Source organism: Amphibalanus amphitrite, unplaced genomic scaffold, assembly GCF_019059575.1.
Source record: "Amphibalanus amphitrite isolate SeventyFive unplaced genomic scaffold, NRLGWU_Aamphi_draft 000006F_arrow, whole genome shotgun sequence".
Classification (NCBI taxonomy): domain Eukaryota; kingdom Metazoa; phylum Arthropoda; class Thecostraca; order Balanomorpha; family Balanidae; genus Amphibalanus; species Amphibalanus amphitrite.
Window position 1 is genome coordinate 1,543,258 of NW_024881502.1, and position 60,948 is coordinate 1,604,205.

The window sequence follows — 60,948 nt, forward strand, 5'->3', positions numbered from 1 at the left end:
ATTTTTTGAAAAAAAAATGATTTTTTTGGAAGTTCTAGACCTCGCACGGCAACAAAAATAGCACCATTCGATTCGCCGTGAAAACTGCATCAGATAGATACCTTTTTAGGCCTTAACAACCAACTTCAAAATTTGACCTCACTTGACCTGACCTTGACCGGACCTCGACCTGAAATTCATCCAGAGGTGGTCCATATCACTTATTGAGTGTGCTTATTGAATTCTATGAGTAAAATGACCCATAAAACATGTGTCGCACGTGCCCTATTCTATATTTTGTTTTTGGTGACCTGACCTGACCTGACCTTGACCTTGACCTTTGAATGACATTGTATGCAACGAATATTGTCTTGGTAGTCTAAGAACACGTTTTGGGCAATCAGTCTCAGTCCATTCTTCGGCAACTACGGTGCAAGGCCGATACTGAAGAAACTTGCATCTTGTACCCTTGACCTGACCTCTGACCTACTTAAGCAAAATAAAATTGGGCTCTTAAGATCCGCCTTGTTGAGAGCTTTCGATTGCCGTTTTCCCCGTCTTTCTACGACCATCGGTTCGGAAGTTAGACAGGGGGGGCAGAATCTGCCCCCCCCCCAGCAGGGCGCGTATGGCTGAATAGCCCAGCGGGGCGCGGGTTAACGGTTACTAACAGCGGCCGATGTCGGTCCGACGTCGGCTGGACCTCAGCAATAGATCTCGGTGGGACGTCGGCTGGACCTCGGCTGGACGTCGGTACATGCGGGGCCCGACATCCAGCCGACGTCACCCCGATGTTTGCCGACGTCGGGCCGACGTTGGCATGTTTACTGGGTACCCTGTAACTCGTCCAGGAAAAATGGGCGCTTTCCGCGTCGTTGGCGTACCCGTTGTTCTACATATATACCCTCCCAAGGACCACAGTTGCGGGTGAGACTAAATGCTTACTTCGAAATCTAAGCTGCGTTGCGGCATTGGCGGTTATGTGCGGCGTGTATGCCGCATGATTAGTAAGCGGCGACCACTAAATTAAAGACTCAAACTCTCCGACCGGTTTTCAATAAATAACACTGCATACCAAAAATGCCAACCGCTCTCGTCATAAGATATTTAGCTTTAAATAACTAGGTAATCTACATCATCATTTTGAACCAAATTAATACTTTCAACTTAACTCACTCATTCATTCCTTTGTTGGCTCCAAACAGTCTTTCGATTGTCTGGAAATCGTATGCTAAATCCCGGACCTGTATGCGACTGGTGCATATAAAGGCCGATATAAGAATTTGAATAGGCTTTGGCATGCGATTTCCTGGCTACCCAAAAAAGTCTGTTTCAGTCTTGCTATCAAAACATGACTTCGCCGGCACGGAGGGGGGGGGTTAATGCAACCCCCTAAGGTTTTTCGCGAATAGCTCGCTTAAAAAGCGGCTGATCGCGACGAAACTTTCAGTACCCTCGCATTGATCAATTTAACACCCACCCTGAAAATTTCATGACCCTGACCCAAATGACCTTTGACATGTGACCTACTTTCCGAGACCATGTTTGGCCGGAATCGCGATTCGGCGTATGTCGGCTCGCATTAGCCGCGTGTTTGCAAGCTTTTCGTGGTTTCAAACGTTCAAACATGTGATTTGATGTTGCTCCCATGCATAAGGGTGGATGTCAAGGCCACCTGAAGGTCAGGTCAGGTCATTGACCTTTGGTGACCTCGGTTCACTTTTTCGAGTTTTACATGTTTTTAGGCTAGTTTTTAGAGCTGATTTCGAGTTTAGCAACCATTTGAACATTTACGAAGTAGTTTTGGTGCATTCGTAACATGTTACGAAGCTGCAGAAGCGGTTGACACGTAGGTTACGAATACCCATCACGACCCCTACCGGTTGACCTGACCTGACCTGACCCGATGCTGGTCTAAATGCTTAAAGACATCATCTCCGATCAAAACTTACTCGATATTCGTGATCAGCACCCCGGAAAACCCCATGGCAGCCACACTACGACGTTCTAACAGGTCCCAATTTTCCCGCCTTTTGGGTCATTGACCTGGCCTGGAAGGTCAACCGATGACCTAGGACCTTAAAATTGGGTATCATCGGCTTCCTCTCGTCACGGGCAACACGCTCGTTTTTTCCGCGAAGCTCTAGCTTGATCAGGAGCGAAACGGCAAAGGGTTATACCTTATACGCACCTTATACGTTCGCGGCTGGAAAAACACCAATACGGGCGAGGGTCAAGTTGAAAGTATTAATTTGGTTCAAAACGATGATGTAGATAAGTTGGTTATTTAAATCTAAATATCCTATGACGAGAGCGATGGACATTTTTGGTATGCAGTGTTATCCATTGAAAACAGGTCAAAGCTATTCAGTTTTTAATTTAGTGGTCGCCGCTTACTAATCATGCGGCATACACGCCGCACATAACCGCCAATGCCGCAACGCAGCTTAGATTTCGAAGTAAGCATTTAGTCTCACCCCAGTTGCCACAATTGCCTCTTTCAATCTTAATGATTAACCCTAGAACGCCTAGGGGGGGGGGGGTTGTATCAACCCCCCCCCCCCCCTGAGGTTTTTTCGAAGTGCACGCTAAACGGCTTGTCGTAGCGGGCTGAAATTTTCAATACCCTCTGGGGCAACCTTTGCGCATCTTTTGCCAAAAAAAATTGATCGGGTCATGTCAGGTCACGGAGTTATGACGTCATAAGAGGTACAGCCTCCGGCCGGATTTTCACAAACTGAGTGCCAACGCCCGAGGTTTCCTGCCGGTGGTACGGACATCGGTTGATGGATCGTGATGAAACTTCCCATGCATGTTGGGGCAAGTATTGGCTATCATATGGTATAAGAAATTTGACCGGGTCAGGTCAGGTCACGGAGCTATGACGTCACAAGAGGAACAGCGTCCGGTACTATTTTTGAAAAGCGCCCGAACCACTATTTTGCTAATTCTTGTCACCTCAATGGGAATATGCAGCAATATTAGCTTCTATAGGGAGCAAATGGACCTCCCAAATCCAAAAATACAATCAGATTTCAAAAATTTAAATTTTGATTTTTCGAATTTCTGCCGCCGACTGTGACCTTGCCGACTTCCGGCGCTCCCAACGCGCCATTTTTAGAGCTAGGGAAACGAAATACATACCAAACGATAGAGAATTGATCAAGGAACACGATAGTGAAGGTTTCAAGTCGATATCTCCCACCGTTTTGCCGCAATCGCCGCCGAAAGTTGAAAAAGTCTATTTTTCCGAAAATTTGACCTTTGACCGGTCAAAAGTAGGTCAAATGTTGACCTAGGACCAAAAAATATACCACCAATCGCGAGATCTCGTTGAGAGCAATCCGTTGGTTTTTTCCGCTAAGCTCTACGACCTTCCGTTTCGAAACGCCAGGGGGGGTCGTAACAACCCCCCCCCCCCCCGGTCGTTCGTGTTATGAGAAATGGCCTGGTCGTGCGAGGGTTAAAGGGACTATCCCACCTTCTGAAATGTTGTTAAAACCAGTTAAATTGTGCCCGACTTTATAGATTGGATGACCAGGAACACGGTTCTGGCATTTATTTTTCATTAAACATCTTAGGCTTCCCATATTCCAAACACAAACTTTCAAATATGTGACGTCACAGCCCAAAATTACCTCCTTCCCCAGGCCACATTACTGTCATAAAGCTGATTCTTTTTACTCTGTAGGCACCACAACAAAGTTCAGACCAAGTTTTAAGCGATTTTTCAACGAACAAACCCATTTAAATCAGAATGACTAAACGAGGTGACGTCACACTAACGGTCGCTCCATGTTGAAGATAGGGCCTTGTACAAGGCCCATTTTCAAATGAAGGGAACGAATTTCTTCAACACCAAGAGGCCGCGGGGGTTGCAACCTAGATAGATAGTGGTTTCTGAACCTCGCCGCAAACTTGGCTATCTCAACTCAAACCCCATGTTAAAGGTGGGATAGTCCCTTTAATGGAATTTGCAATGACGTCAACAAAAAGTAGACTTCAAAATGATGATAAAATATAAATAGGGTAATTCAAATATTTGTCATACTCAAACGAATATTTATTATAAGAAAAATAATATTTTCAGCTAAAGACGTCATTTTATCAGCAAAACCAACAACTCGCGTAAGAAACATTGTGTTCAGTGTTTTCAACGTCATGTGCATGAACAGTGAGCAAGGTTTACGATGCCCAATAATGTAATTCCATTGGCTTCATTGATCAGCATTTTCTGCAGTAGCGTTCACTCACATAACAATTAGCACATATAAGCGCCAATTTTACATTATATTAAAGGGACACTCCCACCTTAACATTAGTTTTGAGTTGAGATAGCCAAATTGGTGGCCATGGCTTGCAAATACCGGTTTGGGCACTCACAACATCGACAAATGCTTTAATTCGGAGATATGGAATTTCAAACTTGCAGTTTTCGGATTCTAAGGGGCTAGTGCATTGGTATGCCCCCTTAGAATTTGTGACGTCAGCGGAGATCTAACGATTTTTAAATCTTTTACTAAAACGTTTGGTAGCACGCGGTGGTATATGCTGCTTTGCGCGCAACAAATGCCGCACTTTCAAATAAAGTCGCTAGGAACAGCGGAGATCCCAAAAGTAAACAAAAGTAAAAGTCTAATATCTTGAAAACCGGTGAATATTTTTCGATGAAATTTGGTAGATATTCGTTTTCGCTCTTTCTGAACCGAGCGACATCACTTTCGTGCCAATTCATTAACTTTTTTGAAGGTGGGAGGGTCCCTTTAATGGACTTGCCGAAAATCTCCAGACCAGGAAAACATCCAATCAAACTTCATTTAGATAACATTTTATGAAGATCTACCTGTCATTTCTCTTTTGAATTTCCTGAAAGAACTACGGAACGCCTGTCTTTAATAGCTGTAAGGTGCTCTCCTAATGACGCAGGCCCATGTCGTCCCCTGTCTCCCTGTGTGTCCAAGTGCACAGAAGATGTCACACGAAGGGGCGGAGTCGGGGGCGGAGCCTGGCGCAACGACCGCCATATTTGAATTTGTTTTATTAGAATGTATTCTATATTTTTGGTTTCAGTCAATTGGTATCGATATGGTTATGATCGGTTAGCTGTTATATAAGTGATTTATCAAGAAAAAACAAATATTCTGCTTGCAATTTCGATTTAAGTACGGCCCGCGCCTAGATTCGAACGCACGATCTTTGGATTACGGCGCAAGCATCCTAACCACTACCCTACCGCGGCGGCGTGGCGGCCGGCGGAAGGGAAGCTGCGGAGGCGTGGGGGCTTTTTTACGCATTTTTGGATAAACTAATGGGTATAGTGAAAAACGCTTCTTAGATGATTGGAAGAAAAATGTCTCGGCTTTCCGATGATGCACTTACGTTTTGTGCTAGCTTTAGCAGAGTTTGTTCTACAGCGCTTCAAAAATCGCCCATTTGCATAGGACTTAAACGGGACTTCAAGACTTGCCCCCAGATGACGTCACTAGCTGACGTCACGATCAGGTAGAATCGCCGGACGACCCTACCTAATATATAGAGCCTTGCTAATGACCAGGTAAGATTGATTTGAAAGGGACATGAATGCGACATTGGTGCATTTTCTGAAGTTGTCAAGCTGATGATGCTGGAAGGAACAATTGATATAGGTACAGTCATTTGTACCAGGTGCGCAAGTTCCCTTATTTATGATTGCAAATGATAAAACCATTTCAACTTCCAGGTTTGCATAGCAATAGGCTTCACCACTTCCATTATTGCTGGGCATCCTTTGGCATTATTTTCACAGGTTAGACTGCTTGTCAGAATGTAAGTTTAAGCATTTAATGTTTCATATTTCAGTATTTAAGATTGAGCTTGAAATCTCACAGCTGTGGCCACAGCCGTAGCCGTGCTCTTGGAAATATTTGCAGCCGCCCCGCCCCATAGCCGTGGGGATGCAGCCAGCCGCGGCTGCAGCCGGCCGGTGCAGACCCAGGTGGGTGACATCACGTGACCAGAAAATGGCGGTGAGGTTCAACGATTTTTTCTTCTTCTAAAACATTATGTAAATCCTATGGATTTTTGTCAGGGTGTTGCAAGGTGCCAAAAATCTTCATTTTACTGCCGGGGACATCTAATTTTCTTCCCTATCTCATAGAAGGATGAACAGAACTACGTATTCATCCCATAAAAACAAAAATAATTTTTGATGCACCACTCGAACGATGGCACATTCCAAGGGCAAGAAGGAGCCTCAGTTTTTGTTGTTACAAATACTGCGCAAACAATACATTTATTCGATATATATTCGAAAAACCGCTTACGGCTGCTTTTTCACGCTGAGTGACGTTAGCGCATCACGTTGAAGCCAATCAGCGCATTCCGTATCTTTATGAAAGTGCACTTTGAACAGCTAATAAGGAATGTGCATTGAGTCGCCCTTTTGGCTTTTCCCGCTTTTTTTCATCGAGTTTGAGTGCTGTTGGGGCGAATAATCTCGGAGATGATTCAGTCTTACATCTAAGGAGCAAATATGCCTTTTTGTTTTGTGCCTCAATGCAGTCATTCCAGCGCCAGGTCCCAGTCCAAGTGCTCCTTCTTCCGATTGCCCCGGGACGAGGGGGAGTTGAAGAAATGGACTACACTGATGAGGTTCGTCATGCGACATTGTGATATCTCCTTTTGTTTATTATCGTGATATTGCTGCTTTTATGACTTTTTAGATATGCAACCGTCACAGGCTCACACCATTTTGCTAAGTACCTGCTTGGGTAACTTCTAGGTGATTTCAGGACAATTTTTTTTAAGTACCTTACCTATTTCTTCATTGCGCAATTACTTGTCGGGAAAATGTTTGTCCCTGCAATTCTTTGTATCCATATTTTTCAGTCGGCACGTTTCTTTGTTTCTCAAATGGTACAATACCTTTTGTTGCAGTTAATCTTACCAAAAGTACAAATTTTGGCATTAGTAGAGCAGACGTCACGCAAAGGCCTTCCAACCAAAGATAGGCGCTGTAGGTTTGTAGGTTAGGCCAGGTTAGGTTATGTTTGTTTTCCGGTAAACAGGAGATCCTGAGTTCGGATCTCGGTGGTGCCTCCAGAACAGTGGGTGAAGGCGCTACCACCACCGGCGTTTAGGTTAGAAAGAAGCATCTCCGGGTATAGCGCCTCTCCTTAGCTGGAAAACCTTCGTGTGACGTCTGCTCCACTTGTACCTACCCAAATCTCTAGGTAGGTACATTTGGTTGTAAAAATTGCTGATTTTGCTTGGTGCTTGCTGGTGTGTATTTGTAGATTGGTTGATGTAGGAAGTCTGCTGGTGTGGAGATGCTGCTCTAGCTCGTTCGTCTTTTCATTTTCAACTGTTTGTTTCCACCCTTTGCTTAGCATTGCTGAGCAGGGCCCTGTTTCACTGCACGCTGCTACCCACATAACACATTCAGGTTCAAATGGAAATGCTGACAAAATTCTGTCCAAATGGAAATGCTGGCAAAATTGTTTAGATATTTCACTGACATTTCTAAATTCTTTTGAAAATGAGCACCAATGCCCAGCTGCGTTGAGTAGGTAACTACGGCTTGCCGTGAAGCAGGGCCATGCTGTCTGATTCATTTTCTGCTAATAGAACCAACTTTATTGCTTTGCTTTTTCACAGGAGACAAGATGCAAAGCCCAATGAGCATTCAAGAGTGTGCTCTTGTCATTTTAGGAATGGCAAGAAAGAAGCTGGTCCAACCCTATTTGCTTGGAATGACTTCAAGAGAAGGTAATCTTGTTGTTGTAACTAGCCTCATACTCATCACTTGTAAACTAGAATAATTCAATAATGGTAATGCTAAGGTGAAGGTCAAATTGAATGCTAATAATTTAATCCAAACAGCTTAACATTAAATGAGCTTCAAATTTTTAAATTCCTCTCATGTTCATGCACATATTGTCTTACGTTTGTCAGTTTCGAAATTGCATCAAGTTTAGATGATCCTTGGTCAGTCTGAAATGGAAATTCATGACTTCAATCATTTCATCAGATCTCAGATGTATCACAATACTCATTATGTTGCTACTTGCTACTTGCTCAGCTTCAAGTGGCCACGGCTTGACCTTCGCGTCATCACCCTGTATTCACGACTGCGAACCTTCATTCGACTGCGACATGCGGCGGGACTCCGACGGAACGACCACATTCAGATGCTGGCGGCCCGTCAGGCTCAGAAGCCATCTACATCCTCGAAGCCTGTGGTGGCGACTAAGCGACGCTTCTTGAAAGCTAAGCAGTTTGCACGCGGAGCATCCCACCTGTGAGCGGCTTCATTGCTGCTGACGTTTCCTGACGTTGGGCTGTGCGACGCTCTTGCCGGTCGCTGTACCTGGCCGTACTGCAGCCCACCTGGGGCTGGCGGCCGCCCTGCCGTGACGGTCGCACGCCGTTGTACCTGGCCGTACTGCAGGGCTGGCGGCCACCCTGCCGTGACGGTCGCACGCCGCTGTACCTGGCCGTACTGCAGCCCACCCGGAGCTGGCGGCCGCCCTGCCGTGACGGTCGCACGCCGCTGTACCTGGCCGTACTGCAGGGCTGGCGGTCACCCTGCCGTGACGGTCGCACGCCGCTGTACCTGGCCGTACTGCAGCCCACCCGGAGCTGGCGGCCGCCCTGCCGTGACGGTCGCACGCCGCTGTACCTGGCCGTACTGCAGGGCTGGCGGCCGCCCTGCCGTGACGGTCGCACGCCGCTGCACCCGGCCGTACTGCAACCCACCCGGAGCTGGTGTCGCAGATGCCAAGCTGCGAGATGACGGGGGTGAGTCGATCTGGAGCTGATAATGTTACTTTTTATATGACGTGTATAACGTATGTGTAGTTGCAAATGTATTTCGCTTTGCGTATACTCATTTCCGGAATGTGAACGTCGGCGTGACGCTTTCGTATGGCTCTTGATGGCTCATCATAGTGACTACATTTGTGATCAATTGTTAAGAGTACACGTTATTCATTTTTGCTCTTTTCTTCACCACTCACTAACATACATGTACGACCCCTCCCCCCCTCCCCCCTGTGGCAGGTTATCGGCCGTCGTCCAAACGGTGCGCGCGGGCCCTCATCTTGTCCGACGGCGCACCCACTTCGCGACTGGCTCCGACCTCGCTTGGCGTTGGTACAAGAGCTGCCGGGAGTCGCCCTGCGTCCTCGTCGGGGAGCCGAGATTCCGGGCGGGCCGACTCCAACGTTTCCACACGATATCGCTTTGATAGCCAGGTCTGGTTTGGATTTGTGAAGGGAACAGCTTGTATAGAAACCTGCTATTTTCCATGTGATTCAGAACGTCTTTATTGCGTACCTATTGCTTGTGGTCGGTCCGATTACTGATAATCGAGTTGGGACCAGACCGATGCATAGAGTTTTAACCGTATCGTTTGCTGTCTTTTCAATGATTATTTCTGTCAGCCCCCTCCAAAGTCATATGGCAGCATGGGCGTGACTTTTCCTACTAGCCCATAGGGTTGCGTGTTAAAATGCGACTTTTCGCGCTCGATTTTCAAGGTTTCGTAGTGTGGGCATCCGCACACAAAGTATGTCAAAAGATAGCTACAACATTTTTATTTCCATTTTTGGGACGAAAAGTTCAAGCCCATCCAACCGTTTTCGAGATATTCGTCTATATATGACCCCATGTTTTTGATACATCGGAAGGTCCTGTGTTCGAATCTCGGACAGATCAAAACTTTTATCGTTAATGTGCGGCAAACCATTGCTGCAAAGTAAAGTAGGGGTGAGCGCGCTGGTGATGGAGGGTTGTAAGTTGGTATACCTGACCTTTGATTCAAGCCGGATTTTGTGGCACCAACCTCATTTTCAGGTCAGGTCAGGTCACTGACCTATGACGTCATAAGTGAACCTCTGCACGGTCTAGAAAACGTCGTAACATAGCAACTCCATCAATTCAAGGAGATCTATCGCAGGTAGATGAAACTTACAGAACTTATCAAACTCCCTTATTCTCAAAAGCGTTAACTTCGGATTTCTCCTAAGGGTCACCTAACGTCAGGTCGGTCAGGTGCTCTGGCCATTATCCCGCGCACCGACGGGGGGGGGGCGGATATCCGCCCCCCCCTGAGGTTTTTCGCGGATAGCGGGAAAACCGCGGCGCGTAGCGCCGCGAAATTTGGTATGACTATTCTCTCATCAATTTTACACATGGTGTGCAAGTTTGAACCTCCTAACTTTTAAGGTCAGGTCACCAGGTCACTTTGAATGACCCAACCTCAAGTCACTTTTTTGCAACTTTGTCACCGTGCCAGAGCTACAGTAGATGTCGGAGGCCTTTGAAAGTCGCAGGATGTTATAAGGTCATTAGTAGCTACAATTTGTATATCTCGGAATTTTGATGTCGGTGACCTAAGGTCAGGTCAATTTCGCGACCTCCCCATTATAAGTCAATGGGGGAAAAATCAACTCCCTGTTTTTACCACTAAAACGGGTCGGAATGGCCCCATATACCATACATGACTTCACATACGATCAACCTTCACTACCTTGAGGTCTGTTTTGCTGTTGGGCAGCTGTAAGGTCATGTGACGTCATCAAAGGTCACCAAAGGTTTTTTGCCAATAACTCCTTACAGGAACAAGATACAGCCGCGCGGATGGTCTCATTGTGTTCAGCTCGTCAAGACGCATCGAATGATATACATGATGACCTCGAGGTCACGTGACCTGAGGTCAACCTTTGACCTTGACCTTTCGAGGTCAACATATATATCATTCGATGCGGATTGACGAGAGGATCACGATGATGCCCTTAGTTTGTTCCTATCTCGACTACTTCGAAAGTTATTCGAGAAAAACCCTCTCCATATCTAGCGCCGCCATTTTGACTTTTTCGACCCCTGTGACGTCATCTTTGACCTGACCTGAAAATGACCTTAGTAAAAATTGTAGACCTTGTCCGTGCGTATCCGATGCCGTTTACCGCTTGTCGCTATCTTGCTTCGTTCTCGAGATCTCAGGGGGGGGCGGTCATCCGCCCCCCCCCCCGTCGGTACTAAGTTGGCGCAGACCCCCGTCGGTGCGCGGGTTATAAGCCGATGGGGGGGGGGGGATATAGAGACAGTTATTTTGGCGCTGACAGTGATCTTAGACGGAAAAGACACAAATAGACTCAGAAAGACCTTCCGAATTGAATAACGTGCAACTTGACCTCATCATGAGGTAATGACCTGACCTGACATTGGACGGAGGTCAACATCCTAAATTGACCTCACCCATAGAAAAAGCATATCATTCGACGTGGCTAAGCATCACGAACACGATGGTGTCAAAATTGCAGCTGTGATACCATTTTAGGCGACTACCGAACAATCCACTTCCTGGTATGCCAATGCTTTTATTATCTAAAGACGATGAACACTGAACATTCTCATATATGCAAACATGCCACTTTGGGTTACAGAGTAAGTGGTTCCCAATCGTACCTACTTACTATACGTTCTACACATCACACTACCGCTCGTAAGTGCAATGCAAATAAGCTTTGGCTCGTTGGAAATAAACTTTGGCATTGGAAAATGTCACGGTATTACAAAACATTGACCACAATTAGATATCAGGTATCAATATCAGTAACATTCAGCTCATCCTCAACACATCACAATCAGACGGAGAACACTACGGTAAACCTCAAAGAGGCAATGAGGCCATGGTAGGCAATGAGGCATAGCTGCGAGCAGGATCTTCGATCTGAGAAAACATGAAGATGAAATTACATGCATCACACTTGCAATAAAAACAAACTCAAGTGATACTTATCTTTGAAAAATCAGGATGAAAGAACATGAACCTATTTGAAAACATAACAAGCATTATCAGAGGAATAGTTAATGCATGGTTATTTAAAAGACCTGTTGATATTAAGGTAGTGGATTGTTAACAGGATCTTAGAATGGTCGAGAGATGTTACCTTCAGAAGGGTTTCCTTTCGTGGTCACACATTATTGATGTTAACAAATGAACACTGGGTGGTGCACACCCTGAAAGTGACAGCTTCACACAAGCTGTTGTCTATGTTGAAAACTAGGCTTCCTTCCTGTTCAGATTAAGACAGTTGATGGCACCTTTGGTTAGCTTTGTTCAAGGAAGCATTCATTTTGCCAGTGTCGGTTCAGTTCACTTCAGTTCAGTTCATTGTATCGCGCTCGGTAGGGCAGCCTGGCTACATATAGGAATCTTGAGCCAGGCACAGCGTACATGTAGTAGTGCATGTCTTGTCCTGAAAAAGGATCAGAGATATATGGCTAAGGAAGTTATGAATGGAATTGACTCAGGCTGCTCTGAGGATGATTGACCACAAAGACATGGCTATTGTGAAAGCCCTGAAATAACTTATGAACTGGTGTGTTTTGAGTGAAGTGGAATATCAAGAACAACATTAAAAAAGAAAAAGTAAAAATTGACCTAAAAATTATTTTCCATGTTTAGTTTCAATCACCTAAATCTTAAGCATTTTCATACAAACTAAAATTACCAGGAAATTGCACAATTATCACTTACATGTGGCAACAAATGCTTCTTTCTACTTACTATCCACTTTCATGGATGCAGGATGCATGTGTTTTGATTTCATTATCAAAGCAACACAGTTGTACGAGATGCTTACACAAAGCATTATGTTATATGTTGATGTTATTCAGCGAGAGCCTGGGACAGTGATATTGTATTGTTAAGTTTGTTCAAAACCAATGTCCCAAAATTTGCCAGTTTTTGGGTGGGAAATGACATCCAACTGAAATCAATTTTCCACTTTCATCTCCAATTTTCAAGAACAATTTTTCACACTGAAATAAAATTTTGGGACACTGTTCACTGTTCATAAGTCATAACACCAGCTTCATTTCTTAGTAATGATAGCTTTCAGAAGACTTCAGTCTTCCTTCATCAGCCTGTCAGGGCTCTAAAAATTCATACAAACGAGTAGTGACCAACATAGAAAAGACAATACACAAATGTCGTACGAAAGCTGCCATTGCAAACAGATAAAGCCGGTGTACGCAATCTTTGCAATACGATTATACCAAATATGCTCACAGCTAAGTCGAAAGGTGTCACCATGCATCACAATTGATAAAATTCCTTGAAACTTCTTTTTTAAAACATTGTTACGCAACAGTGAAAGAATGAGAAAGCATGAGGCTGGCCCACCACCCAGTCAAGTACAGCAGTTTGCAAATTTGCACACAGTTACTCAGAAAGGCCTTTGTTCAAACAATTCCATGCATAATGAAGAGCCAATTTTTTAATGCACACGATAGTTATTAAATACTTAGCCAGCACAATTTGTAAGTCTTGTGTATAAATATGAAGCGCAATGTATTGAAACACGAGCGCCAGCTGCGCCGCGCTTCAGCGCAGCCATATCTTAGGATAATTTTCGGTATATAGTAAAAAGCTCCCAGTTCTAGTTGTTTTTCTAGATGATATAGTATAATTCTAGTATATACTAGGAAAAACTTTGGAGTACCCGACTCTTTAGTGCCCTGATTTCTGTAATCGGTCACGAGGCGAATCCTCGTTGAGCCTAATTTGTTCTCCAGTCTGTTAAGTCTGGTTTCCTTTATTGATGACTTTGTGATGTTGATGTGCCAAACCACATGCTGCATTAGATACCTATTCAACTTGAGAGTCAAATCAAAAACAAGTGATGCTTAACAGCTATACTACGGCTGGGAACGGCCCTTTGCGCTGTTTTGTCATGTTTGGTGTCAACATTTAAAGGAAGGGTGCCACCTTTTGGACATAACGCAGTTTTTACAAGATTAGCCTCACATGAACCTAAAAACCGGCTTCACTTACCTATGCTCGAGACGGTCAGCATTGAATCCGCACGTGAAGTTATCATTTGCGAGTTTTGCTGCCAGCATTCGGGCAGGCAAAAATCTTCAGCACTATTTCCTCGTCGTGTTAAGGGTATTTTATAAAACATGAAATCAGCAAAGGTATGTATAAAAGTTATACTTTTGAAGCATGTTTTATCATTTTGAAAGGGTATATTTTTTCTTTATGGTATACACTTAAGTTTTAAAATTTTAATTGGGAAGTTTTTCTAGTAAGTTGCATGAAGGGTGAAGGGTTCCATAGATCTCTTAAGCATTGTAAAGGAAAAACCTTTACTCGACTTATTTGATGTTCTTTTGACGTATCTTACTTAGTTCAACTTACTTACTACAACTTAGTTCAAATCATGTTATCTTCTTCCTTTTTATTTGTTCATCTTTTTGTCTCAGTTGCGCCATCAATGCAAATGGCAGAATGATATGTTGCCATGACAACAGGATATGCCAGCCGTCCTAGCTGCCACATCAAACGACCTTGAGTTGTAGTGGTGATATAAACAACGATATTTTTTTTGGCCAATGTATTAAATGCAATGTTTCGGTTTTTTGTATATTGTGGACGCGCTAACCACGTCTAAAAATTCAAATAAGTAAAATAGATTCATAGAACAAAAATTTCGGAAGGTGGCACCCTTCCTTTAACGAATAGTTGCCTCACATGCCTTCCATTCTCGGCTCGTCAGCCTTCACAGCTGACAGTCGATCGTTTTGTCCTGCAGAACGGCCTACGACGTTCCACGGCGCACGCCCACCCGGAGCTGGCGGCCGCCCTGCCGTGACGGTCGCACGCCGCTGTACCTGGCCGTACTGCAGCCCACCCGGAGCTGGCGGCCGCCCTGCCGTGACGGTCGCACGCCGCTGTACCTGGCCGTACTGCAGGGCTGGCGGCCGCCCTGCCGTGACGGTCGCACGCCGCTGCACCCGGCCGTACTGCAACCCACCCGGAGCTGGTGTCGCAGATGCCAAGCTGCGAGATGACGGGGGTGAGTCGATCTGGAGCTGATGTTACTTTTTATATGACGTGTATAACGCATGTGTAGTTGCAAATGTATTTCGCTTTGCGTATACTCATTTCCGGAATGTGAACGTCGGCGTGGCGCTTTCGTATGGCTCTTGATGGCTCATCATAGTGACTACATTTGTGATCAATTGTTAAGAGTACACGTTATTCATTTCTGCTCTTTTCTTCACCACTCACTAACATACATGTACGACCCCCCCCCCCCCTGTGGCAGGTTATCGGCCGTCGTCCAAACGGTGCGCGCGGGCCCTCATCTTGTCCGACGGCGCGCCCACTTCGCGACTGGCTCCGACCTCGCTTGGCGTTGGTACAAGAGCTGCCGGGAGTCGCCCTGCGTCCTCGTCGGGGAGCCGAGATTCCGGGTGGGCCGACTCCAACGTTTCCACACGATATCGCTTTGATAGCCAGGTTTCTTTCAATGATTATTTCTGTAATCGGTCACGAGGCGAATCCTCGTTGAGCCTAATTTGTTCTCCAGTGTGCCAAGTCTGGTTTGCTTTGTTGATGACTTTGTGGTGTGAACGTGCCAAACCACATGCTGTACTATTAAAGGGTGTCAAATAAAAAAACGAGTTATGCTTAACAGCTATATAAACTACGCCTGGAGTTTGCTCTGATATGAATTGCATTTTATCATTATGACCTAGCCAAATAACTTCAAGTTCAATGTATTTACGGACAATTCCAAGTGCTGGCTTACTGTTTGGTCCGAGTCAGAATACATAAGGGCACAAGGATAAAACAGGAGCACATCATGAAATAAAAATCACTTAAAATACAGTATATGTACAGTTGCCGACCATCGTCACACAATGCAGCTAAAGCCGACGCAGAAATTCGGCGCGGGTCCCAGAGCCAGTGACGGCCGGCGACAGGCGGTTCCAGGACGAGGCTGCCCGGTACGAGAAAACCCGGCGTGACGATGACAAGCGAAAGGCGGGCAGCTCAAGAGCGCCCGCCTCCGTCGACCGGGTAGTGCGCCTAGAGACGGCAGCACGTGAGGTGAACAGAGAGCGGACTGCGGCGGGGGCGCGCGGGTCTCTCAACGCCCTGTAGACGCCGACGCTGTCACGCCGCGCCACCAGTTCGTGGACGCCGCACCAGCCCAGCGAAGCCAGGGCCGGCGAGACACGGTCATACTTGCGCACCCCCGACACAACCCGCGCCCCGAAATTGACCACCTTCTGCACACGATGAAGGTGGCACGCAGCAGCCCCGCCCCAGACTGAGAGGCAGTATAGGATGTGTGAAAAGACATGACACTGGATAAGGAGTTTAAGGGTTTCGGGGTTGAGGTGATGACGAATTTTATACAGACACAAAAGGATGGAATTGCACTTTTTGACAACATTGGAGATGTGCTTTTCCCAGGAAAGAGTAGGATCTAGGGTTACACCCAGCATCTTCACAGAAGGCGAGGGTGTTAGTACATGGTTTGGCAAGTTAAGATGGAAGGAGGAGGTTTCCTTAGGGTTCTGGGATGTGCCGACAAGGAGCAGGGTGGTCTTGGATGGGTTCATTTTCAAGGAATTGTATGTGAAGTAGGAAAGGACAGCTAGGAGGGTGTCCTCCTGTCGGGCTTTAAGGACGGACAGATTGTTAGGATGAGCGGAGTCTAGCAGCTGGGTGTCGTCGGCATAGGACACTAGACGGTGGTGTAGTTTGAGTGGTGTAGTTGGAAAGTACTTAGCATAATACGTGGCCGCTGGCTTCGTTCCCCACGCTCGACGGCTCGCCGTTTTCAATGTTCGTCTGCGCACTGTACATCTGCAGCCCAGTAATCAATAAATGGCACAGGTACTCGCTTTTTGTTTTTTGTTTTCGGAAGTAGTACGTTGGAGATGGAGACTGACTGAACCTTATTGAACTTAACACCACAAGTTGTCATCCTGACATATCTAAGTACACTTTCAACTGATATGGAACATTTTACATTACAGGTATGGTAAGATGCCCCACTTTGGTTGTAACTTGGTGGAGTCTGGTTTGCATAGATAATGCATTAAATATTGTTTTGAGCCTTACTAGTCAAGTATTTAGGTTAGTCAGTATTCAGTAACATGGCCCTCGGAAAATAGCGTTGGATTGAGTACCATTGTAAAAAAGCTTTGGCATTTGGAAGTAAAATTGCCTTGCACAATAAATAAACAAACTGCAAAGAAAACCCCTGCTTTCATTGACCAGAGAGGCATTTGTACCAAAACAGCAAACAGAGTGCATACATCCCTACATTCATTATCTTGTTGAGCAACATTACTAGGATTTTATTGCATCAGCAGTATCACAGATGATCTAGAAGATAGAGAAATTCAATCAAAGAGCAAGCAAGACAGGTGAAGAAGACCTCGCAACTCGTATCCTACGAGGTACTATTGGTCTCAAGATAAGGGCCCAGGCGACCTTAAGTATGGATGTGGTGAATACCCTCGCCCTTGCCACAACTCGAGTGGGGGTGGCGCTGGGCCGCTGAGTGGAAGGAGGGGTACACTCAGCCCGAGCTGTGGCGAGGGCAAGGGTATTCACCACATCAAAACTGCAGGTCGACTGGGCCCTTATCTTGAGACCAATAGTAGAAGGTATAAGGTACGTACTTACTTACTCCCAATCAGCAGCAATGCATCACAATAAAGCCACGTCTACAATGTGAGCCATTTTTTTACATACCTATGAAATAGTATGGACATCTGAGAAACTCGGTGCCAGGGCATTTAGTGAATTTTATAATGCTTGTATCTTCTAATAGATCGGTAAGCATCAAAGTCATTTTGAACTGCTTCAGCTTTTGGAGAACAATAAACTAGTCTTGTTTACTGATGCTACTCAGATCCAAGACAACTGAGCAGTGAATCAGTGTCATTTTTATGACATATTGTTGAAGAAATGGCAAAAAACGTGTTTGGCTACTAAATCATCCCAATGATAATTTGAATTGCACTATTCAAACTTGCGCCAGCATTTTTTTAATAAAAGCAAGGACACAATTGTGTTATAAATAAGGGCGTCAGCATCAGTATCAGTATCAGTATCAGTGTACAATACAATACAAAATACATCAGCATGGGGCGTCTTACCTATTGTAGGCTTTTTACACGGTTTTCCCCCAAAGTATTAGTTAATTTTACTTGATCTGGAGCCACATCAACATACCCTAATAGTAATGCCACATAAATATTGCCTAAATGCAATGCCATCTATCCTAAATGTCTCTACGGCGCCAACGGCGCCGGCACCAAGGTTATTCCTTTTCGTCCGAGCGCTACACGGGGTTGGGAAAAGTTTCGCATGGGGTGCCAATTGAAAGAAAATGTCACGTGACTGGCGTCCCAACCTTATCTGTAAGAATCTTGTGCAGACCTCTAATTGGCGCCCAGCGAGGCCTTTGACAGTCTAGGCACTAGGCAGAGAGCGGCGTCGGCGCCAGCAGCAATATCCGTATTCCGTAACGGAGCGCGAGCCTCCACCGCGTTCGGCGTCTTATTTTTTTTTTTTATAAATTTAGTCCGAACTTTTTGATAGGAAGGATTCACAAGGACAGAGCCGCATATTTACGTCTGGACAACGAGTTGCGGGGAAAAGTGCTGATTTTGTTGCAGTTTTAGGAGCCGAAGATTAGGCTGGATTTTTGGGTTACTTTTTCGTTCCGATTCATGTATTTCATAGTGTTTGGTTTTTGAATATTTTAGTTCTTTCAGATAGATATTACTTACATTACAACTTTTGTAAACGTTTCATTTTTTATAAACCGACGTTCAGAGTCCTAAAAATACATCAGCACTACAATCATTGTAAACAAACAAATGCAGAGCACCACTTGGCTCTGTTCCAAGGCCATTTTTTAGTTTATCTGGTGGTTTTCTTACTCTTGTACGTCGTTCTGTTGGATGTTTTGAATCCCTTAAGATTGACTTAAGATTGACTTATCAATATCGATATCAAGTTGAACAAGTTATGAAACTTTGGTTGAGAAACGCAAGTTGATCGGGCTCATATATCAGCAAGAAAAAGTAAAATTAAAAGAGCTTATTGGCCAATAACAAGCTATAATATTGCAGACCTTGGAGCAATACTGAAGAGCATGCTGAGCAGGATCATGCCAGAAAATGTTGACTTATGAGTGCATGCCCCATATTGATGTATTGGTATGAATATTGAATGATAACTTACAACAGCAAGATAAATTAGTGCTAACTATCAAGTTAAAAATCTAGAATGAATGGACTTGGGCAGTATTACTATGCTTAGATGCTATGCAGATTGTAATGTGCATCAGGTACTCAGTGTCTGGCAAATGAAACATGCGATCATTCCATTGCTACTGGAGGAGAAAGCTTGGATCACTATATCCACTTTATGTTGATTTTGATGTTAATCATCACTGTATTTCTTGAAAAAAGGATTGTAGTAAAATATTCATTGTGACAATCCATGCAACGATGTGATCATATAATGTGTTCATAGTCATTCGTGATAGTGATTATTGGTCCAATATACACTGTAAAAAAATCTTACAAGCCCCTTGTAGGAAAACCGCTGGCGCAAAAATGAGCATGCAGCGACGTATAAAAATCGCCTCATATTTAGCTAGTAAGAGGGTACAAGCTTGTTTCGTTAGTAACTGACAAGCCCACGCCTCATAAACCGAGCACCCCCGTGTCAGCCCCTCGTTTCGTTATTCGGTACCTCGTTTGAAAACGAGGGCAAAACCAGCAGATCGGTACGCCGATCAGGCTCCTTAGCAGGACTCGCCTGGTAACCCAACCAGCTAGCGCCTGCTATTGCTGCCCAGTAGTAATACTAGCTCAATTGCGTCACCCCCCCCCCCTTCTCCCCAGCCGCCCCTCCGACAGCCACGACAGCGTGCCAGCCACGTTACAAAAAAAAAACATACACAAAAATAACGTTTATTACTTATTAGCATACGATACAAAATATCTAAAATATACATATTACAATATCATAGTGGAGTGGTGCAAAAGCTGATTCGAGTCACCACCAATAACATTCACAAAATAATACGGTTGCATGAGACACGATCGGGCACTTCCACGGGCTCTGACGCAACGGCACTTACAACAGGCGAGTGAGCAAGTTGATCCTGCCATGTCAGGTACATTGTGCACTGTGCAGTCCATCAAATATTTGCCATACTTCGCCGGATTCAAGCAAGTATTTTTTTTCTGGGCGAGGCTTACCAACAGAAATATCGCTGGCTTCCGGTATACCTTCATGCCTCAGTCTCCCACAACTTTAAGCAGCTCTGCAAACAGAAAAGAAAATTAACTGCTGATTTTAAAATATCAGTGAGGATGGCTTCCTATTATCTATATCAACTGACTTTTGTATAAGATAAATCAAGGTGAGGCAATATGTGTAGCTTACACATTTGGAAAAAAGGCTAGACAGCAACTGAAAGAAAGTCCGTCTTCCAATAGTCGGAATTCAAACCAAACAGTGGCCCACAACGGTCAAGGGATGAATTCTATGACGCAACATGTGTTCAGAATATTACAAAATAAATAAAATGTCGCCCATTGCTACGTAAATATCATACAATATAACGTACCTTCGAAATATCCCAGTCCGAGAACTTCACAACGCACCGTGCCACAACACAACCGCACCAACCGCCGGCAGCCGCAGAACTGAACAATGGCGGCCGGAAATGACGGCCCCGCGCCGGAAGTGAAGGACGCGTTTTAGAAGCAGTCTCAGACTCGTCGCTGCTCACCGTAGCAGGAATTTATGAGGCACTACCGAATCAAAGTCGTTTCGCCTCATTCGGCAACACGAAAACCCTACCAGGACTAGTCCGATGATGAGTTTCCGACTAGGTGGCGTGTGCGCAGGATTATATTTAAAGCACGTGCAGGGCGGTGCCTCATTAGCCGACATAATAATGATATGACACGATAATGAAACACGCATGTAACTAGCATGCAACAAGCTTCTGGCGGATTTACTTACCTATGAGACTATGTGTAGCTAGTTTTCCGACACAGCGCGAAATCTGTTGATAAGCAGGAAGGAGTGTTAGGGAAGCATTTAAGTTATTAGGTTACCGTTTGTAACCAATTGTTTCACGAGGCCACTCTTTAACTAACAACTCTCAGGCTGATAATGTCCCTATATATAACAGCAAGGTACAATGGACGACCGTGTAACCCACTCCTTGTCATAGAATTGGCTCGTGACATTTTTTTACAGTGTACAATGGCAAAGCTCTCAGTCTCAGTGTTCCTTCCTGTGGATGGCCAGTAGTGACTCAGAGCTTAGAAGTATTACTTTTCTTCACAGGGCTGGGATAAAAGTACTGAGGGTAATCTTCCACCAAGGAACTCTACTTTGACATGGTATGAGATGTAGGCACAAGTAGGTAGGTGGTTAGTTCCTATAGTCAGTAGTTGTGTAGGTTTAGTCGGGTTAGCTTAGATTAATTGTTAGTTTTTTAATTTGCCAAGTGTCCATAAAAATGTGACCTGAGCAATGAGCATACCTGACTATCCTGACAGCTGACCTAACCTCAATCATTACACATATTTGCAGCCTACCCAAGACCAGCATAGCATTAGCACCCAGTTATAGGTAGGTACTCACCCTAACTCAATCTTACCTGCTAACCTTCAACTTGCCAAAAGTTAGCTCACATTGCCAAGCTGCATTCAGGGAAACAGTCAACTGAGGAACTGGCTCATTGGGTGGCTGGTGTGAGTCTGTGCATTTAAAGTGTTTATTCTCTGAAGCTGCCCTGCACTGCTGTATGTCATGTTAGATGCTCAGAAAATGTGGGAAATGATTACTAAGGGGTGAGACTAAATGCTTACTTCGAAATCTAAGCTGTGTTGCGGTATTGGCGGTTATGTGCGGCGTGTATGCCGCATGATTAGTAAGCGGCGACCACTAAATTAAAGACTTAAACGCTCCAACCTGTTTTCAATGAATAACACTGCATACCAAAAATGCCAATCACTCTCGTCATAAGATATTTAGATTTAAATAACTAAGTTATCTGCATCATCATTTTGAACCAAATTAATGCCTTCAACTTAGTAGGTACTCACTCATTCCTTCCTTCGTTGGCTCCAAACAGTCTTTCGATTGTCTGGAAATCGTATGCCAAATCCCGCACCTGTATAATACGACTGGTGCATATATAAAGGCCGATGTAAGAATTTCAATAGGCTCTCGCATGCGATTTCCTGGCTACCCAAAAAGTCTGTTTCAGTCATGCTATCAAAACATGGTATGTCAGCCCTGTCACCAGCTTATGACTGCTCTACTTGCAGTGCCCCTGACCGTCACCGACTCCCTTCCCTCCTTAAAAGCCTAGTTTCCCACCATCATCTCTACTAGATTTAGGTGATGCTCCGACAAATTCACAAACAAGACCGAACTTGTTCGGAGTTCGGACTGTGAGTTAACCCTCGCCCTTTAGGGGGGGGGGGGGTCGAACGGACTCCCCTCGGTTTTTTCGCGAATAACTCGCGTAAAAAGCGGCCGATCACGACGTATCGTTTAGTACCCTCGCGTTGATCAATTTTACACCTACCCTGAAAATTTCATGACCCTGACGCAAATAACCTTTGACCTGTGACCTACTTTTCGAGACCATGTTTGGCCGGAACCGCGATTCAGCGTATGTCGGCTCGCATTAGCAGCGCGTTTGCAGTCTTTTCGTGGTTTCAAGCGTTCAAACATGTGATATGATGTTGCCCCCATGCATTAGGGTGGGTGTCAAGGTCACCTGAAGGTCAGGTCAGGTCATTGACCTTTGGTGACCTCGGTTCACTTTTTCGAGTTTGACATGTTTCTAGGCCAGTTTTTCGAGCTGAATTCGAATTTAGCAACCACATGAACGTTTACAAAGTAGTTTTGGTGCCTTCGTAACATGTTACGAGGCTGTCAGAGGCGGTTGACACCTACTACAAATACCCGGCAGGACCTCTACTGGTTGACCTGACCTGACCTGACCCGACCTGGCCTAAATGAATGAAGACATCATCTGTGATCAAAACTAGCGTGATATTCGTGATCAGCACCCCGGAAAACCCCATAGCAGCCACACTACGACGTTCTAACAGGTCCCAATTTTCCGCCTTTTGGGTCATTGACCTGACCTGGAAGGTCAACCGATGACCTAGGACCTTAAAATTGGGTATCATCGGCTTTCTCTCGTCACGGGCAACACGCTCGTTTTTTCCGCGAAGCTCTAGCTTGATCAGGAGCGAAACGGCAAGGGGTTATACCTTATGCGTTCGCGGCTGGAAAACACCAATACGGGCGAGGGTCAAGTTGAAAGTATTAATTTGGTTCAAAACGATGATGTAGATAAGTTAGTTATTTAAATCTAAATATCCTCTGACGAGAGCGATGGACATTTTTGGTATGCAGTGTTATCCATTGAAAACAGGTCAAAGCTATTGAGTTTTTAATTTAGTGGTCGCAGCTTACCTACTAATCATGCGGCATACACGCCGCACATAACCGCCAATGCCGCAACGCAGCTTAGATTTCGAAGTAAGCATTTAGTCTCACCACCCTTACTAAGCTACTTTAGTGCTTTGTTAAAGGGACTATCCCACCTTCTAAAATGTTGTTAAAACCAGTTAAATTGTGCCCGACTTTATAGATTGGATGACCAGGAACACGGTTCTGGCATTTATTTTTCATTAAACATCTTAGGCTTCCCATATTCCAAACACAAACTTTCAAATATGTGACGTCACAGCCCAAAATTACCTCCTTCCCCAGGCCACATTACTGTCATAAAGCTGATTCTTTTTACTCTGTAGGCACCACAACAAAGTTCAGACCAAGTTTTAAGCGATTTTTCAACGAACAAACCCATTTAAATCAGAATGACTAAGCGAGGTGACGTCACACTAACGGTCGCTCCATGTTGAAGATAGGGCCTTGTACAAGGCCCATTTTCAAATGAAGGGAACGAATTTCTTCAACACCAAGAGGCCGCGGGGGTTGCAACCTAGATAGATAGTGGTTTCTGAACCTCGCCGCAAACTTGGCTATCTCAACTCAAACCCCATGTTAAAGGTGGGATAGTCCCTTTAATGCTCGAGACATGAACAAGTACTGATCCTGCAGGGTACAGCTATGAGTTAGGTGCTAGGTGAGTATGTTATGTGAATGTGCTGTTCCCTGTTTGACCATAGTAAGTATACAAACAAGCACAGGGTCACAGTTATATTCAATCTCCACATAAACATACAACAAAAACGGCCATATAGCCTAACTCCGAAGTCCGAACACACCACAGATAACTTAAGCCTTTGCAGGCACAACAATGTTTTGAATAACAGGACAGGTATACAATATATCCTCTGTCCTTGGGGGATCTTGCTGCCAAGTTGAGGTACGATAACTGAACTTCAGGATTGATCAACCTTTTCTTAGCCACTGCTTATATACGAGAAAGACCAAATGCTTGTTTGTTATGATTTACAGGACATGTATATGTTGCAGGCACTTTAGAAAATCAGTCATTTTGTAAAATGCCTAGGCGTTTTGCAAAATGCCTGATTTTCCAGGCTTTTTGCAAAAAGCCTAGGCATTTTACAAAATGACTGACTCTCCAGTCATTTTGCAAAATGCCTAGGCATTTTACAAAATACCTACCGTAAAGTGGGGCTATTTGAGAAAGTGGGGCTATTTGAGACAGTGAGGTAGTGGTTTAGTAAAATAGCTGTAAAATGAAAACCGTTTGATATTTTTTTCGTCATTTTTGCTGAGGCTGATGTGGAATTTAACAGTGAATGACCTGAATAAGCTTTTTGAAAATTTCGAAAAGTTTTAAAAGAAATTTGGCATAAAACACGAAATACAGAAAACGCACAATTTAAGTGGCTCGAAAAGGGCCCCTACCTGCAGCTTAGCATAGTTGAAATTTTAGCAGCTTCGGCACGGCATCTATCGTTACTACCGTTTTACTTATAGGCTAAGCACATTTTCCATGAAAATATTTTACATTGTTAACGTTACTGCCGATTGCGTAACCCATTGTCTGAGAATCCCGATGATGCCCACCTGGTCAAACAACCGATATGCCAAATAGCTGATGATAATGGTGATGCGATTGCACCCGAGAAGACTTACCACCGTCTATTTGAAGTGCATCGAACGATCGACATGAGCAACACCCGTGAATCGGTCGTGGTCATAAACGTGCAGTGGGTTCATGTAAGTACCAAAAGTACCTACTAGGTACTTTTAGCAGCAAGCAATATTTACATGTTCGTAGTGTAACATAATCACCCTTTAGCTCGTGACCAGACTAGTTATTCTGATGAATATGTGCTTAAAATGTGCTTCATCAGTTACTGACTAAAGGCCGCCCCACACTGGACCTCGCATGCGGGTTGCGAGTTTGCGGGTTGCGAGTTTGGGGGCATAATACTAATTCATAGAGTGATTAGACCGTTCTTTATGGCAACTTCATGGATGCAGTGAAGCCGGTACACCTTCAGAAAATTACAAATAGTCGCAATACCAGCGCAACGAACCAAAATTCGGCTCCAACGAAAAACCCGCAAACCTCGCAGAACTCGCAAACCTCGCAGCGAGTAAAATCGAAAGTTGACTAAAAATCAACTATTGGAATGCGATGCAAGGTCGCTCGCAAGCTAAAAACATGCAGACTCGCCTGTTAGATGGTAGTGTGGGTCACTCAGCTTAGATTATATGATTTGAGCTTGAATAAACCCGAAAACCCAAAAACTCGCAACCCGCATGCGAGTTCCAGTGTGGGGCGGCCTTTAGTCGACAATCAGCACATCTCTGCCTTGGCCCTTGGTTGACCAAAAACACCTATGAAGATTACTTAACATATGAACGCACTGTTAGGTAAGCCTATGCAAGTACTTGATGTGGTAGGGTAACCGGCTAATTGATACAGCATGCAGCGATCGAGGAAAATCGGCATAAAATCAAAACCGCTTAACATTTTTCTGTTATTTTTTCGCATGAAGATGTGCAATTGAACAAGGAATCATGCAGATTATTCACTTAAATGTTTTAGGAAACCTTTTAGCTCGTTCAATTCATTACAGTGTGCTTCGTAAGGTAGCGAGCCTGTCTCAAATAGCTCCACCGACTTTCAGTATGTATGTTTTCACGCCACCAGGGTTATATACCAAAACTTTTTTTCAAAATTTTACTGTCCTTGACTTTGAAATGGTCCTTAATGATCATTCTGTCATTTTGAAAGTTTAGGGTTACATCATATTATGATAGCCTTAGCATATAGTGATGCAATTTTTACCCTACCGAAATGGAGCATCCTACGAAAAAGGAAAAGATTGAATACAAAGGAAAAAAACTGTCTTTGCAAAAATAATTTTTGTCAGAATGATCAAAATTTAATTTCCAATCGCATGGCGTTTAAAAATTATATCTAGCGTGATCGATTTTCTTCAATTTCTTCGTAGCTGGGGGGATCCAGAGCGTCGTAAGCCTCGTCGCAGCTGCGACGTGTCGCAAGTTGTGTAGTAAGTCGTTTTTGGAGGGATCAATTGATGTGTAGCGTTACTTAAGAAGTAAAGTCTATCGCAAAGTGCCTGATTTACGACACAACTTACGAATTTGAAATAGCAGTCGTAAGTTGTGTCGCAAGTTGATGTGGCCTTGAGGGAGAGGTCACAGGTCACAGGTCATTGGGGTCATGGTCACGAAATTTGCATGGTACGTGGAAAATTGTTAAAACTTGAGATCCTGAAAATTTCGTTGCAATCCGTTGCCGCTAACGCGAGTTATAAAGCAAGAACCAACGGTTCGTCTATGAGGCCTCAATCCGCGCCAGCGAGAGTGTTGAACATGGTGCATAATATGTTATATTCACATTTATTGGGGTATTCATTGATATGAAGTAGCCTAACACCATTCCAGCAACTACTGGCGAATCCAGAAAGGCGGTCTTGGACGTTGCGAGAGGCATCCCCCAAAAGATTCTCCAAATTCTAAAAGCGATGTGTCCCAGATGACCCCATGACCTCGAATTGATCTCTGTGATGACCCCAAGTTGACCTCTGTGACCTGACGTGTTCCAGATGACCTCCAATTGAGCTTTGTGATGACCCCAAGTTGACCTCTGTAACCTGACGTGTCCCAGATGACCTTCGTGACCTCCAATAGAGCTCTGTGATGACCCCAAGTTGACCTCTGTGACTTGACGTGTCCCAGATGACCTCCGTGACCTCCAATTGAGCTCTTTGATGACCTCAAGCTGACCTCTGTGACCTGGCGTGTCCCAGATGACCCCCAATTGAGCTCTGTGATGACCCCGAGTTGACCTCTGTAACTTGACGTGCCCCCAAGTTGCCTTCTGTGACCTGACGTGTCTCAGATTACTTCTGTGGTCTCCAATTGAGCTCTGTGATGACCCCAAGTTGACCTCCGTGACCTGAAGTGTCCCAGATGACCTCTGTAACTTCCAATTGTGACCTCAATCTCCAACTCTACTAACTCTCTGTGACCTCATACTCTCTTAACTCATTTCTTCTAAAGCATCGCTTCTAGATGCCCTATAGCGCCACAAATCTTCTGTGATCGATCCCAAAATTCATGGCAACTCACGTGAGCGTTAGCAACCACAAGTCACCCAGTTGAGACAAAGCTTCAGAATCAGAGAACATGCTTGAACTGGCTGTCTCATAAGCTCGCAAACCAGAAGGACGAATGTTCCTTTATGCTTGATAGAGTTTTCGACCCTACTGACGCTTACTACGGGATCAGCTGATCGTGTAGCCTTTTAAATTCTCGAGTAAAGCGGGTATTTAAACCTTGTCGCAGCTACGTTCTGTCGTATCCTCCGACAAACCCCTCTTTCCTCAACATCCCTCCTTTTTCGCTACGACACAACTTGCGACGGGACATGTGTCGTAACTTGCGACGTGTCGTAGATGGACTTGCGACGCCCTGGATCCCCCCGGCCTAAAACTGTCTCAAATAGCCCCACCCTTTGGGGCTATTTGAGACAGGCTTTAACTAACAAAATATCCTTAATCATTATTACTAGCTGAACCAAAATGCACCTATATGAAAGAGCTCACAGGGAACTACATTTTTGCAATTTACATGCTATAAGAAATATGAACCGTCTTAAAGGGAGAGGCCAAAAACTGTAAAATCCGTTTCAAATAGCCCCACTTTACGGTAGCCATTTTACAAAATGACTGAGCAGCGTGTTGTAGATACGAGTACCTAATTATATACGTTTTGGTAGCGTGTAGGACTAGGTGAACCGAGGAGTCCAGCATTATGACCAGAGGAGTCCAGCAGTGGGAAGTCCATACCTACCTCTATTTTGATAAGTGCAGGCCCGCGACATTTCCAACCCCCACGTCAGCGACGCTGCTGGATTTAAAATGATCGATCTGGAGCGTCAACAAACGACTGACCCTATGCCGGCCTGTATCTGTAAAACTATTAGAGGTCGCGAGGATTCGATCCCACACACTTAGGCGTTGTGTCTTCTGAAACCAACGCTCTCGTCCTACGCGAAGCGACCTGATGATTCTCCCGATGTGGAGCTTGATATTTTTAACTGGGACCATGCAAGTAGGTACTCAAAGCTGTCAAACAAAGACACAATCAAACAAAGACTACACTCATTCGCTTACATGTAATTGTACATCAGTGGTCGGCAGGTCCTCCGGGGTCGTGCCCCCTTTTTTGGCACCAGGCAGCGCCATTACCCCTACCTGCCAGGCCCCATTGGTGATACAACCAAGGTTAGTGAAATTCCATACTTTTCCGCGACTCTTTCATGAGTACCATATCTGCGAGAAACCACAGCCCCCCCCCCTGCGGTTTCTTGCAAATATCTCAAAAACGTTGAGCACCACCATTTTGTCACATTTTGTCATAATCTTTTTCTGCACATGTTGTGAAAATTTCAGACCAAAGTCGCTCAAAGTCAGGTCACCAGATCACGTCAAGTGACCTCACCTCAGTAAAGACTGTAACGCCTGTTGTAGCTATACATAGTGACAGATCTCTTTCAAACTTTCAGGAATTGATAATTACAGGGGCGCGGGAACTACTTTCCGACTGGGGGGGCACACCATAATAGAGATTAACCTAGGGTACCCCCAAATCTAGTTTTCTCACCGGTTTTAGGCCACTTATTTTTCACCCCTCGGCTTTTTCAACAAAAAAAGAAAACATTTGCAAAAAAAGTGTGGTATTCCGTCTCAAAGCTGTGGGGGCACCGCCCCCACGGCCCCAGAGTTGGGGGGGGGGCAAGCTGCCCCCACTGCCCCCCCGGCTCCCGCGCCTATGTTGATAAAGGCAACAACATGTACAAAATTTGTACCTCGGAGATTTAATGTCTGTGACCCAAGGTCAGCTCGCTTTCACGCCCTCTCTCGTTATCAATGGGAGAGGTCGCAAAGTCAATGGTAGAAATTGAAAGACGCCTCTTTTGGACGAGTGTCATTCCTAACACAGTGAAGCAATGAATCACAAGTAAACATGACCACTGAACCGGAAAACTACACCCGCCATGCATGTTCCCATGAGGTCATTTCAGGTCGTCAACGGTATCATAGTTTTTCGCATATAACTTTTGATAAAGGCATGCCAGAGCGATGAAAATGCCTTAGATGTGTTTAGCTCGACTACACGGATCACCTGATGTGCAACAAGACCTTCGATGCTTCTCGACGGGAGGAGCACGATGCTGATAAAAGTGCGCTCTTGCAAGTTCTGAATGAAACGCTATTGAAGAAAAACTAGCAGCAAACAACGTACATTTTATCAGCAAACAACGTACATTTTAGCAGTTTTTGTCTCCTGAAGGCTAAATCGTTATTCTTAGGTTAAATCTGGGGGCGTCATCAGAAAGAACGTTTTTCGCCAATAACTTCTAAACGCGTTACGCCAGCGACGTCAAACTTTCAGTACCTTATCATACATCAATTTGACACGTTCCCTGAAAATTTGAGCGAAATCCGTCGGAAAATTTTTGAGAAAATGACGTTTTAGTGACGTCATGTTCGCCATTTTCGCCTTAAAAATGGCAAAATTTCAAACGCCGCTAACACACATTCTCCAAATTCTGGGTTAGGTGGACACGAGAGTTTATTGCATTTCGGTGGACCCGTAAACTATAGGTGTTAGGAGGTTTCATTCCAGATTGGAAGAGTCGCTGGTAAGTTGGCACGAACATATATGCTGACCGTCGTGGTAAGACGACCGGACTCTTGTACCCGGCCGTAAATAGATGTGATGAAAAAACACATTTAGATGGACACACTTTTTGTGTGGACCTGATTTTTTTCGATTAACATTAACATTTACGGGGACACAGTTTTTTTAGTTTGCATTTGCTGTTAAGATGGACCCCAAGCAGAACCAAATGGCACGATATTGTTATCGTGTAAAATACCATAAGTTGTAAGCCGCTGCCTTTTAACCCTCGCCCAAGCAGAACCTTTTCTATAACTCGGGCAGTCAGTGTGGGGGGGGGGGGGGGGTGATGCAATCCCCAGCCGTTTCAAAATTAAGCGTCGTAGAGCCTCGCGAGAAAAAAAAACGGATTGCTCTCGACGAGTGATCGGGGTTGGCGGTAAATGCTTTGGTCCTAGCCCCTAGGTTACTATTTGACCTAGTTATGGCATGTCAAAAATCAAATTTTCGGAAAATCGCATATTTTCAACTTTGCGTAAGGATATTAGGACATTCATTAGAGATAGCGATCTGAAACTTTCATCATCGCGTTCGATGGTCAATTTAGAACAGTTGGCATGTCTTTTGTTCCTCTAACATACATACACATGTTGTAGGACTATAAAAAAGTCCACAAGGTCACGCCCGCAGCGGGCCGGCGGCAGCGACCGGCTAATCACTGGTTGTTTGTAACTACAAATGCATGTGCAATGTGCATACGTGCTGATTTAGATACCTATTGTTGATATTTTAGGCGATAAATAAGCTTAACAGTCAATCTCAGTTGCCCTGAATGAACATATAAATCGAATTATTGACCTAAAATAGCCTTACTATGATTTGACTTCTGATGACATCATTAGAGGCCAAGGTGGGTCAATGACCTGACCCTGACATCGGATGACCATCACGAGGACACATCTGATCCAAAATAGTCTATCAATTCTTCGATTTCGGCCACTGGCGGATCCAGGGGGCATTAGGGGCATATGCCCCCCCCCCCCCCTTGACAGGAGCCTGGGGGGGCATTCAGTACAAGTATGCCCCCTCCCCATTCTGACTTACACTTCTTACGCCTATAACGAGGAACTAAATAAAAATGGATTAGAAAGCCTTCCTAGTAACTACTTTTGTGATCAGAGTCGTTTTAGTGACCTCAATTTAGTTGTCATTGCCTTTAGTTTGTCTAAAAATATGTTGCTTCTTACCACAGGGAAGCTATGCCGCTTCAACCCTATTGACCGTATTGTCTAACGATGTCACTCAGATTGCGCAAACCAGGAATCGGCCGCCGCCTATGCTTGGGAATAGGGACGGTTAGAACATGATTTACCTGTATGGCCGCAACCAGTGCAGCGTAACCGGGGGTGGGGGGGGGGGGGGGGGCACAAAGGGCGCATGCCGCTTCATTAGATGCATGGTGCCCTATGGGCCCGAGAGGCCCTGCAATGCCAATTGGCCGCTCAGGGTCCAAGCGTGCCTTATTTCGACTGAGATAAGACCTGCAGGACTCGTGAGAGCACCTCACGGAGTCACGGGCTCCTGAGTCGCCACACATCACACATCTCCATAAGGGCCCACTCCGGCTCCTGAGGGTCCTGTGCTGGCCTCTGAGTGCCCTTGCTGACCCATTAAGCGTCAGCTCTAATTAGGGTCCTGCCTGGCTCATACCCGCATGGAACGGCTCCACACCAGTGTCGCTGAGTGCCCATAACGGCGCCTGTGAGGGCCTCACACCGGCGGCTCTGAGGGCCCAACACCAATGTTTCTTAAGGCCCTACATCGGTGGCGGCTCTGAGGGCCCTGAGGACCCCACACTGGCGCCTCTGAAGGTCTTACACAAGCGCATCTGACGACTACCTACCTGCAACTCTGTGGGCCCTACACTGATGACTCTGAGGGCTCCCAGAGACGCCTGAGAGTACCACGCCGGTCTCCAGGATCCCACAGGGCTCCTGAAGGCCTCTGTCGGCCCCTTGCTGGCCTCTCGAAGACCCATTGCCCCCCTGCTTGTGTCTCTGAGGAGTGAGGACCCCCACAACGGTGCCTTTGAAAGTCTTCACCGGCGACTGTGAGGGCACCACACAGACATCTCTGGGGGCCCTACACCGCCACCTCTGAGACACCAGTGTCTCTTTAGGCCCCCACATCGGCGACTCTGAGGGTCCCACACCGGCGCCTCTGGGGCCCCACCGGCGTCTGAGAGTATACCATGCCGATTGTCGATATCTAAGGACTTCACAGGGCTCCTAAAGATACTGCCGGCCCTCACTTGCCGGCCTGTGAAGGCCCGTTGTTGGCATCATATGGCCCGTTACCGGCGTCCCTGTGAGGGCCTCACACCAGCACCTCTGAGGGCCCACACCGGCTCCTTTGTGGTTTCTGCACCAGTGCCTCTGAGGGCCCCACACCACTGCCTCTGAGGGGGAAATGACAAAAAAGGGGGAATGACTTCTTTTGACAGACGGATGTAGATGGGAAACCCGTAAGTAATAACCCGTAAGTAATATCTCAACTGAAACGCCGACAATGAACGATCCATGCTCGCTGTCCTCTGGACCAGCCCATTGGATCACAGCACCCTTGATCACAGTACCCTGTCCGGGACCCACCTAGACACCGTTGGAGGACAGACTCCTGCGGGGGCAGTCCCCTGCAGGAAGTTATGCCTCTCCGCGATAACCGTTTGAGTGGCCGGGTGGCCCGTCCCACCCGAACACACCGGCCCCATCAAGACTGGCTCAGCCACTGCTGTGCACCAGTCGGTGGTCAGTCAGCACAGCCCAATGTCTCACGCTACCCTCTCATCCCATGGCCATGCAATGATCTTTGCGGACCGAAAAGGCCTATTCCAACAACAACAACAACAACAACAACAACAACAACACACTAACACAGGGAGTGAACCTTTGTCCTCACCAGTAACTGTAGAAATAATAGGAGATGCTGCCGACGTCATGTAACCTGCTTAAGCTGTGCACCGTATTTGTCGTGGCCGTAAGTCTTTGAACGAATTCCCCCTTTCTCAGTCAATCTAGTCATCACAGACGCATAGCGACTGACGAATAGTTCACAAAATACACAGAACATAACCTGTCAGGTTTATTTTAGTAAAAACAACCTTTAGGATAACGCGAACCCTGCGGCAGTCACACATCTTGCGTGGGTGTGGCGGCCACGCGGCGGCGGGGCAGCGGCGGTACCCCCACGCCGTGACCCCGTCCCGTCACACGTCTTGCGTGGGTGTGGCGGCCACGCGGCGGCGGGGCAGCGGCGGTACCCCCACGCCGTGACCCCGTCCCGTCACACGTCTTGCGTGGGTGTGGCGGCCACGCGGCGGCGGGGCAGCGGCGGTACCCCCACGCCGTGACCCCGTCCCGTCACACATCTTGCGTGGGTGTGGCGGCCACGCGGCGGCGGGGCAGCGGCGGTACCCCCACGCCGTGACCCCGTCCCGTCACACGTCTTGCGTGGGTGTGGCGGCCACGCGGCGGCGGGGCAGCGGCGGTACCCCCACGCCGTGACCCCGTCCCGTCACACATCTTGCGTGGGTGTGGCGGCCACGCGGCGGCGGGGCAGCGGCGGTACCCCCACGCCGTGACCCCGTCCCGTCACACGTCTTGCGTGGGTGTGGCGGCCACGCGGCGGCGGGGCAGCGGCGGTACCCCCACGCCGTGACCCCGTCCCGTCACACGTCTTGCGTGGGTGTGGCGGCCACGCGGCGGCGGGGCAGCGGCGGTACCCCCACGCCGTGACCCCGTCCCGTCACACGTCTTGCGTGGGTGTGGCGGCCACGCGGCGGCGGGGCAGCGGCGGTACCCCCACGCCGTGACCCCGTCCCGTCACACGTCTTGCGTGGGTGTGGCGGCCACGCAGCGGCGGGGCAGCGGCGGTACCCCCACGCCGTGACCCCGTCCCGTCACACGTCTTGCGTGGGTGTGGCGGCCACGCGGCGGCGGGGCAGCAGCGGTACCCCCACGCCGTGACCCCGTCCCGTCACACGTCTTGCGTGGGTGTGGCGGCCACGCGGCGGCGGGGCAGCGGCGGTACCCCCACGCCGTGACCCCGTCCCGTCACACGTCTTGCGTGGGTGTGGCGGCCACGCGGCGGCGGGGCAGCGGCGGACAGACAGACAGACAGACAGACACAGACAGACAGACACAGACAGACACAGACAGACAGACACAGACAGACAGACACAGACAGACAGACAGACAGACACAGACAGACAGACAGACAGACAGACAGACAGACACAGACAGACAGACAGACAGACAGACACAGACAGACAGACAGACACAGACAGACAGACAGACACAGAAAGACAGACAGACAGACACAGACACAGACAGACAGACACAGACAGACAGACAGACACAGACAGACAGACAGACACAGACAGACAGACAGACAGACAGACACAGACAGACAGACAGACACAGACAGACAGACAGACACAGACAGACAGACAGACAGACAGACACAGACAGACAGACAGACACAGACAGACAGACAGACACAGACAGACAGACAGACACAGACAGACAGACAGACACAGACAGACAGACAGACACAGACAGACAGACAGACACAGACAGACAGACAGACAGACATAGACAGACACAGACAGACACAGACAGACACAGACACAGGCAGACACAGACACAGACAGACAGACAGACAGACACAGACAGACACAGACAGACACAGACAGACACAGACAGACACAGACAGACAGACAGACAGACACAGCCACAGACACAGACAGACAGACAGACAGACAGACATACAGACCCGACGAGACCCGACGAGACTGTCAGTCTATCGGTCTGCCTGGAATACCACAAATACAAAGAACAAGACATTGCAGTTGAAACCATTCAAATGTTCGCTCACCTTCGGGGTCGTCGTCGAGATTAGAGGCGAGCGTTCCCTCCGTTGAAAGCAGGAGCTTGGCGATCTTCGAGAGCTCCACCGTGCTATCGGGAAGTCTGTAGTACTTCCGATGAATGGCAAGATCATGCCCGAGGTGAGTGGCTACTTGGTCCATCTCATTTTCGCTCAAGTTCATGATCTGTACAACCGTAGCCAAATATTTCCTCATGTTTGTTGATGTTATGCTTTTTATGTTTTTGCATCCCGCTTCCAGGCAGGCCTTCCGAAGCTCGTACCAGCCATTCAAAGGCTTTCCACTAGGAGCCCTGGTAAACAGCAGGGCTTCATCTGGCGCGTCGTCGCGTAGGCCCACGCAACCTCTGAGTGACACTAGTAGGTCCACCGCTTCCTTTTCCAGCTGTGGGATGATGACAGGCACAGTCCTGCCGCGCTTGCCTCTGGTCTTAATGAGACACATTTTGTCCATGATCTGTCTTTCTAGCGCCGACAAGGATTTGATCACGGTCTCGTTTTGTGTATATGACGCCCTTGATGTGTAGTCACGTAGACGTATTTTTACGGCCTCTCCGCCTCGCCTCTTGTTGAAAACCATCAGGCTGACAGCAACAGCTGATACCAAGTTGTTGTAGGCCCTCACAGAGAATTTGACCCGAGCGGCACCTATGGCAGCTTTCAACTTTGCTTGCAGATGTTTCTGAAGACGCTGCATGTCGTGCGTAGTTGGTAGCTCTTTTTCAACATTCTGCTTTCTCATATTTAGTGTTTCGCTTGAGGCCCGTCCCACCCTGTCTCCCCATTCGTTGTTTAGGAGTCCCCTGAACGAGGATACTTTGCGCTGCAGCTCCTCGTTCTCCTCGCGCAGTGCCACGCCAAGAAGAACGTGGCACACCTTTCCCAGCGCTGTCCCCACCGTTCGTGGCACCGAAGGGATCATGAACGTCGGCGGGGTGTTCTTGGTGCCACTTTTGTATCCCGCTGCCTCCTTCGTGACGGCCACGATGTCGTCGAAGTAGCGTGCGTCGCACATCTCTCGCACCGTGAGGTTTGGTTCCCGTCTTTTCTTGCGTAGATCGCTAAGCACTTTGGCTAGTTTGACTAGTCTTGCACGAAGCGACTTGATGTGATTTTCTCCTTCACCTTTGCTGTCCACTGTGTACTTGGCATAGGAAGTGAGCGTTGCATCTCCACATATGATATCTCTCACTGTTTCATCACGGATGTCGTTCAGGAACGCCGGCGAGTCCTCGGCACGGAACCTGAGAAGAAGATTCTCCGCTTTCGCGACGGTGAGCGCCCCATCAAGGCCGTCGTCGTCGCTGCTACCAGGGCATACTACCTGGTGCTGTTGAAGGTCAGTGCGTAGCATGAACGCGAAACATCCGGGACACGGAAGAAACCTGCCGATTGGTATCGCAGATCGTCCAGGCCTCCGCTTTAGAAGAATCTCCCCTTTTCCATCTTCCAAGACTCTCAGGTTGTGTTGGAAATTTCCACGATTGATCAGCAAGGTGAACTTGGTGTCTTGCTGGTTACGTGACCCTGCCATTGCCTCAGCCACTGCAGTCTCCGACTGATGTTTTCTTATCAAGTGCCTGCGCATCTTCTGTTTGATAAGCTTGGAACAAAACAAGCATGCGTTTACCGTGTCGTACACTTTAGTAGAGGTGGCGGGTCTGTAAAAGATGCTGGGTCCAGAATCAGTGACGCTTTCTGTGTCTGAAGACTCCCGAGGCTCAATGTAGACACTGTCATCTGCGACATCAGCATTGTCTCCTCTGCTTGGAGACACGCGAGGAAGCCGGTCATCGGAAACAGAAGCTTTATCTTCTGTGCCTGGAGACACTGGAGGAGGCCGGTGATATGCGACGGTTACATTCTGATTGTTCTGGCTTGGAGACGTCTGGTTCGAGGATGATGGAGAGCCATCCAGGTCATCTTGGCTCTCAGGCAGCCAATCGAAATCCGAGTCACTATCTACATCCGTCGAAGGTCCTCGGTCTGTGTCTCCAGAGTGCAGTATTAGCGTTGATCCAGATGAGTCTGAATCGGGTTCCACCCTTTTCGTTTCCCCACGTTTAGTAGGTGTAACCTGAGCAATTGGCTGAATCATGTTTTCCTTGGTTGCTACGAGTTTAAAGCTCCTGTGACGCTGCAGAGGTGGAGTGCGAAGCCCCCTTTCACCGGCGTGCAGCAGATTCCCCAACCGCATTGGTTCCACATCTTCATCCGGGTCACGATGGGCCTCCGAAGTGATGGCCACAGCCACAGGATCGCCGATAATCCCTGGAAAGAAAGAAAGTCGCGAAAATAAAACAATACAAAACAAAAATGTAGGGTTTGCGTTCACCGAGCATATTGAGTGGCGAAGGCGGGAAAGGGCTGAAATCGCCATCGTCCTTTAAACCAGAGTAGTGCTTGACTAATAATTGAGTCATAAATTTGACTCGACGCTGACTCAAATGAGTCAAATTTGAGTCAAGTCAGTTACAGTTACTGACCTGTTGAGTAAGGTTTGAGTCGAGCCAGATACAAATATCGGGCTGTTGAGTCGAGTTAGACTTAAGTTAATCTTAACATTTTAGACAGTGAGTTGAGTCAAGAGTTGAGTAAGGAGCGTCAATACTGCGTGTACGTTCAGTCAGCGTTAGTCAGTTGACTCATACACAATTTCGCCTAGAACATCAAAGGTGAACTGCAATTTGAGTTGAATCTGAGTGTAAAGAGTGAATCGCATGCCAAACAGGGGTAGTTGAAAATGATCCCTTTGAATGGTCGCGAAAATGACCGGAACTCAGGTCACGAATATCAAAATTCCGAAGAATACGTTTTATAGACATGGTCACTCTAATATAATCTTGCAATTTTCAGATTAATCCCGCCGTGGGTATAGCTTGGGCGTAAGTTTTGTTTTGGAGGTTGGGTCACTTGACCTCATTTGGTGACCTGACCTTTGACGACCTGGACCTAAAATTTTCACAACCTGCGCGGAAAAGATGTGGGATAAGTTGTGCAAAAAAATGGCGGCACATCGCGCCGCTGGTTTTGAGATATTCGCAAAAAAAAACTTGAGGGAACGTGGGCGTAAGAATGCCCCCGGCACGGCGCGGGTTAAAGTTAGGGAAACGATTTTGTCACCACTGTGCTTTTCGCCTTTACGCATGAAATGATACCCAATGGAAAGATCAGGTCAGGTCACAAAAAGGTCAAAATGTTTATCCTTCGATTCGTACTAGTGAGATAATAATTTTCGTGCCACCTTTGTTCGTTTCCTTCCTTTGTTCGAAGGTTACAAGCGAAAACGTATTTCTCTCATTGGTTTCTAATGGTAGAGGTAAAAAAATTTACCTGACCTAGGGTCACAACAATAAAAAATCCTAATTAAACATGTTGTGGGCATCTACAACCGTATTCTATCTGGCATGATTCAAATCAGTTGGTAAAAAACTGACCCCACTTCGCAGCATCGAATGAGGATTATAGCCATAGTACTAACTTGGTAAGATTGGATTTTCAACCCCAAAAAAAGGTTTCGCGGAAAGAGCTGTCAGGCCTATAGCTTTGATGATACAGAAAAATGTTTAAGACATAAAATGTGTAAAATTACCTGGGCTACCATCCTGTTATCTCGAATTTTTTTAAAATGGTAAAATTTGACCTCCAAAGATAAAAAATTGTCTTGATATAATAGTAAATAAATCCCAAGTTTTTCTATTTTCGAAAAACCGGAATATATATAATAGCCTCTATCGACTTCTACTCACATACCAAATTTCCAATCGATAACTCTTTTTGGCCAAGTTACAGCAAAAAAATAAAACTGTTCAAAATTGATGACGCCAAATTTTCAAACCCAATTTTTAGCAATTCTAGACCACGTAGCGCAAAACGAAGGCCACCATTAGACTCGCCGTGACAGGCTGCATCGAATCGATACCCATTTTATTCAAAACTATCAACTTTGAAATTTGACCTTTTTTGACCTGACATTGACCTGACCTCCACCGAAAGTGACCTAAACCGTACCTGATGGTCTCATAACCAACATCGTTGAGTTGGAAATGAAAAATTGGCCATAAAACATGCATCGCACAACCCTAGTAAAGTTGGGTTCATGTGCTAACCCTTGGTGACCTGACCTGTGACCTGACCTGGCATTATCAGGACCTCCAATAGCAACGTATGTATCAGGCAAATTATACCCTATCGCTGATTTTCGACAAAATGCGTTTTACTCGATGTTGTAGCGCATTCCCTAGAAGTCAAACGGAGAGTTAACGGTCAAACATTTTATCTTTAACCTGACCTGTGACGTCATCGGTGACCCCGAGGTCAATGAAATTGGATTCCGCAGGGCAAATTTTATAGGGCTATCGAGCGCCGTTTGAATTTTACGGATCCGTCTAGTAGTTTCGGAGATACGGGGGGGGGGGGGGCAAAAAATCCTCCCCCCATCGCGCGGAAGGTGGCCGGGAGGCTCACCGCCGCCGGTGCGCGCCGGGCCGGTGCTCCATGACTTCCGCGCCGGGCCGGGGGGTGTCTGAACACCCCCCCCCCCCTCTAACTCGGCTCCTGGGCCACGTAGCAACACGAGGTAAGCGGCATTCGAAAGAAAGCCCAAAATAAGGACGAAAACACATTGGTCATTTTTTTGGTCAGGTCACCAGAGGTCACCAAAGGTAAAATGTTAACAATTTAAACATTTTGGAAACTGCCAACGGCTTACTCGGGAACCGATAGAGCTACAGCGCCGCGGTAAAGCGCATTCAATAGCTCTTTTAACGCTCTTTCACTAATATGCCCTCAGATTTGACCTCAGGTCAACGGTTCAGCCTCCAGAGGGCTAAAACTCCAAAAATAGCCGCTTTTTAGGAAAAATATTTTCTTCAATAACTTTTGACTCAAGAGAGGCACGACATTACTTTTGCCAGCATCGTGTTCCTCTCGTCGAGACGCGTCGAATGAACTATAATTTGACCCTGAAAAGTCAACTTTTAAAATTTGACCTCAGGTCAAGGTCATGGACTGACCGGAAAAGGTCGTGCTGCATATCAGTCGATCCGTATCGTCGAGTCAACACATTTAAGGCGTTTTCATCGCTCTAGCTTGCCTCTATCAGAAGTTATTAGCGAAAAACTGTTAGATACTAGGTATGCGTGACCTGAGATGACCGCGGGGACATAATGAGGGGTCACGAGTGCCATTTTCGGTTCAGCGTGTTATGTTTACTCATAATTCAGTGTTTGAAAATGTTTAGAATGGCGTTCGTCTAAAAGAGGCGCTTTTCAATTTTCTCCTATTGACTTATAATGGAGAGGTCGAAAAAATAACCTGACCTTAGGTCATCGATATCAAAATTTCGAGATAAACATTTTGTAAATATTGTTACATTTATCAGCACTGAAAGTTTCAAAGCGATCGATCACTCGGTATAGCTATGGCAGGCATTGAAACTGTGTAGGAGGTTAGGTCACTTGAAGTGACCTGGTGACCTTGGGCTAAAACTTTTCACAGCATGTGCGAAAAAGATGTATGATAAGGTGTGCAAAAAACGCAAAAAACACAGGGGGTTCAAACACCCTTCCCCCAGCAGGGCGCGGGTTAAGCTGTAAAATTGGTAATTCACAAAATGCCACAATCACCGTGTTTTGAAATATTTATCATGTGTAACACATTTACCATATATGTCGCAAAATAAGATCTTATTTTGTCAAATTTGTTTGGGTAGCACAAAACGGTGAAATAAATATGTATTGCGTCACCAGTCCACCTTCATGCCGAATATTTCAACTTCGATTTATTTGAACTTATCCAATTTTGTGGAGTAAAATGTCAAAAAAAGCTCAGTAAAACCCATTGAACGTATCGGAGTGCATCTTATGCTATTTTCAAAGTTGCGATAGTCCCTTTAAATTACCTCGTGGCTTCGTGGCCTGATATTTAGGTCACCTGAAGTACTAAATTTAAGTAAAACTACACCGTTACCACATCAATACCGTCGAAAAAGTGTTGACACTAAAATCACGCTACCGTGAAACATAAACATGGTCAGAACATGGTTGAAGCAGAACATGAAATAAAATATCAGACTGATCGTGAACTGACCTGCTGAGGCTGAAGCAGCAAATTGCTTGTCGTCGGAGACTGGGCCAAGAACGGAGGTTGGAGAAAACGGCTCTGCTTCGTTCTCTGGCACCACCTGAAGTATCTGGTCGTCCTGCTCCGGCATCAGGACGTCACCGGCAGACTCGATCCGTGTGCCCACTCGGCTGGTTCCACACTGAAGGCAATGAACCAAAGGAAGTGATAGGGGCTATCCATGCAGGACATTTAGGTGTTCACATATCCAGGAGCGATGCGAACTATATATGAATGTCCCTGAACGATACGGAAGGTTCATGAGAAGAGTGTGGATAAGCGTTTAATGTCTTAACCCGCGCCCTGGTGGGGGGGGGGGGTGGCTATTTTTTGCCCCCCCTCTAGACTTTTCGATCTATCTCCAGAACCGCTGCGCCGATCGCCACCAAACTTTCAGTACCCTCCCGAGCATCAATTTTACACATTGTGACCATTTTTTTCCAAAGAATATGATAGGTTGGCTGCAAATGACGTTAGAATGACGTCATGTTCTGCCGTTTTCCACCCAAAAAAGGTTTCGCGGGAAGACTTGTCAGGCCTGTAGCTTTGAAGATACAGAAAAAAAAACGGTTAGGACGTAAAAGATGTAGAATTACCAGGGCTACTAAACTGCCATCTCGAAATTTCGAAATTTTTGAATTCTAAGCCACAAAAATATTTTTTAAATATAATAGCAAAAAAGCATTTTTCGATTTTCGACGGAATATATATGATAGCCTCTACCGACGACTATTCACATACCAAAATTTAGATTGATATCTCTTTTTGGCCAATTTATAGCGAAAAAACTGCTAACCCTCGCCGGCACAGGCCATTTCGCGTCCTTCGACGGCACAAGGGTGGTACGACCCCCCCCCCCTCGCGTTTGGCCCCTGATTGAGCTAGAGCTTCGCGAAAAAAACGAGCGTGTTGCCCGTCACGAGAGAAAGCCGATGATACCCAATTTTAAGGTCCTAGGTCATCGGTTGACCTTCCAGGTCAGGTCAATGACCCAAAAGTCGGGAAAATCGGGACCTGTTAGAAAGTCGTTAAGTGTAGCTGCTATGGGGTTTTCCGGGGTGCTGATCACGAATATTGTGTTAGTTTTTATCACAGATGATGTCTTTAAGCATTTAGACCAGGTCGGGTCAGGTCAGGTCAGGTCAACCGGTAGGGGTCGTAACGGGTATTCGTAGTACGTGTCAACCGCCTCTGACAGCTTCGTAACATGTTACGAAGGCACCAAAATTGCTTCGTAAATGTTCAAATGGTTGCTAAATTCGAATTTAGCTTCAAAAATTAGCCTGGAAACATGTAAAACTCGAAAAAGTGAACCGAGGTCACCAAAGGTCAATGACCTGACCTGACCTTCAAGTGACCTTGACATACACCCCAGTGCATGGGAGCAAATGGTTGTTTGTCAAATCACATGTTTGAACGCTTCAAACCACGAAAAGACTGCAAACGCGCGGCTAATGCGAGCCGACATACGCCGAATCGCGATTCCGGCCAAACATGGTCTGAGAAAATAGGTCACAGGTCAAAGGTCATTTGAGTCAAGGTCATGAAATTTTCAGGGTAGGTGTCAAATTGAGCAACGCGAAGGTACTACAAGTTTCGTCGCGATCGGCCGCTTTTTACGCGAGTTGTCCGCAAAAAACCTTAGGGGGGGGGGGTGTATCAACCCCCCTGTGCCGGCGAGGGTTAAAATTGATGACGTTAAATTTTCAAACTCAATTTTTAGCAATTCTTGACCACGTTGCGAAAAACAAAGACCACCATTAGACTCGCCGTTACGAGCTGCGTCGAATCAATACCCATTTTATGCAAAATATCAACTTTGAAATTTGACCTTTTTGACCTGACATTGACCTGACCTCCACCAGAAAGTGACCTAAACCGTCCCTGATGGTCTTATAACCAACACCATTGAGTTGGAAAGGAAAATTGGCCATAAAACATGCATCGCACTGCTCTAGTAAAACTGGGTTCATGTGCTGACCCTTGGTGACCTGACCTGTGACCTGACCTGGTATTATCAGTGATCTCTACTAACTAGCAACATATGTACTAGGCAACTGACGCCCTATCGCTGATTTTCGATAAAATGCGTTTTCGATGTTATAGCGCATTACCTAGAAGACCCGTCAACGGCAAAACATTTTATCTTTGACCTGACCTGTGACGTCATCGGTGACCCCGAGATCAATGAAATTGGACTTCCCACAGCAAATTTGACAGGGCTTTTAAACTCCGTTTGAAGTTTGCGGATCCGTCGAGCCCACGCTCTGCTTAGCGTGGGCTCCGGCTCTGTCCATTCATTCAATCATTCGAACTAAAATTATAAAAAAAAAACAATAGCGCTGACGACGCCCCGTTGGGTGCTTTTTAATTAAGTTCTAACACAAGATGTTCCCCCACTGCCAAATTTTTAATCTTTGGCCCCAACCGTTTTCGAGCTATTATCGTATTTAACCCGCGCCCCACTGGGGGGGGGGGGCTACTCATAGCCAAACCGCTTCACGTATCGACGCCAAACTTTCCGTACCTTCGGCTGCATCAATTTGACACCTTGTGTCAAAATATGAACTTCGTAGCTACCATAGGTCGGCCGAAAATGACGCCAGAGTGACGTCATGTTCGGCCGATTTCGACGCAAAACATTGAACCACGGCAATCGCCCCCAAGAGCTCAGTTTTTAAGCTAGATCCATTTATATTGCATGAAAAGGCTAAGAATAGACTGTGCTATCAAACTGCAATCTCGGATTTTCAAAATTTTGAAAATTTCGAAAATCTTATAAAATAAAATCCAAAATTTATATTTTTATATTTTTTCAAAAAGTTTTTGACCTTTCGAAAAAAACGGAATATATATGATAGAACGCATGCTTATGACTTACTCTAGGAAGTTTTAGCTAAATATCTTCAAAAATGGCCAAGTTATACGCATTAGTGCAAAAAATCACAATTATTTTACTTTTTCAAATTAATTTTTCAGTACGTATTTGACATCGTACACCAATATAAATAGCACCATCGTGCTCCTGAGCTCAAACTGCATCTAATGGACACCTTTTTTGTTGAAAAATTTTAACTTCAAAATTTGACCTTTTTTTACCAAAAAGTGACCTGACCTAAGCTGAATTCGACTCAAAATGACCTAAAATGACTCAGACAACATCAAATTCGAAATCTATGGCCTAAATGGACCATAAAACATGTGTCACGTGACCGACGTATGATATAATATTTTCGTGACCTGTGATGACCTGACCCTGACCTGAAAATCAAAGTACAAGTTTGGTACCCTCAGGGTATCTAAAGCATCTGTTCACGAGTGTGTAAACAAAAATGAGCCTGATCTGACTTGTAAGACGGCGGCCAGAGCCCAAAATGTGAACAAGCCAAAATGCTAATAATTTTTACTTTGACCTGACCTGTGACGTCATCGGTGACCTTGAGGTCAATGAAATTAGGTTTCGCACGACATTTTTCCGGGGCTATCAGACGCCGTTTGAATTTTGACGATCGGCCCAGTAGTTTCGGAGTTAGGAGGGGGGGGCTATGAAGAGCCCCCCCCCCCCCCAGTAGGGCGTGTTATACGCAGACCCCAGTGGAGCGCGGGTTAACCCGCGAGTTGCTGGGGGGGGGGGCGTTAAACGCCCCCACTTTTTCGCCGGGCCATAGGCGCGCCGCAGGCGCGTCAAATTTTGGGTACCTGTAGGGAATTGATTGAACTTTATTGTGACAAAGTTTCAAAAAAATGGGTCGGAAAATTTTTGAGAAATCGCGGTTTTAGTGACGTCATTATTTCTGAGTTTTCGACCAAAAACAGCATATGTTCAAAAAATCATATAAAATCACAGAATAGATATACAGACATGCCGTAAACGCCATTAGACTGCCAATACCATGATCAATCAAATGGCTATCTTCGATTATTGATTATTGCTCCGTATTTTCCATAATCGTGAACTGAATCTTGGCAATTTTTCGTGACTACTTAACGACCATGATACATGAATTTCTTAAATTGAACTTTTTGAGCCAAACACGTACACATATGATAAAATGAATGTCACCATCGTGTTCTACGCTCCAAATGACCTATAAAACATGTGTCACAGGCTGCGAATATCAGTTTTGATTTTCGGGGATATGTGCCTACCCGGTTGACCTGACCTTGACCCTGACCTATGCTTGACTGACCCCTACATGGAGCTGACACTCTTGTAGGCCTTATAAGACGGATTGTGCACTGTTTTGACAGAGTTTATGGCGAGAGGCGCCCATTGCGAAGCCCTGAAGTCCATGCTACTGAAAGCCCGATTTCAGGTGTTTGACCTGACCTTGACCCGACCTGTGACCTCAAAATTCAACTTTAAAGTACTCATCTGAAGCGTCCCGTCGCGCTCTTTCGTTTGCCGCCTCGTGCGTTTCGCTGCGCCTATTGGTTCTCGAGTTATCGGCTGGGGGCGTTTAACGCCCCCCCCCCCTCCCAGCGGTGGGTGGCGAAATACCCCAGCAACTGCCGGGTTAAGCATGACACTCATGACAGGGAAGACGGATGGATGGATAATAGCCGTTTTCACGACAGCCATCTGGTACACATTTGGTACACATCTGGTGCAGATTAGGTGCAGATCTGGTCAAATCAGGTCCAGTGTGTCTCTTAGTAGCTATCAGCTAGGGTTGCACTAATTGCTTATATGCCTGCTTTGTCATGTTATAAGAGAGTATCATCGATGAAAACACTGAAATTAATTAACCCGCGCCCCACTGGGGGGCTATTTATAGCCCCCCCCCTCCTGTTTTTCTGCAATAACTTCCAAACCGCTTGACGTATCGACGCCAAACTGTCAGTACCTTCGGCTGCATTAATTTGACACCTTGTGTCAAAATTTGAACTTCGTAGCTACCATAGGTCGGCCGGAAATGACGTCAGAGTGACGTCATGTTCGGCCGATTTCGACGCAAAACATTGAACCACGGCAATCGCTCCCAAGGGCTCAGTTTTTAAGCCAGATCCAATTTCTTTGCATGAGAGGACTCAGAATAGACTGCGCTATCAAACTGCTATCTCGGATTTTCGAAATTTGGAAAATTTTGAAAATTTTATATGATAAAATTCAAAATTTATATTTTTACATTTTTTCAAAAAGTTTTTGACTTTTCGAAAAAACCAGAATATATGTGATAGAACGCGTTATTATGAATAACTAGCAAGTTTAGCTAAATATCTTCAAAAATGGCCAAGTTATACGCATTATTGCAAAAAATTCACAATTATTAATTTTTCAAATCAATTTTTCACCACGTATTTGACATCGTACGCCAATATAAATAGCACCATCGTGTTCCTGAGCTCAAACTGCATCCAATAGACACCTTTTCTGTTGAAAAATTATAACTTCAAAATTTGACCTTTTTGACCTGAAAGTGACCTGACCTAAGCTAAATTCGACTCAAAATGACCTCGAATGACACAGACGACATCAAATTCGAAATCTTTGGCCTAAATGGACCATAAAACATGTGTCACGTGACCGACGCATGATATAATATTTTCGTGACCTGTGATGACCTGACCTTAACCTGAAAATCAAAGTACAAGTTTGGTACCCTCAGGGTATCTAGAGCATCTGTTCACGAGTGTGTGAACCAAAAATGAGCCTGATCTGACTTGTAAGACGGCGGCCAGAGCCCAAAACGTGAACAAGCCAAGATGCTAATAATTTTTACTTTGACCTGACCTGTGACGTCATTGGTGACCTCGAGGTCAATGAAATTAGGTTTCGCTCGACAATTTTTCCAGGGCTATCAGACGCCGTTTGAATTTTGACGATCGGCCCAGTAGTTTCGGAGTTAGAAGGGGGGGCTATGAATAGCCCCCCCCCCCCCCCAATAGGGCGTGTTATACGCAGACCCCAGTGGGGCGCGGGTTAATAAACTAAAGATATTTGCTGTAAAAGAGATTAGGTGCAGATCTGGTCGAATTAGGTGCACTCGCCGGGTAGCCCGTCGTGAAAACGGCTAATATCTATAGTTACATTATGGTACCTGAGCAGCAGTTGCATTGAGGTTGGTGTCTCCGACCACGGTAGTCCCAACGGAGGCAGGTCGGGCTGCAGTCGGAAGTCGGATCTCATGTCGGTCGTCCATAACCAGATGACTGCATTCCAGCGTTCTGCCGCTGGGATACTCCCGCTCCTGCTTCTCACCACGCACCCTGTCGGCGGCAGCAGCATGGTATAAATTATGCTGAAAGATCTGTTTATAACCTGCGCGCAGGCAGTGCCAAGGTGACGTTGAGCTCTTTCTGATTTGCTTTTTTTCTGGCTTTTTCCCTCTGAACGTCTTTAATTTTTCCAACCAAACCTGAAATCAACGGAACCCAAAAGCAAGGCTTTCATAGACATATTTCAGTTTGTGACCACGAAAAAGTCGAGGTCGAGGTGGGGGAGAGAAATTGACCTCAACTTCGTCTCAGCCACGAACTGAAAGTTTTACCCTCGCCAATGTAGGGCCGATTCACTGCACGTGTCTGCGTAAGAAGGGAAGTGATGCACATACCCTGCCGTTTGGTCCCAATTGAGCTAGAGCTCGCCATAAGACAAACTATAGAGGTCTGTGACGAGATAAAGTCGATGTTACCCGAGCTTTGGTTCTGAATCTGTTGATGACATCTTAGGTCAGGTCAGTGACGTCAGATGTCAAATTATAGATTGGCGTTTCTTACGTTTTCCATAATATTTGACCTCGTGACCTATAAGCGTCGCAATACGTAGAGATAAAAGAGCGAAACTTTGCACACACCTGATTAGGTAGCTGAGGTTGTGTCAAAATTTAGTGTCGATCCCATTTTAATTGACGTCACAGTGACGTCAAATGTCAAATTATAGATTGGCGTTCCTTCCGTTTTCCACAATATTTGACCTCGTGACCTATGGTGAATCAAGATGAACTACTGACCAGGAACGAGTTAGAAATGTACTTACATGAGACAGTATGTCAGTATAGTATCTCTCAAATCCAACTACCTGACAACTACCTGACAACAAAGCTTTATGCCGAGAAAAACACCAGAAACGCTCGATAGCGGAAAAATAATGACGTCACCGTGACGTCAGCTTTACGGCTATGAAAACCAAACCTTTCGCAAACATGTCATTGCTTTCCTAATTATTTGAAGCTATGCGAAGTTACAACTTCATAGCTCATCAGGTTCCGGAGATATCACACAAAACGTAAAGGGGAGACAACTTATGCCCCCCCCCCCCCCCAGCGCCTCGTGGATTAACTAACCTGCTGCGAATAGCTAGCTCGGTCGGTTCCAAGGATGGCTTGAGTGACGATCCGCTGCTAACGCAGACGGGCAGAGCAGCGTGCGGTGACGGACTCCTTCGATGAGACGTAAATTGGTGGTCTCTCTCGGGGCTCATGCTGTCCGGCGACCCATGAGCGGCTCGTTTCCTGGCCGGACACTGAATGGGACTTGAAGAGCGTTTCAGAGGAATCGACGACTTTGATCTCCGCGCCAAGGTCTCCGCCACTTTACGAATCAGCGCACGCCGAGGATTAACAGTGCTCTCTCCGACGTCAATATCGATTGCGTCTGAATCACTGTCGCCATCCGAATGGTCTTCTCCGTCAGTACTCGAGACAGCCGGAGACGGTGCGTGCTCTGGGGGGTGCTGTTGGGGCTGTTGCTTGTCGTCCCGTGCCGAGTCGAGTACACGTGGCACCTGGAAACGGTGGTCAGACTCAGACGACGACATTTGATCACTGCTGCGGTGGCATCATGAAAGGACTTTGGAGTCACATTACCTATGTTTGTGACATGACCTTATTTGATCATTTTTTCCTTGACCTTACAGTGATCATATATGACCAAGCATGGCCCTAGTGAAAGAGGATATTGGTACCAAAACGCACTTTGGTCATCACGAGTGCCCTGCTGTTATCACAAGGTAATGACATGATTGCAGCGATCACTGAGGAAAACGTGACCGTACCGAGACAAAACAGCTCACGGACAGTAACCGAGGTACTGAAAAGTGAACATGCCCTCGGAAACAGCTCAAAGGTCAAGGGACAGTGGAGTTTCGGAAAAAAGGGGTACGTATTTATCACGCTGATCAAGGGACGTATTACAGCTTTGTCGCGATCAGTCGATAACTACACGAGCTGTCTACGAAAAACACAAGAGGGGTTGCATCATCTCCCCGTGCTGACGAGCAATATTACATTAACATACATAACCACTAAAGACAGTTGCAACTTACACAGTTTGCATTCTTGCTGGGTATACGAGTATATATGACGTGTTTTCAACTATGTACACTCGAGGGCAGATTGATGTTCCACTACTCCATACCCATCGGGCGATCCCATGGCTCAGCACTGGCTGCTGTCAGTGTTGCCTGCCCTCAGCACTGCTCAGCACTGCCTGCCAGTGCCAGTGCTGCCAGTGCTGCCACTGGCAGCAGCCAGTGCTGAGCCATGGGAGCCCGATGGGTAGGGAGTGGTGGAACATCAATCTGCCCCCGAGTGTACCTGTGTCATTGATAGGACATCCACTAATTCAACAAACAATTTCAACTTAAAGTGGAGCATGGCGCTGTAGCAATTTGTAACAGCAATTAAATTTCGTTGCTCCCCAAATGATCCGAAAATGGCTACAAAACAACACTGCTGCATGGCGACCACGACTCACGAGGTCAACAAACGGTGCTATCTTACGGCGAAGCTTTAACTCGCGCACGCCCGGGGGTTGTTTTCCGCCCCCCCCCCCCCCAGGTTTATCGAGGATTGCGCAAAAAGGCGGCGTTACGTTTTTGGCACGTCTTATCCCATTGGCATCCCATTTTGATACATCCAATCCCATGGCGCATCTTCCCTGTCGCACTTTACGCGCCCTTGAGAGGGGTCTGAGAACTACGCGGGGGGCATATTCTGCCCCCCCCCCTGCTATCTCAGATCCTGAACGGCGTAGAAAAACGAAATTGGGGATGGGTGGGTTATGGGTAGGCGTGTACAAAAACTCTTTATGGTGCAAATCTGGTGACTCTAGGTCACGTTTTTGGGGATCAAATGACGTCCTAACTTCAAAACTTTCGCAATGCCCGGTCCGACGTGCAGTCTTTCAGTTAAAGAGCTCTAGCGCCCAAACTTAGGCAGATAGAAACAATTTGGATAAGAAACAGAAGATGCGCAATGACATTGCCTATCTGAAATAATTCCTCAGATTCGACCTCAGGTCAATCGTTTTGCCTCTAGAGTTTAAAGTTTACCTACCGAGGGTAACCACCGTTTTTTAACTTACGGCTTTTCGTAAATAACTTTGTACCTATTAAAGATAGAGCAGTGATTTTGACGTCATTGCGTTTCTCTCGTTGAGACGAATCGAATGATATCTAATTTTACCTCGAAAAGTTAATATCAAAATCTGACCTGAGGTCAAAGGTCAGATCAAGTGACATGGGTTCAAGTTGCATATCAATCGATTCGTATGGATGAGAGGAGTAATTTGGTACCGCTTTTGTTCGTCTAGCTGCATTCGCTCAAAATTTATAAACACAAAATTGTTGGTCCATAGGCTAATGGGCGAGATCAAAAATTGGCATGACCTGAGGTCACGATAATGGAAAATCTGAGATATACATATTATAGGTATGCACGCTCGGATATCATTCTGAAAGTTTCATGTCCATTGGTTGACAACTGACGCTACAGCACAGCTTTGAAGATAAGATGCGGTCCGAAGTAAAGTTCTGACTTTGACCTGACCTCGTGACTTGATCTTTGAAGGTAGGGGTTCAAATCTTCTCAAAAGATATCTCATTGAATTATAGGCATGCATGCTAAAAAAACGGTGGCGCGCAGTACCGCCTTTTTTAGTTATTTTCGAAAAAAACAGGTGGGGGGGGGGGCATATTCTGCCCCTCCCCCCAGTGCGCATGTTAACCCTCGCCCGTATTGGTGTTTTTTCAGCCACGAACGTATAAGGGGGGGGGTCCGTTGGACACCCCCTTGCCGTTTCGCCCCTGATCGAGCTAGAGCTTCGCGGAAAGAACGAGCGTGCTGCCCGTGAAGAGAAGATGCCAATGATACTAAATTTTAAGGTCCTAGGTCATCGGTTGACCTTCCAGGTCAGGTCAATGACCCAAAAGTCGGGAAAATCGGGACCTGTTAGAACGTCGTAAAACGTGGCTGCTATGGGGTTTTCGGGGTGCTGATCACGAATATCATGTCAGGATCATAGATGATGTCTTCATGCATTTAGGCCAGGTCGGGTCAGGTCAGGTCAGGTCAACCAGTAAGGGTTTTGCCGGGTATTCGTAGTAGGTGGCAACCGCCTCTGACAGCTTCGTAACATGTTACGAAGGCACCAAAACTACTTCGTAAATGTTCAAATGGCTGCTAAATTCGATATCAGCTCAACAAACAAGCCTAGTAACATGTAAATCTCGAAAAAGTGAACCGAGGTCATCAAAGATCAATAACCTGACCTGACCTTCCGGTGACCTTGATATCCACCCTAATGCATTAGAGCAACATAATATCCCATGTTTGAACGCTTGTAACCACGAAAAGCTTGCAAACGCGCGGCTAATGCGAGCCGACATACGCCGAATCGCGATTCCGGTCAAACATGGTCTCGAAAAGTAGGTAACAGGTCAAAGGTCATTGAGGTCATGGGATCATGACATTTTCAGGATAGGTGTAAAATTGATTAACTCGAGGGTACTGAAAGTTTCGTCGCGATCGGCCGCTTTTTACGCGAGTTGTTCGCGAAAAACTGAGGGGGGTCCGTTCGACCCTGCCCCCCCTATACGGGCGAGGGTTAAGCCTCAGACCATCTCGGTCGTCACCAGGTCGGACCAATTGACACCCCACCTCCAAAATGTTTGCGATTGCGCCATGGCTAAACAGGGATCGATCTATATAGTCAGGTCAATTTTGTTACTTGATCATAATACGCATTGCAATGATTGAGTGTTCTCAGGTAGATGCTGTACTTTAGCCTTATATTGTTTTACATTATCCGAAGGTTGGGACTTTTCAATTAGACAATCACTATTCTTTAGAATTGTGATTTTCTATTGAAAATCCCAACCTGAGTATAAGTGTAATGAACCTCTTGCAATTTTACTTTATTGCCAACTGTCATGTATATGTTATCAAATATATTTTACCTATGAGATGGGACTATATAAGAACATGCGTTAGTTCACAGAATGATCGTGGTGTTATGTATTAATGAATCTCTGGTTAAAGACGAAACGGAAAGTTTGACCCTCATATCCCTATTCCTGGCGGGCTCCGCCGGGACAAGAAACTGGCGGGGGGGGGCCGATTCGGCCCCCCCCCTTCAGATCTCAAAAACTACACATCACAGCGACAAACGGTAAACGGCATCGGATACGCACGGTCAAGATCTACAATTTTTACGAAGATCATTTTCAGGTCAGGTCAAAGATGACGTCACAGGGGTCGAAAAAGTCAAAATGGCGGCGCTAGATATGGAGAGTTTTTCTCGAATAACTTTCGAATTAGTCCAGATAGGAACAAACTAAGGGCATCATCGTGATCCTCTCGTCAATCCGCATCGAATGATATATATGTTGACCTCGAAAGGTCAAGGTCAAAGGTTGACCTCAGGTCACGTGACCTCGAGGTCATCATGTATATCATTCGATGCGTCTTGACGAGCTGAACACAATGAGACCATCCACGCGTCTGTATCTTGTTCCTGTACGGAGTTATTGGCCAAAAACCTTTGGTGACCTTTGATGACGTCACATGACCTCACAGCTGCCCAACAGCAAAACAGACCTCAAGGTAGTGAAGGTTGATCGTATATGAAGTCATGTATGGTATATGGGGCCATTCCCACCCGTTTTAGTGGTAAAAACAGGGAGTTGATTTTTCCCCCATTGACTTATAATGGGGAGGTCGCGAAACTGACCTGACCTTAGGTCACCGATATCAAAATTCCGAGATATACAAATTGCACATACTGGTACCCTAACTAAAGCCTGAAGAGAAGAAATTGATCGGTCAAAAACTCTAGCTCTGGCGTGATTGCAAACTTTTCTGAGGTAGGGTCACCAAACCGCCTCTGGTGACCTGACCTGAGGTCAGATCAACTCAAAATTTTCAAACATGTTGCGTAGAAGCCTTTTAGGAAAAGTCAGAAAATTTGAGCTTCCTAGCTCAACGCGTTTGGGAGAAATAACCAAAAAACCTCAGGGGGGGGGGCTCCTGAGCCCCCCCGCCAGGAATAGGGTTAAATCCTTGCTGACCTTAATATTAAGCTCACATAATCTTTTGTGTATATCTTTTAGTTACCGATGCGCTCTGTGACTCTGTCCGATGCCTTTTACCACTTTTCGCTGCGTTGCGGGATTTTGGTGATCTCATGGGGCGGTTTTCAACCCCCTCCCCGCGGGCGATCGTGTTCGGCCGAAATCCACGGGCGTGCGCAAATTGACATTTCTACACAGGCGTTCGGAGCGTGTTACACACCTGGATGTGGATGCCAGCGTTGGGAGTTTGTGACGGCTCGCTGACATCGACTGTACGACTGTTCTCCTTCCCATCCTCTTCCTTTCCGGTGTGGATACCACCGGCCAGCTTCGAGCTTTCTGAAATAGGAAAGTAATCTCAATGACGATGCACAGGTAATCCCAAAAGTTCATGATGTCCCCTAATTCCATCATCAAATTTTTACCGCGGGGCAGCCTAAGTTTCCCATAGCGCAGGTACCCAGACACAAGACAGGGGACAGAAAAAAAAAACAGAGAAGCAGTCTCAGAACATAATAAGCTACCATTTGGATCGGTGTAAATGGAAATGTTTGATAATGGGCGACAGAGAGGCTGAACACGGGTTTGTGTCGGATGACTGAGAGGTAGGGGGCGACATTGTATGCATCAAAAGGGAGTCGGTAAGTGAGGCTGCGTACCGCCGCGGAGGCATGGCATAGTGGTGCATTCCTAATTCCAGGATAGGTGGACACGAAAGCACAATTTGGCGTACTTGGGTGTACTCATTTTTTTGGGTGGACACGGAATAATAAATATCGCTTAAAATAAACATAGAATCCTGCATTTGAGTGGACTGTTGAAAATATTCCGATTTATTATTATTTTTTTATTTCATTTTTTTGTGGACACCCGCCCATGTCCACCGATGCAGCTTAAAAATTATGCGCACGAAACTTTCGCGCGAATCAGTTCCGTTTTTCGCCACCACGTGGCTACTGCCAAAATTCACGCGCTGCGTTGTTGCCATAGTAACCACCAAGCAAACTCGGGAGACTACGGTTTTTGGGCTCACCGGGCGCGCCACAACGTGACTTTGTCATTCTGCATAGCGATTGATTGTGCGGCGGCTGTGAACAAAGAGCCAAGAAGAAGGAAATGGAGAGAAAGGTAAGTGTATAATTATAAACTTAGTTTCCTTTCATATGAAGCTGCTAACTTGAGGCAAACTTGTTCTGTGTGTTCTGTACTGGAATAGAGACAAACGCTAGCCAGTAGCCAGTAAAATATGTGCATTAGGAAGGGTGCAGTACGGACATGGGTGTAGTGGGATGACATGAAGCGAAAGGTAACTGTCTTACATTTGTCCTACTATGAATAAGCCCTTCTTTCATATGCTGCTAGCTTGAGGTACAAGTAAACATGACACACTTCATCGGAAAATGGCACCCGCGACCCCTGGTTGTGCTCCTGGGGTCATCTCAGGTCACAAATTGGTTCTAACAGTTTTCGCTAATACCTTCTAAAACATGCATGCTAGAGGGATGAAAACGATGTGTTAAGCTTGACGATACAGATCGACTGATATGCAACATGACCTTTGACTCTTAGATGACCTTTATAGTTGATGCGTCAATAGATGCGTCTTGACGAGAGGAACACGATGGCGGCAAAATAAATGCCGCGCCTTTCTTTAGTCAAATTATAAAAATATGTTTTTCGCAAAACACTTCTTTCTTCAAGTTTTTGCTTTTTGGAGGCTTAACAATTGGTCCTAAGTTAAACCGGGGCTTGCTCCAGAAAAAAATCGTCAAATGAGCTATCGAGTGCGCATTTCCGTGGCGCTCTAGCTCTGTTGGTTCCCGAATTATGTGCCGCTGTTTCGAGAAAATAAAATGTTAAAATGGGCAACATTTTACCTTTGATGACCTCTGGTGACCTGACCTTTACCCTGACATAAGAAATAAGTGAGGGAAGGGGGTCGCACCACCTCTTCCACTGGCATTTAGAAATTAGATCCATAATTTACTGTTTGTTTGTGTGGGCAGATTCAAATTGCTGACAGAGTTAGTTATTTTCGTGGACTTGAAATTTGATCCTAGCCTGTGTCGGGCCGGGGGTCGGGGTGGGGTGGGCTTTCGGACACACAATACCTGTGTTTTTTCCGCAGATATCTCAAAACTGGTGGAGCGGAGCACCGCCTTTTTTGGCACACCTATTGGCTATTGATGCATCGTTTGAGTAGATGCAAAAGTTTCAGACCCAGGTCGCCCAATGTCAGGTCACCAGGTAACGTCAAGTGATCTCAGCTAAAAAAAAAAATGAATGTTCGTCATAGCTACTTCGACTGAACGATCGTCTTGAACATCGCCTTAAAAACCGAGATAGATAATTTAAGCTAATAATTTCCTCGTTACATCCTGCAACTTTCAATGGGCTCACTCATCCACTGTACTTCTGATACAGTGACAAAGTTGCAAAAATATGATTCTGACCTTGAAAAGAGGGAGGTTTAAACTTGCACACCATGTGTGGACAACACCATGTTTGCATGGCATGTCATTTGTCATGCCATGTCATGACAACAGTTATGCCAAATTTCACGGAGCTACGCGCCGCGTTTGCTCTACTATTACGAAAAACCTCACGGGAGGCCGAACAACGTCCACCCTCGTCGTGCGCGAGCTAGTTTTTTATATTTTTATCTTAGCTGGATGAATAGTTACGAAGATTCGAAAATCTAAGAGATGTGGATAAACATAATAATATTATGACATAACGATTTGTGTGTGTGTGTTTTTTTATAGTTCTCAGGACACTTCGACCAAGACGCTGTTTCCGGTGGCCCTAAAGAAGTGACAACAGCGTCACTTTCGGAGATGCTGATCGCAATCTGGCGCAATGACCCAAGTCTACTGTCGCTACGCGGGAGGCAACTGGCATATCTCACTCAATACTGCTTGCAGCCACAACAGTCCTGGTATCCGCCACAGACTATGGCACTGGACTTATCGATGCATTCTCGTGAGTGAGCATACGGTACGATTGGCATGATTATGGTATGATTTGATGTGATATGTGGTGTGATAGGTGTCAGTTCATGACATCAAGGGAAAATAAAGCTATATATCTGTCGTTATGTCTTTTTTGTTATTTTTAGGTGGTATTTGCTGGCAAAATGATAAATTCAAGTGATGATGCACCTAATGTATCCGCCCTCCCGGTATTCGTCGTTTCTTGTTGGGGGGGGGGGGGGGGAGGCGGATAAAAGTACGAGGGGCAGTAGTGGAGGAATTTTTCTGACAAGACTGCGATATTTGTCAACAGACAGAAATGTTTGAAAGCCGTCATCCAGCAGATATAATTTCGAGACAATGAACACTTAGTGCAATGTCATTATTAGTGCTTCTGATTAGGTAGCTAGGTCATTTTTGTTAACCCTTCCCTGTTAGTGGCAGGCTCCTGGCTACCCATATTAGTGGCAAGGGGGGGGGGCTGTTTAGGACCCCCTTGAAATCACGAGATCTAACCGGCCGATTTTTAAAATTCAAACGACATTCGATTCCACTTAACGTGATCTACATTTTGAAAAGGAAGAAAATACCCAAAAAAGGAAATCAGGGGGGGGGGGGGTCAGTAGAGGGGTAAAAGCAGCAAATTGCATATGCTTTTCAACTGCTCACCACGGTTATGAACCAATTTTGATGCAACTACTGCCGATCGATGCAGAATAAACCCAAAATTAGCATGCGGCATAAAAATAAGCATTTTGAACAATCATAGGCGGATACAGGCAATTTAATTTTGAAGACAACAGCATACATAATAAATCGGGTAGTTCGTTGCTGCTGCCACCAAAACGGTCTGGCAATGGTCTTATTATGTTACATAAAATGAGTGATAAAGTGCGTAAAAAAGAATGGTAATACATAGGCGGCGTCACGGCACCGAAGTTTGAAGCTGAAATCAACTTCTTTCTTTTTCCCATTGCTTACCTTCGTGAAAGGAGCGAAGGAGTTCGGGATGGAGATTCGCCACCGGTTCCCAGGTTAGACGTCTGCGATGAAAAAGGTCAGGTGTTCAAGAAGGGGGCGAGGAACGGTAAGGAAATAAACACATATTTTCATTGCCGTTACGGTACAAACTCCATAATAGAAGCGGACATTGCGGTTCACATGGTTATTATGAGTAAAATCTAAGTAATTTTCTTCACTAAACGGTTGCTTCTCTATGCGGCGATCGTTTGCAGCTCCATGCAGGCTGCAGCTCATGGAATTGGTATGTAGACCATGATTTATGTATGTTCTCATGACCATATACTCGTATATCGAATGGTAATTTTTTTTTTAAAGTATTGATATTTCGAGAACAGTTTTTCTTTAGAAAACAAAGCAATAATTATTGCCTTGCATTCTGAAGAAAACTTGTTCGAAGTATCAGTATTTTTGCATTATTCTTCTGTTCGGCATACGAGGATAAGATAAAGTAATAGCTCTCATAACAGCATACAATAATTTACAAATTATCATTGGACAAGCCCTCATAACATTAGGCAACAATATCTTAGAGAATGATTTCTTGACCAAAGCTGCATATACATACTTTTTATCAACGAACAAAACAGTGTGCAACTATACGCGATGCTATCTAGCTTGACCGTATAAATGTTTGGTGCCTGTTTCAGAAGAGCCGATCTTGCTCTTACCTGTAACCCTGCCATTTAATGAGATATCTTCCTCCGTCAGGATCGTGTTGCAGGATTTTCTCGACGAAAAATAGCTCCTGTGAAATGAAGAACTATTAATGCGATGTAGTAATATAACCTCAAGCTATATAATGCAACACACTTCAATCAAGATCGTAGATCGCTTTCACCTGGTCTGTCTCCAATAATTTTAAAGAAAATGTCCCATTTGCCCAAATCGTCTTAACATCTCAATTGGTATTCACAAATGTTAGTGGATGCAACTCACTCACGCAAGATACTTCAGTAACACATTTTCATATAAATACATCGCTTACGTACAGTGGGTCTATTAAATATATCCAGAGCCACCACGTGGCGTTACGGTGGGTCGGTCCGGGGGCGTTACAGCGTAAGTTAGAAGGCATTCACTGGGGCATGCTCAACGCATGTGTCGAGGCTAGTTCCGGTGACCTAGCCTGACCGTGACCTGACCATGTCCTTCCTGCATCGTCTAAGCACACGCCGGCTTTAGCCTGATATGCTAGATAAGTAAAAAACAATCAACAAGTGACCCGGCAGACTCGTACTACGCTCATAATACGGCAAATCGGTCAACCAGGCCATGAGATGACATCAAGAACGAGGTCATATCTCACAAACTTGAGATCATAGAAACTTAAAATTTCTAGCTCATCTGTAAAAAGGTTGAAAAGCAGCTACAAATTTTAGATCTCTAGCTCAAAACGCGTAACGTGCAGCTAAGCAAAATCACCTGGGGGAGCATCCCCCCATGTGCGGGCGAGGATTTGACGGATTGATTTGACGGATTGATTTGAAACTTCCAGAATGACATATGGGGGTAAATGCCTACAAAAGTTTATCACATTTTTATTTATGTGAGTTTAGGTCAGGTCGATTTTTGAATGAGCTCCTCCATTATAGGTGAATGGGAGAAACACCTTTTTGCTTATATCTTTCGAACAAATGAGGGTACAATGATCTCAAAATCGTTGGTCTAGTAAGACGCAAAAGTTATGGGTCAAAACTCAAAATAAGGGCGCTTGACCTCCGGAAATTTTGACCTTTGGAGCCTAAACTGTTGACTTGAAGTCTGAGACCACGGTCTTATATCTAGCTCATTGCATTGCGCATCTTCTCTTTTTATGATAGTTGCTATCTACCTTAGGGGAGAGTGGGGCACATTCGTGCAAAAAAATGGATAAATCCATATATCTGTTCTTTGGTTGGTGCAATTGGAAAATTGTTGATTGTAGTATCGAAAAGAACTATTGCAGATATTTTTCCTCTTTAAAAGTTATCCTCTAAAATTATCGCTTCTATTAGAAAAAATACTTTTAATAACTCTGAACGTTTGCACGAAACTGCCCCAGGTATGGGGCACATTCGTGCAAGGGGTGGGGCACTTCCGTGCACCCTGCAAAGTTCGAAGAATTACCGGGCATTACCAGAAATTTACCAAAAGAAATTGGCAAGGGGTCATTTCACTTGATTCCTTTCGACAAGAATGCATTGCACAACAAATGTAGAAAGAATGGGCTGGACAACAAGAATGTGCCGACTGCCGGCCTCCGTGACCTCGCCAAGGTCGCGTGAATTACTTGTCACGACGTCGAAAGCAGCCGAGACTGAGTCAGGCGAGCGTCATAAGTGAAACCTAATACAGATAAAGTCATAAAATGCAAACACGAAAAAAATATGCCCGAATGTGCCCCTAGGCAGTGCGTGCACGAACCTGCCCCACAACGTTATTTGTAATATATTTCAAAATTTCTTGTTGAAAAAATGACACTTTTTCAACAAACAAGATTGCAGCAGTTCCGTGAATAGAGTGAGCTTCTTCGCCCCCAATTTTGAAAAGCTGAACCACATTTCCGAGTCAGGATCACGAACATGGATGCTATGAGTAAAGTTTGGAAAGCGCACGATTATTACAACTTTGCTTTTTTATCAAGCATGAGAGCAGGTACAGTGTTATCTTCTACAATACACGAGGGGCGGCAATGATAGACATATTTTCATAATTTACCTTGAGCTCGTGCAGTCACTCGTGTTCCCATAAACTGCTGAAAACGAATGTTCGCATGCACGAAAGTGCCCCCCTCTCCCCTGGAGCCCGCACATTTTACCTTGCGGAGCGATTTTTTACCTTCTCTTACTCATCTCCAAAACTTAGTGCTTCTAGCACTTACAGGAGCTTAGAATCTGCCCCCCCCCCCCTCAGGGCATGTAATTCTCAGACCCTCTCCAGGACGCGGGTGTTAACAAGTCTTCCCTCAGAAGAACACGGGGAAGTCCAGTGATGTCACAAAACGTAATGTCACATTCAAATAAACTATGTCTTTAGGATTTGCAATGATCTATTTTGAATAAAGATACTGTTTCTTTCAGGCTTTTAAGCTTCCTTACTGGTCAGGACGGTAACTATGAGACTCATACTTAAATTAAGCTATATCAACTCTAATCAATGCTTATTCCTGGCACCACATTTCCTGTTACATACTTTTTCGTTTAAACTTACTTGCGTAGACTTGTGACACTTCTTCCTTCCAAAAGAAGCTGTTCTCTGAAAAAGAAAAGAAACTAGTCACAAGAAAGCTAAGCATGACAAGGTAAATGTTTTGAATCATCAGTGAAGCGACGTGTTCGACGATTAACGAGTGAGTTTTCTTTTGTATGACAAATAAGACTTAATTACTTTTTTGGTCATGCATTCAAGAAGGTCGATATAAAACATCTAGCTTTTAACCCTCGAGCCGCTGGGCCTCCGCACCGCGCCACCCACCAGCCGCTGGGGGGGGGGGGAGCATAAAGTTGCCCCCTTACCTACTTCTCCGACAATACCATCGCAATGCGTAAAGATTGAAGAGCGAACATTGGCACACATATGCCTGAATAGATAGCCGTGATGTTGTTAAAATC

At 45.7% G+C, this 60,948-nt stretch overlaps 1 protein-coding gene and 2 long non-coding RNA genes across 4 annotated transcripts; 1 reads left to right on the forward strand and 2 right to left on the reverse strand.

Annotated features, from left to right (window-relative positions):
• The first annotated feature begins 6,421 nt into the window (after nucleotides 1-6,421).
• Nucleotides 6,422-15,461, forward strand: LOC122377646. Of its 2 annotated transcripts, XR_006255894.1 has the most exons (5): nucleotides 6,422-6,609; nucleotides 7,615-7,725; nucleotides 9,019-9,212; nucleotides 14,562-14,825; nucleotides 15,078-15,461. It is a non-coding gene; the product is annotated as an uncharacterized LOC122377646 (long non-coding RNA). The 2 variants fall into 2 exon arrangements; XR_006255893.1 differs by lacking the exons at nucleotides 6,422-6,609; nucleotides 7,615-7,725 and adding an exon at nucleotides 8,541-8,757.
• LOC122377651 lies at nucleotides 11,320-12,109 on the reverse strand. The gene is made up of 2 exons (XR_006255895.1): nucleotides 11,913-12,109; nucleotides 11,320-11,692 (listed from the first exon to the last, which is right to left on the reverse strand). It is a non-coding gene; the product is annotated as an uncharacterized LOC122377651 (long non-coding RNA).
• Nucleotides 15,462-33,142: 17,681 nt separating the features above from the next.
• Nucleotides 33,143-60,588, reverse strand: LOC122377654. Its single transcript, XM_043357951.1, has 7 exons — nucleotides 60,548-60,588; nucleotides 58,027-58,103; nucleotides 53,584-53,702; nucleotides 48,358-48,797; nucleotides 47,113-47,281; nucleotides 41,039-41,213; nucleotides 33,143-37,219 (listed from the first exon to the last, which is right to left on the reverse strand). Exons 4-7 carry the CDS (start codon nucleotides 48,492-48,494, stop codon nucleotides 34,857-34,859), a joined length of 2,844 nt encoding a protein of 947 aa, XP_043213886.1. The 5' UTR covers nucleotides 48,495-48,797; nucleotides 53,584-53,702; nucleotides 58,027-58,103; nucleotides 60,548-60,588; the 3' UTR covers nucleotides 33,143-34,856.
• Nucleotides 60,589-60,948: the final 360 nt, after the last annotated feature.

Coding starts and splice junctions, on each gene's coding strand:
- LOC122377654 (XM_043357951.1), bottom strand. CDS start 48,494: ATGAGCCCCGAGAGAGACCACCAATTTACGTCTCATCGAAGGAGTCCG. Junction 41,214..47,112: donor TCAATGCAACTGCTGCTCAG/GTACCATAATGT, acceptor CATTGCCTTCAG/TGTGGAACCAGCCGAGTGGG. Junction 37,220..41,038: donor TGCTGCTTCAGCCTCAGCAG/GTCAGTTCACGA, acceptor CTTTCTTTCCAG/GGATTATCGGCGATCCTGTG.